We start from the raw sequence: 72,089 nt of genomic DNA on the forward strand, positions 1-72,089 counted from the left end.
TAATATGATGACATACCCGTCCAGAAGGCTATTATGTATGAGCTTGACAAACACCAAGGGCATTATTGGTAGAAATAATGTTACTATTTGTAGGGTTGATGGGGATAATGTCTCCTCACTTTGTTCATGTACTAAAGCTCCCTGTTGAATATATTATGTTTTTCTATGCATATGGGAAAATGGGGAGGCACCCTATGGGGTTAGATTTGTCATTTGACATACCGGTGACTGAACTGGAGGTGAAGACAAAGCATTTTCATGAAATTTTTTGTTCATATGAATTCCTTCTACATAGGGCAATTAAGCTAACTAACTTGACTAAGTTGACATGGTTTCTAATTGAAACTAGTTTCTAGATGATGAATGGAATATAAATTCAAGTAGGGTTTTGAAGTTTGAACAACAAATATGTTGTTACCTTAATGAGGCCAGGTGGAATTAGCAACCATCAACACCAATAGGCCAATGCGGAGCCTTAGCTGCAACATCCAGACATTGCATAATTGCTTGCTCTGCCTTACTTATAGATATTGAAAACCCTACACCACAACACAACACAAAGATATTAGCCACTTTTTTTGCATCAGAAAACAAAATGAACTTAACAAACCTCCCATATCAAGAGAAGTCATGAATGACCCTGCATACACTGTAACAACAGCTCCATGTTCCAACTGTAAAATAGGAACAACCTTTCCAGCAACAATCATCAGTTCCATTACAAGTGTCCCCTCTAATCTGAGATTTACAATTTTCAAATCACAAATCCAATTTTTCAAAAAGAAATACATAATTAGCAATCTTATTTACTTTGAAAAAAGATAAAACAATATGCATATAGATAGCTTCTGAGTTCTGACTTCCCTTAAAATGTTAATGTATAGGGTAAGATACCACTTATCAAAGGGCAAGAAGCAACTAAGCAAGAGAGATTACATTGCATATCCATTAATCATAAGTACAACACGACTCCCACATTTAATTGGAACATAGTTAAGGTTCATATTTAAGATAAAAGTGTATATTTATTGGTTATGGTTCATATGAGGTGAGATATCGCTTAATCGATTTTTGGATGGAAAAAGTTGAAGGCTCGTTAGAAAAGCAGAGATATCACACTCAATGAGAAATATAGTTGGTTAGTAATATATATATACTTTTTTGTATGTGTCCCAAATTATATAAATTTGTTTTATTTTATCCATGAATTTAATGTTGAATACAAAAAAAAAGTAATATACTTTTATATATTTGTTTTGCATCCAGTTTTGTTTCCTACAAAAATGTACTATAAAAATATTACACAATTGTAGGAATCCTAATTCCAATACAGACAATATTAGTATAGATGTGTAATGGAACAAATTGAAGTCAAAAAAAGGGGGAAGATATTGTATGAGAAGAGCGATAATTAAATAGAACTAAAGAAAAAGGATGAGGTACCAAATGTTCTTGTAGAGGTTTTTTTGAAGCATTTGAGGGAAATTTCCGGGAAGCCTGACTAGTTGACGACGAACAACTGCTTGAAGCCATATAATGCCTTTGAGTGACCAAAATGCGCTCCGAGCCTTCACGGAGATATTAATATCAGTAAATGTATCACACTTATTACACAAGACATAAAACAAAAAATGATGATAAAAAAAGGATATACGCCATTCCAAGACCTCTCTTATGAAATCTCACCTCCTTACTCTTAGGACACTCACAAGGGAACAAGAGTTATTATTGTGGGTTATATATATATATATATATATATATATATATATATATATATATATATATATATATATATATATATATGAAAGGTTCCAAAATTCTTAGTGTTTGTTAGATTTACAAAGCTACATGTACCTATGTTCTTTTTAAATATTAACATACCTCACTACACTAAATTCAATATTTTTATATACTAGACTAACAATGCACTGTGCGTAAATTATAAAATTTTGTATAAATTAGATAAAAATGTATTGTGCGAATTAGCTATGTATTTCTAGAATTTAGTTATGTAGTTTTGGTTCTGCAACAAATTTGTAGAAAACATTTGTTTAGCTTTTATGGCTTATGTCATCTATTTTTTACCATTTCATCACTTATATAGCTATTAACAGGAAAAAAAACCAAACGTGATATAAGTTATACACAACGAAGGTCTACAACAGAACAAAAAAAAACTTTATAATCAAATGTTTGTATTTATATTGGTTTTTTAATTAGACACCGGGTACCCGAAACCGGAACCGGTTCTGACGGTTCCGGGAGCGGTTCTAAAATCTTTGGAACCAATTTAACTGGTTCCAGTTCCGGTTCCAAAATCCTAGGAACCGCCGATTCCGGTTCCAACAAATTTGGCCGGGTACCCTCTTATGCTCACTCTTACATATAAAGCTAGAGTTGTTTGTTGTCGGAATCGGAATCAGAATCAGAATCAGGAACTCCACCATGAGGTAACATGGATGCCCTTTGAAAAGAAGCTGCACTCCTACAACAATATAAACATATTGTATTTGTATTATGTCAATTAGAAGCAAAAGACATAAATACCCTCATTACCTTTTCTCAAATGAGTCAACCACAAACGTGAATTTGGATTGAATTCCAGTGGCTTTTCTCAACCACTTATTTCCAAGAATCACTTTATCCACTGTATATATACAAAAGCTGTATCTTTGCAACTTTTGTAATAACACTTATTGGTATAGAAGGAGCACCAATTTCATCCAAAACTTCCTGAACCTATATGTATCATCAAATTACCAAAATACCCATAAACCATTTAAAATAAATTAAAATTTATACCTCTGGGGTTCCCACACATTGTCTGTGTTGTCTTCTAGCAAATCTGGCCCCATAAATTTATACCTGAGATGAATGATTTTTATTTATTGAATAAAGAAGATAATAAATAATTAGACAGTAATTACTAATTAGTAAAAAGTAAATACCACTTAATTCCATCAGATGTGGCTATTGCAATATCTAAGTTTTGTGTAGTGAAAATTGAAACAGTGTAACCTCAAAACTCAAAAGTCCCTTGATTCCAAAAATCATTTTTTCATTCAATCTCTTTTTCCATCACTTGTAGAGCATGAAAATAGGACCAACAAGTAATGAGTCAAGATTATTTTCCCCATGATTAAATGTTCACAATTTTTATGAAAAGATTCAGAAGCAACGTTCCAGAAGGAGTATGATTCAGTGCAAAAAGATAAGTATGCTCAAGTCACTACTCATATTCAATGTATCATTAATCTAATATGAACAAATTCATGTTTGTTAGATATTATCATGGTCTATATGTAATGAAAACCTAAGCATTCTCCCAACTATAATTAGATACAACCTGTGAAATTGAAAGTCTCAAACATGACTAAGAACTTAAGTAATTATAAGAGAACAATTATCATTTTATTTCGTAGCAAGTATAAATGCAAATCAGAGACAACTAAAAGGCAATTGCAAAAATCACACACAACATAAGCATCAAATTAAAGCAATGTATCTATAACCTATCACAAATCTGCTACCGAACCAAACTTCAACCAATCAAAAGCAAATGGAAAAGGTCATGTGTTTGACTCCTTCATACACAATATCTTTTTGTGAACCTGGACTTGTATGAATGCAAAAAGAAATAAACCATTTACATGAAGGAGCATGTACATGTACAATAAAGCTGAATCAATAAATAGTAATCGTTGAGGTTTACCGAGTTATTTCAACATGTCACTGTGGCAATATTGGTGCTGGACATACTACAAGAGTTGAACCAGTAGGAACAGGGGAACTGGTTTCTTGACTCAGTTCTAAGCAAAATGGACAAATGTGGGCCCCATCACAGATAACGATTTTGGAGCCTTAACTTTTGCGTTTTCTTGAATCACCATTCAGGCTTTTTGAATCTTTTATTGGTTTTGAATTTGTTTCTTTATATGGATAGCCTACACAATTTGCATGTCGCCAAGCATCACAGACATCACATTGTACCCAAAAAAAAACTTTATACTTTGAGATTTCACTTATAGCCCCACACACATGCTCTTTCTTCATTCTTTTGATGTTAAATTTCTGCTCTCCAACAACTTGTAGTTTCTTGTTTCTTATATCATCAACATGTATGTCCGATTTTCTATTGTGCAAATATACAAGCAAGCAGCTCAATGGTTTTTCCTAGACCCATTTCATTTGTTGTTTTCATAGAAACAACTCAGTAAAAACATCAAAAAAGATATATGAAATATTATAAAACCAATCGGATTCTTCTAGAATTAGGGTTCTAATATGGCTTAAGATATCAGGGAAGAAGAAGAAGAATAAGTGAAGAAATTGTATGTGTTCCAAAAGTGAAGAAATTGTACGTGTTACACGAAAAATTAAGATATCAGGGAAGAAGAAGAAGAAGAAGAAGAGACTAGATGAATAACGGTAAGCACGACATACCTTAGTGCAAGCAGAAGAGAAGAATCAGACCTGCTTCATTGAATAGAATGAGATATTTCTTGAAATCGGACCTAAGGCTTGTAAGCAGAACAAAAAATCATGACAAATCATGCTCAGTAAAGCATACCTTAGTTCAATCCGAGCTAGGGCTTGTAAGGCCCTAAATCGTCAGCGCTGTGTAGGATGAGAAGCTGTAAGGCCCTAAATCATCGTCTCTAGGATAAAAGTAGACGGAGCATGTAAGTTCTTCACACTTTCAAGCATAATTGTAACCCAATCGTCGGCTCAAGCATAATTGTAACCCAATCATAGTCACTCAATGCGAAAATATGTGATTTTGGAATGGCAGAACTTTGTGGCGAAACCAATAGCAACTTGGAACGAGATTCAAGTAAGCCAAATTCAAGATTCGTGAAATTCTAGGGAACACGTGGCTACATGTTGCCTGAATTTCAGTCTACCGGAGTTCCGACAAATAAGTCCGACTTGTATGCTTTCGGAGTTGTACTTCTTGAGATATTGTCAGGCGAAGAAGGCAAGTGAGGAACGAAGGAAGGAGTGTCGATAACTAGGCAAGGTGGCAGTCGAATCTATGGAGGGGGAAGAAAGGATCGTAATTAGGGCAAGAAGGAAACAAAAGTGGAGGATAAAAAAGAAGGCGGGTGTTCAAAATTTTAGGGATTTCATTTTCCCCCTGTCTACTAAACGCGCTTTTCATTAAAATTATAAAGCGACACTCATAGAGGATGCCCATTTAAGATACAACGCCCTCCGTGTTTTTAATTTTTTCTCGTATGACGCTAATTTAAGGGCACGCAATAATGCGTTACCTAAATCGTTAAATTTTTTGAAGAGATGACACTTTTTTAACGTCACTGTCCATTGCGTAACATAAATCAATGAGTGTCGTGGTTTGCGCGTCGTAAAAGGCTATTTTTCTTGTAGTGTGTATGAGTATTAAACTTATTTCAATATCATTGTCGATCAATTCAGTACAAACATAACATTAGGAAACTATAATAGGTATAGTTTTGAGATCTATTCACACTATTACTAGTTCAAAATACATTACATTAATCAATACATAATTACAAACTACTTTTCATTGCAAGTACATTATTCATTTACAAGAACAAGTGAACATATACATACTATACGTAAACGAGTTAATACTAGAATGTGAGATACTACATCATGTTGCTTAGTAATATCCTTGTTATGTTATGATTTATAACCAGAGTCTCTTGGAGGGAGAGGGTGAGTTTGTGTATAGATTTATACGGGACTGACAATCTTGCACCTTGGCTGTTAGCTACAGTTGGGGCCGACAAGTATACGGGTGACAAATGTCATAACTTTTTGACGCCTGAAGAACTTCGTGTAGAATACTAGTCAATTAAGTATTGTTGTAATCTCATTCACATTAAGCATTAACTAAACATTTCGGTTTACAAAACAAACATTACTTTAGTGGTTTTATTTTAAGTAATAAAACTACCTACCATTATTTTCCAAGTACTAATACACTATGGAGTTAATACAAGTGTAGTACACAATTTTCTATCAAAGAAAACATATATTTATGGAAAACACACACACTCACACTATTTCATAGTACAGTAACATATAAAACATTTTGGTCTTAAGGCCTAAGACTGCTTTTCATTTAAAAAGAGAAAATATGGGATTTTCTAGAGAACATACTATCATTTTCTTGGAAAAAGTACAATCATCAAATACTAAATGCTTATGAACTCACCAACTTAAATGTTGATACTCCCTTTTCAAGATAACTTGTATTCTTAAGGAACTAGTAGACAGGTACACTCATGCAGGTTTGTGAGAAGATGGAGCTTACTCAAGGCTCTTCTTTTTATTGTTTTACATTTTTGGTGTCATACATACAACTCAAAGAACACACATGTATTAATTATATTTTATATACAACTGATGTTGTTTTTTGTTTTACTATTATGTAATTGTTATGATACTGAGCATGACGTCCTCTGCCCCTGAACGTTTACGTCATTCCGGTTTGGGGTGTGACATATTAAGCTTCGTTGTTGGTTGCAACGAATTCACAGCTAACTTCCTGGGTATGATCTCCCCCCAATGGTGATTTTAGTATGATCTATGGACCTGTTCCTCTAAAGTTTGAGGATCCGTAAGTGAAGAGCATCCATATTCCATTGCTTTCTTCTTTTTAGATTTCTTTGCTTTCTAATTCAGCTTCAGGTTGTAGGTCATCATTGAAATCAACCATAAAGTATACTAGTGCTTGTGACTTTATTTTTGATCTTGGTTCATATTTGATATCATATGTGCTTAGCTTCACGGAACACTTTGCCATCCTACCTGACATATCTAGTTTTTCAATAACATTCTTAATAGGGTAATTAGTTCTTACGTGTATAGTCTGTGTATCAAAATAGTGTCTTCATTTTGTGGAAGCAGTTACTAATGCAAGTATTAGTTTTTCAAGATAGGAATACCTTGTCTCCGGATCCAAGATACTTTTATTTACATAGTAAACGGGATGTTGGTCCCCGTTGAGATCCTTGGCTAAAATGACACTTTTAGCGTTAGAGGATATTAAAAGGTATAGGAGGAGTGGTTCCCCATCTAGTGGTTTCACTAGCAAGGGTGCATAACTTAAATAATTATTAAGTTCCTGAAAAGCGTCTTCATGCTCTTTAGTCCACTCAAACCTTTTGTTCTTCTTCAATATATCATACAAAGGCTTGCACCTTTATGAGGATCTTGAGATGAACCTGTTAAGTGTTTCTACTCTTCCTTTTAGTCTCTTAATATCCTTCGTTGAGGATGGAGATCTTAGATCGATGATCGATTTTATTTTCTCCGGACTTGCTTCTTTTCCTCTTTTAGTTACTATGTATCCAAGGAACTTTCCTAACCACATTTCAAAGTGGCACTAGGAGGGGTTCAACTTCATGTTATATTTGTCTAGTCTGTTGAAGGCATCTATAAGATCCTTGAGGTGATCCTCAACTTTCTTTGATTTTACCACCATGTCATCGATGTAGACTTCCTTGGTGTCCCCCAGTTTATCCTTGAATATCTGGTTGACTATCCTTTGGTATGTTGCACCTGCATTTTTAAGACCAAAGGGAATAACAGTATAGCAATATATACATGTTGGGGTAACGAATGTAGTATCCTCTTGGTCAGATGGTTCCATTTGGATTTTTTGGAATCCCACAGATGCATCCATAAATGTTAGCAATTCTTGGCCAACCGTAGCATCTATCATGGAGTCTATATGTGGCAGGGGGAAAGGATCCTAAGGACAAGCCTTATTCAAATTCGTATAGTCCACAATACTCTCTATTTTCCGTTCTTCTTCTGCACGACGTCCATATTAGCTAGCCATCTTGGGAACTTAACTTCGATGATCATCCCAGTTTTTAGGAGCTTTTCTACTTCTTATTGGATGATCTGTTTTCTTTCGAGTGCAAAATTTCTTCTCTTTTGGTGTATTTTTCTGAAAGAAGGATCAATGTAAAGTTTATGATTTATAATATTCTTGTTTATACCCATCATATCCTCATGCTTCGAGGAGACTGTTTTGATTCTATATTTCAGGAACTTTATTAGTTCTTGCTCGATTTGTTATGGCATTGAGGAACCTATGAGGACTTTGGCTTTAGGATCCTCGAGGTTTAGGGGCACTTCCTTTATATCCTGCTCTCTTGTTTCCAACACAGCTCGTGCCCCTAATTTAATTGCTATCCTTGTTGTAGTCTTGTCGAAGATTTCATCGAAGTCTTGTGGCACTTCTTGGATTCTTGTTGGTCACATATGATCTTTACTATCCCCTAGGGAGTGGGCATTTTGATACATTGATGGTATGTCGAGGGGACAACTTTCATATCGTGGATCCATGGTGTCCCTAGTATAACATTATAGGATGATAATGTACTGATTACACAAAAGCGTTTCATAGAGTTTACCCCCTATATGTAAATAGCTAGCTTTATCTCGCCGACTATATGTTTTGTTTCATCACTGAATCTGATCAACATTGAGGATCTTTTTGTTGGGTTTTGAGCATTATAACACTCCTAAGTGTACATGCAACCCTAAATACCTTGGATCTATTTTTTCTCTATTATACATGCAAATATGAACTTCCAAGGTATTATCCTAATCTAGCATACAAAACAATGAATATAGCAAGATAGAATACATACCTCTTTGATGTAGAAAGTCTTCATGAAGCTTGAGTGCCTAGTGTCCCAAGTGTGACACAATAATAATCGAATACAATATGGTCTCAGAACTTATGGATACAAATAAAACACCTTTTATTTATCACCGTATGATTACACATTATTCATTATATACTGTTTCAGCTATCAACTTTATTCTTGAATTTGAAAAAATAGTTGTCCCATGCTCCAAGCATGTACACTATGTTTTCTAAACACCAGTCATGCCATACACCAAGTATGCATACTATGTTTTTCTATGATCTTTACTTTGTGAAATAGATCAATTGAACATAACTCCAATGATTCTCATTTCACATTCCCAATTCCTTACTGCAAATGAAAGAATTCCAAATTCATGCCATTTACTAAAATATGTTAGATTCTAAACTTATATGCATTGATCCTCTTGTAATGATTATGCACAAAGTCAGAAAGACTTGACAACAACCATTACAGAGCATTCCAAAGGAGATCAGCTCCTTGGAAGCATCCTTCTTGCACTAAGTTTCCTAATCTTACACAGATTGAATAATTTATAACTTTGAAACATTTCCATATTCCATTTTGACTATCACTTCTGAACAAGAGTTGCCTCCTTACATATTATGTCAATATGGTCCTTCCAGAATTATCACTATCCTTCCAATTGTCCTTGAGCAACCAATCTTTGGTAAACCTTAGATTGTCCTCGACAATTGTTTAATCCTTTTAGTCATATCCAATTCTAGACCTTTTCTCTTCTTAATGCCCCATGCATTTGGAAAATTTTAGAAAGGATGAATATAGCACATGTAATTGATCCTATATCCAAAGCATATGGGACACGATTCATGATGTCTCACATAAAGACTAAACCAGTCTTTTGCTGTAACATTCCCATTTCTATTTGCTAAGTTCTTATAATTCAGATTATGAAAAGGGATGTCGTAATCAGTATTGAATTATAGAACGCAAATAATGGACCCATATACAGAATTTCCTTATGTTGAGCCATTCCAACATGAAATTCATATATATATATATATATATATATATATATATATATATATATATATATATATATATATATATATATATCCTTGACTAAATGATTTAAACCTCACGATCTAAGCTTATAGATTTGAGATGAAGTATAATTTCCTCTCCCTTAATTATAGCAAAACAACTCTTTCCCAATTGAACCTTTTGTTTTCTATAATTAACATTGCTAACTTGCAACCTTTATCATAATTATCATGCTCTCACTAAGATGATGATTATTAGCATAACACTTATGCTCCCACTAGCTTTGACATGTACTCAGAAATTAGCTGACACTCTTACCAAAGTTCAGATTTCTGATACTAGATTGTTTTGATAAAACTTTATCAAAATCATACACCTCTTTTAGATAGCTCACAGGTGTGTCTAAACAATTTTAGAACTATGAAAAGGGATGCCGTAATCATAGTCTCAATTGTTTAGACCTTTTTGCCACTTCTCACAAGTCCATGTTAGTGTGCCGGTTAACCACACAGCTCCACTAACGACTTTTGAGAATGTAAATATCACAATTGCTATCTACTTCAAATCTACTTGGTGGAAGTGTTTCCTCACCATCATTTTCAGGAATCAGAGAGAAACCTTATGACCCTTAGATTTAATGGTGCATGTTTTCTTATCCATATGAATTGTCAAAACCATAGTCACAATACAAAGATAAAGACAAATCCAAACTCATATGGACTGAAATCAATCTGAATTCCTTGCCACCTGGTAGCTCAAGGGCCTACCATTGCTTCCAAGTTGTTATGCAACCAATTGAGAACTCTAAGAAATCATATGCAAAGCCAACTTTAACTGGAATGGGCACCGAAATGAAGTATGTCAACACGATAGGTTATAAACCTTACATCGTGTGCTAGTGTTAAACTACAAGTTTTTATTCTTGATTAGATCTTGAAATTCTTTTCAGGATCTTTATGACTCCCACTGTCCTTTTAACATATAAGGCTTTCTTGTCAAATATTCAAGAGACAGTGTGGATTCTAATCAAGACAAACGCTTCACACAATTGGCCTTAGTTGGTCTTTGTTTTATCCAAAACATCACGACTTACCAATTTCAAATGTACATGAGTAGAAAACTTTTACTCTTACATTTGACAAGTGGTTTAAAACTTTCTTTAAGACATGTCACTCAACTTACAGTCTTGGAGTATGACTCTAAGACTTGTTTTGGAACGAAGTATGACTCATCTTCTTGATTTAACCATTTCAACAATTCAAGTTCCTCTTCTTAGTCATAAGATTTTCTTAGAGAACTAATTTTGATATGGTTTCTTAATCATTAAGATGATCACAAAAACTGATACTAAAGTACTCTCCCATCTTTTCAGATTTGAGAACCTTTTATCCTTCTGCCTAAGTTGATTCTTCTTATTCGCTCTGTCATACATTGGAACCTTTTCCAAAGTCTCAGAATTACACTTAAGCTTTTAAGTATAACCATATTTACTAAGCTATAGTAAATTATGACAAATAGTCTTATCTATCTTTTGTGGTGGACTTAGCCAGTGCACAAGAATGTGTATTCGATCCCTTAGTCCTTTACATGACTCACACATCCATGTGAACAAGTAATTAGTCTTAATTTTTCCAATACTTGAAAGTTCTCATTCATCATGCTATATAACTTGCATGATTCCAAGTTTCGGTCCAATTGAAACTTGGGTGATGAGAATCTTTCCTTATTTGGTAAATTTAGACATTACCACAAATGAAAGAATCAATTTCATATTTCCACTCTTGTTATTAATGAAATCTTATAAGCAACAAAAATTTTCACAGATGCCATTGTAAGGATATTTTAAAATAAATAAATTCAAAAATTTTCCTTTTATTTTAAAACTTTGCGGAAAAACTATCCTTACAGTGCAAAAGCACATGAACACTTTGTTGTTATTTATTCTTAAGTAATATATCATAACTCCTAAGAAGTAGCTCAAGAATCCGATCTTCAAACTATGCGATAGAAATCCATCTACGCGATCAGATTCATCATATTCTTTCTTTAAGTTTCTTTACTTTTCTTTGATTCTTAAAACATCAACATGTGACCCAGTCACATCATGTATCAAGGATCTCAGAATAAAATTTTAGCAGAGTTAGATAGTGGATTTTACCTAAAGTAGAATCAAACATCCTTAGGTAAAATTAGGCAGGTTCGCAACTAATGCCCCTTCCTTTGGCAATGGACCCTTGATAATGAGACTATCTCAGACTTAGCCTCTCTCTTTACCATTTGGTCAACCGAGTTGACTATGGCAGATCCCTTTCCATTGGGAAGAGAGAGCTTTACTGGATATCCAATGTCATTATTGTCAATGTCCATAAAGTTTTAGGAAGTTGATCTTAGCAAATAGATAAGATCATTAAGGGTCTTGTCATAGTCTGTTTCATAGGAGTCCCAAAGGCGCTCACTATGTGACTTAGAAAGTGATTGAACCACCAACTTTCTCAAGACTTTGACACCCAACTATCCCGACTTGTCAATATGTGACTACATCTCCAAGATGTGATCACACCTAGACCTTGCCTTACCATTAGGGCTCTAGTGACCTTGAACTTGTGGGTTATGGAGAATAATTGGAGGAGGTGAAAGAAGTATGATTTCCATGGGACATCATCTTCATTTAGGAAAGCTTGTTTCAAGAGATTTGGGAAGATCATGAATGTCTAAACCCGACATGTTTTGGGAGATATTCAAGATAATTGATTTAAAGTCCTTAATATGACACCCAATATGAAATATTAAGGCTAGGACCCAACAAACTATTTTACAACTTAGAAGAGGGATGCCGTAATCCAAGCTATAAAATATTTGAAGGTAGGTGAATGACGATTCACCAATTTCCACCAAGATAAATGAAATGTATTATTAGGTTTTAATTGGATTTGAAACTCCTAGATCTTTTGAGATTCATTGAACTTTTCAATGGCATGTTTCAATCTCGAGTGTGCCCTTCAGGTTTTGTGACTGAGATGCCGAGGATCACAAAACAAGGTGTAAGGTAACCATGCTAATTACTTGGTACCCTTAAGTGTTTACCCCTCAATCGATGTGCCGGTTAACCATAAACGCTCCATCGATACTATGATAAACATTAAGTTACCCTTTGCCTACCTTGTTAAATACGAGTTAGTGTGCCGGTTAACCACACACGCTCCACTAACTGACTTAAACAAAGTGCAAAGTGTAATTTCATGGATTAGCACCTTATTCACATTTTCCTAAGTAACTAAGGTTGGGTATTAATAAAAGGTTTAGTTACTTAGTATTTATCATTAATACTTTTAATGAAGGGAGAATTCTAGTCTTTGTCCTACCCATTCGGCTAAAAACCCTCCACCGGTCAAGGAAGCGTTAGGTGAGAGTGGACACCCATTAAACTGCCATTTTATAGGCAGTAACCTTATACCCCCCTTATAGACCGGCTTCGTGAATAAGGCCTACTAAGGGTAAGACTGACTTTACTCTTATACCCCCCCCCCCCACCCACACACACACACATATATATATATATATATATATATATATATATATATATATATTATTGACTTATAATATTATAAAGTATAAGGGTTGAATTTTAACTTTTAAAATTCTAAGGGATAACTTGGAATTAAAGTATTCATAAGTGAAAACTTTTCAAATTCCAAAACTTGAGGGCAAGTTTTGAAACTATTCAAAACTAATTAATTCCATAACTTATGTGTTTAAAGTAGTTTTAATCCAAAAACTCTTCAAGTTCCATAACTTAAGGACAAATTATGGAAGACTTCAAACTAATAAAAGAATGTAACATTTCTTTATTTTGTAACTTATGGAATTAATTAAGGTTACACATTTTATTACTTAATGAAGTGACTCTTGAACCTCCATAACTTAAGGACAAGACTCTTCATTTTTTGTAACCATTGCCAACTTTTATGAGTTTTATGAAACTTAAATGTGACTTTTCATATAACTTGAGGACAAGTTACAAAAACACATTTTAGAATCAACTCTTAGATTAATTTGGATTGAAAACAACAATTTCACATAACTTACTATTAATCTAAGCAACTCATATGAACAAGATAATTGAAATCAAACTTTTCCATGTAATTAGTCTAAACTTTAAACTAATACAAAACATGAATCTATTGACAATTATCTTTGAAATTAGATTAGAATGAACATTACCACATCAAAAACAAGTTTATCAGTCCAAAAACATCTTAGGGTAATGTTCCTAGTCTAATTCCAGCAAAAAAAAAGTCGAATTTATGATGTCTGGGGGTCCAACTCGTCGAGTGCATGAACCAAATCAGCGAGTTGGATCGTTTTGATCACTTTTTAGGCATGGAATCGCCAAGTCTCCTGATGGACTCACCAAGTCTGATGCCCAGACAGCAACAACTTCGATTTTTAAAGCAGTTTTGCAAGTATAACAAGAAAACAAGCCTTGTCTTTGATACCACTGTTGGGTTTTGAGCATTCTAACACTCCTAAGTGTACATGCAACCCTAAATACCTTGGATCTATGTTTTCTCTATTATACATGCAAATATGAACTTCCAAGGTATTATCCTAATCTAGCATACAAAACAATGAATATAGCAAGATAGAATACATACCTCTTTGATATAGAAAGTCTTCATGAAGCTTGAGTGCCTAGTGCCCCAAGTGTGACACCTCAAATGGTTCACACAACATCAATTGCTTTTGGATAACCTTGAGAGAAATATAGAACACTTGAAATCGGCTAGCCCTTCTCTAGAATGATACTAGTGTCCATTTTGATCAAGAATAAGATGCATATATAGTTAGGGTTACACCATGTAAACCCTAATTGACATGGCCTTTCATTTTCATGATCCATGGGTACAAAGCACAATGGAGCATCCATGAAGCATCATATGGGTTTTATCCCAACTAGATAATCCATGGAGCATTAGCCCACTATATAAGTATGGATGATTTACACAATCAACCCGTATATTTAATTAGTCTTCTTTTGATCACTTAATTAATCCTAGATTAATTCTTGATCAATACTAATTAAATAATCTTATTAATATATTAGAACTTATAATATATTAATCAACCTTAAGTGTTATTTCTCTCCAAATGCATGATGCCATGCAACCCAAATTGTAACATCCTAAGTTCAGAAGTGCAAGTTCAAGGTTCAAAGTGTACATGTGAAAGGGGAACTCGGCGAGTCCATGGATGGACTCGGCGAGTAGGGTCGCGACTCTGGTCGCGTGTTAAGTGGCCAACTTGGCGAGTCGGCGGCTGGACTTGGCGAGTTGGTGCTGAGTGGAGAAAACCCTAATTTCGGAGGATGAGCCCTATTTAAAGGACATTATACCCTCTCCCCAGCCTCTTTACCCTCTCTTGAAGTCCAAAAAACCCTAAGGAGCGTTTGTGAGTGATTGGAGAGCATTTGGACCGTGGAGAAGAGATTTTGGAAGAGATCTTGGAGAATTAAGAGGCTTGGAGGAAGGGGCTTTGCAAGGATTTGGATTTCTCTTTTGTTGGAGCTTTCCTTTGAGGTATTATTTCGTTGCTTGGGCTATTATTCATCATTTTGGATTTTTTGGAAAAGATAGCATGTGGTGTTTTGAGTTTGGAGGTTAGATCTGAGGTTGCTACCTCAGATCTGGAATGGAGAAGGTCTAGAGTGCATTAAAGTCCCTATTCTTGAGTGATTGGTGAATCCATCTTGTCCCAAACCCTAACCCTAGAGTGTTTTATGCTTATATCTCTTTGGATTCACGTAAAGTTTGCCACTTTACGTGATGGATGGGTTGTAGAAGGGTAGATCTGTGGTTTGGATCATTTGCATGACCTGCAAAGCTTCTGTATGGACTAAGATCTAGAGGTACTCAGCGAGTCACAAAGGTGTACTCAGCGAGTTGCATGAAGGTGGGCAGGAACTCGACGAGTTGGAAGAACAACTCGATAAGTTGGTTGAAGATAGCCTTGGACTCGGCGAGTCTGGTCGTGATGTCCTAACCTTCTTCTGGTTGAGCCGTGAACCGGTGAGTCAAGGGAGGACTCGATGATTTGAGTGCGAGGGGACTCAGAGTTATTGGACTCGGCGAGTCTCGGGGTGACTCGGCGAGTTGAGTCGCGGTTTGGGGAAGTTCTGAGCATGGGGACTCGATGAGTCATCGGGTTGACTCGGCGAGTAGAGTCAGTCAGGAGGATGACTTTGACTTTGACTTTAACCAAGGGTTGACCTGTTGACTTCCAGGGGTATTTTGGTAATTGTTGGCTTTTGTTTTGAGTTCAATGTTGGTGTTCGCTAGTGGTGGAGATTGTGTTAGTGGTCGGGGCATCTTGGTCTTATCTATTCAGTCGGCAGTTGCGAGATGAGTTATCCTCAGTATATCGACAGGGTCTACGGCACCAAGGCCGGCCCTTGATCGGATTGTGATCCGAGTATCGTTGTTATGTTATTGTTTTGCTATGTTTGCATCCTGGTAGTTAGGATGGTATATGCTAGTGACCGGTTAGGTCGGTATCCTGGTTAGGATGATGTTATGCTATGTGATCTGTTCGATCAGTTTGATTGGATGTGATTTGTTATATGATTGAATGTTTATGTGCACATGGTTGTTGGACTGGGGTTGGGTTGAGGCAGGTCCTGCTTTGTGCTGTAGGCCAACATACCCAGGGTGGACCGGTTATCCCGAAGGCCCAGCGAGCGGTCCAGATAGGCTGTAGGTGCCAAGAGGGCGGACCAAACGTGCCGAGGCTCGGAGAGTGGACCAGGCCGACTGAAAGCCCAGTGCGGGCGGACCAGTCATACAGTAGACTCAGAGAGTGGACCAGGTGGATTGAAGGCCCGATGCGGGTGGACCAATCATACTGTAGACTTGATGTATGTGGCTAGACTCAGAGGGTGGAACAGGTGGACTGAAGGCCCAGTACAGGCGGACCAGTCACACAGTAGACTCAAAGTGCATGGTTGTTCTGTCTTTTTTTTTATGATATGGCATGTTGTGCGTTTATGGTATATGTGGTTGGTATTTTGGGGGTATCTCGCTAAGCTTTCGGGCTTACAGTTGTGGTTTAATGTTTTTCAGGTTCTTTAGGAGATCGTGGCAAGGCAAAGGCATGATCGTGCCGCTCCTCATGATTATGTTTTTGATGTGTTTCTGGGAAGAATCTGATAATAATTGTATCGAGAACCTTTTTGTAATAACTTAATGAAACTGGGTTATTTTTGAAAAGTTTAAATTTGGTTGAATTTTTAGAGCGTTACAAGTTGGTATCAGGGCCTTGGTTTGAGTGAATTGGAGGAACATTCGTGTGAATCCAGTTTCAAATCACGGAGAGTTTTCAAAAGAGAATTTAAAATGGTTTTCAAAATGAGTAAAGGAGGAAGCGGAGGTACGATTAGCCGGAGCCAGTAAGTAACCCCAAATATGGGTAGGTGTGGAAGGTAGTATGGGCCCGTACTACTGCTAGCCTAGGGTTTTTCTGTGGGAGATTTCCGGTGTTCCTCTAGGAGTGAGGGTTGAGTGCTTCTTATATATGTTTTTAACTAGGGTGTTATGGTAATACTTGATACAAATATGGGTAGGTGTGGAAGGTAGTATGGGCCTATACTACTGAACGCACAAGACCCATACGCGTATCAAAGAAACCATGACCTCTAGGGTTGGGTTGGGGGTTGGTTCCCATGTTTATGGGAAGTATCTGAGATCTTGCGGTGTTTTTCAGTATGGTGGTTACGAGGCATGCTCGGAGCGGATCCGAGTCAGGATCGGGAGCAGGAGAGGGCAGTCAGGGTGGGTCAGTACCGCCTGAGGTTATTGGTCAGATGAGCACAGGCGAGTTGGATGCTAGGATTCGTGAGATCCTGCATGATGAGGTTGCTGCATTGTTCCGGACCGAGTTGTCGGAACTGTTTGGGTCGATCAAGACTGCCATAGTTGAGTATTTTGATGAGCGCTATGCGGCTCTCACGGAGACGGATGCTGCGGCGGCTACAGCGGCTGTAGCAGCGGCGGGGGGAGGAGCCGGTCGAGGTTTTCAGTATCGGGACTTTGATAATACGAAGCCCCCTACCTTCGATGGAGTTCAGGACCCGATTGTTGCTATGAGATGGTTTTCGGACGTGGAGGGGTGTTTCTTCACGTGTTCATGCCCTGCTAATCAGAGGGTGAGGTGTGCTCTGAACCTGTTGAGGCTCGGGGCGAAGGATTGGTGGAGATTGACCACGGGGTCATATTCGGATGCGCAGAGGGCTGCGGTTTCTTGGGATCAGTTCCGGGAGATGTTCAGCACTCGTTATGTTCCACGGGTTGAGAGGGAGAGATTGGCTCAAGAGTTCCTGGAGCTGAAGCAGGATTCGGAGTCGGTGACGGAGATCACCAAGATGTTCACTGAGAGGGTGATGTTTTGCCCTGAGTTCGCTTCGGAGCAGGCTCAGATGTCCCGATATCTGAGTATGCTCAAGAGGGATATCAGGCAGTTTGTGTCTACGTAGAGGTGCGAGACCTTGTCGGAGTTGCAAGAGGCCGCCAGGCGGTGTGAGTTGGAGATTGAGTTGCAGTTGCGAGAGCAGAGGCAGGCTCCGGTGCCGTCGCAGCCGGCGCCGAAGCCGTCCAAGACCGTTGATTCTAGATTGGGAGGTCAGAGCAGCCACACTTGTGGGAAGTGTAGGAAGGGTCACACCGGAGTTTGTAGGTCCGATGGTGCATGCCGCAAGTGCGGAAAGGAGGGGCACTATGCGAGGGATTGTCAGCAGACAGCCCCGGTTCGGGATCTGAGGATTTGTTATCATTGCCATCAGGTTAGACACTTGAGGGTCAATTGTCCACAGCTTGTTGCAGGACCGGTGCAGGCTCCAGCACCGGCCACTTTGAGGATTACTAGTGGAGATCAGGATAGAGCGGAGACCCTAAGGGCTCAGGGTCGTGCTTTTCAGCTTACAGCGGAGGAGGTCAGGGCAATGACGGATGCAGCTGCGAGTATGTTTCTTTCTTGATGTCTTGTTATTTGGTGATTATTGTGGAGTATTGTTTATATGCTAGTCTCATTGTGTGATTTTTGGTATTGTATTCGTTGTTCCTTGAGGGTTGTGGTATGGTTATGGGTTTGGTGTTGGGAATTTCGTTGGTTATCATTCATGAGGATTATGAGTGGGAATCTGGCTTTTGGTCTGAATGTCGGGTAGCATCTACAATCTTAGGAGTGGTTGCTGAAGGTCGGGTTTCTTTCGAGCCCGAGATGATCAGTGTTGATATGTAATTTTGTGAAGGTTGCTCGTTCTAGTGGGAATCAGTTCGCGTGTAAAGGTTTGTGTTGTGTAGGGTTGTTGAGGAAGGTCGGTGATGGCGACTGGTGGTTGATAGTCAGTGCTCTAAGTGGGGGAGAATTGGGGAATTCTCCGGAAGATCGATAAGCATGAGAGGTTGTTTAGCTGTTGGGATTCAACAGTGGTTCTGTCAGCCGAGCATAGGCTAGAATGAGTAAGGGACAGGCAGACGGGGCGGGATGCAGACAAAGGGTAATTGATTGTGGAAGGCCTAGGATCAGGACGGGTTTGAGTATGTAGGGTGGAGATAGAGTTCGTAACCCCTAGAGGGCTAGAACAGTATGCATGGGAGAGTTTTCTGGAGGGATGACGCGGGATGATGAATGCTAGTTGAGCGGTCCGGATAGACTGAAGGCAGGTAGGCGTACTAGTAAGGCCGAAGGCTCGGAGAACGGTCCAGACATGCTGAAGGCCCTGGTGGGCGGTCCAGACCTGTTGAAGGTTCTGAGAGTGGTCCAGATGGGCTAAAGGCCTGGTAAGGCGGTCCTGTCATGCTGAAGACTCTGCATGTGTTGATAGATTTGTATGAGGATATGGAATGAGTATGTCGCGATGTGATAGCATCAGAAGGTCTGGCCTCGGATATTGATCATGATTAGTGGAGGTAGTGCATGGACTCGAGAGTCCCTGCGAGCGGATTCAGAGTATGTGTGGTGCATGGGATAGCGGTTAGGCTATAAGGAAATGGTGTAGTATTGGGTGAGCACCGTGGCACTTGTGGTGGGGTCAAGGCAGCCAAGTGGATTTCCTTGGTAAGGAAAGGGAAAGGAATGTAGCTCCGTGAGGGATTGTAAGTTCACGGAAGTGAAAGTAGTAGTGCGGAGTTATGATTGGGGTGTTCCCAATTATGGTTATTGAGCAGTGTGTTGCGGCGGTGGTTTGGAATCACATCCGGGTGGATGTCTGCTGAGGTCGCAGAAGGAATTTCGCGGGTGTAGGGCCAAGAGGCTCGGAAAGGATGCAGGGATGGAATCTTGCACTTCCGGTTTGATTTTGATCGAGGAATTATTGTATGGGGTGGAAATTCATCCTAGGGGATGTTTGGAGGTGTCGTCAGTGCATCGGGTTTTCCCAACCCGGGGATGCTAGACCCAGTTCAGCATAGGTATGAGATTGCGGATGAGAACTCATGGGAGTTGCTCTGAGGCTGAAGGATGTGTCCTTCTGTCAACCTGGAGTGGGTAAAGTTGGTCTCAGAATGGGATTCCGGTGGTTCAGGGTTATTTCTAGCTCGTATGAGTCAAGTGATTGTTGTGAATTGGAGTGAGTGATATGGAATCTTTAGTAATGTGACCAGTCACACAGTAGACTCGAAGTGCATGGTTGTTCTGTCTTTTGTTATGATATGGCATGTTGTGCGTTTATGGTAAATGTGGTTGGTATTTTGGGGGTATCTTGCTAAGCTTTCCGGCTTACAGTTGTGGTTTAATGTTTTTCAGGTTCTTCAAGAGACCGTGGCAAGGCAAAGGCGTGATCGTACCGCTCCTCAAGATTATGTTTTTGATATGTTTATGGGAAGACTCTGATAATAGTTGTATTGAGAACCTTTTTGTAATAACTTAATGAAACTGGGTTATTTTTTAAAAGTTTAAATTTGGTTGAATTTTTAGAGTGTTACACAAATGGACCATGCCGGGTCGGGTCAAGTCTAACCAATTATAGTTATGGACTTAGACATTAATCCAACACTTTTGACTATTTCGGATTTAGGGATGTTTATCCTTTTCAAAGCATCTAAGAGTATGATGTTGAATAAGGATCCTCCTTCAAAAATGATCCTTCTGACAAAATAGTTGGTAATGTAAAGTGTGATCACCAATCCATCGTGATGAGTATGCTGGATGCATGTCCTGTCTGTTTCGTTGAAGGTAATCTCCTTCTGGTTTGTGATCGATGTGTTCTTCTATGGCCTTTCTTCTTTCTCCATCTTTGACTCTTTAGCATGTCTTTTTGCTGCAGAGTAAGAGGTGCCACAAATGTTCGATCCTCCAGAGATTACATTGATTATCTTTGAATTCGCATGAGGGGATCCTGGTTCTTCTAAGGTCTTATGAGGAACCCGATCCTTTTCATTGGATCTTTCTTTTCTTTTTCCAAGGATCCTTGAGGTATCCCTTGATAACTAGGTAACTAATCTCCTTTCACAGGGCTATGAAATCTTTAGTAATGTGACCAAAGCCCTCGTGGTATGCACACCATTTGGACTTATCATTCCAAGTGGTGGAATTTCCCCCTTTCTTGGCCGTCTCGCTTTGTAGCCAAGATCCTTTATGGAAAATATCAAATTTGAAACATCCACAGAAAAACAATAGTCAGTGATCTTAGGAAATTCTTCTTCCTCCCCCCTCATCTTCAAGGGAATTAACCCTATGATGATTAGGTTTGGAATAAGGTGTAGATTTATAGGATCTCTGGGCCGAGGATTTGGCCTTCCTATTGGGGTTATCATATTAGCTTGGTGGATTGCTCCTGTTTTGTATCTCATTATCTTCTTCTAGCCTTATGAACCTTAGTGCTATGCTCCTTACTTCATCCATTCTTTTGCATTGATTCGTTACAAGGTCTTCATAGAAAGGAGAGTCTTTTTTAGGACCATCTTGAAGGCTTCCATGACAGTCGCCATGTTGATATCCGGGATAATCAGAGCATACCTACCAAACCTATTCATGAAATCCCTAAGGGGTTCCTTAGGATCTTGAACCACCTGATAGAGATCACTAGTGATCTTCTCGAACATTCTACTACAAGAAAATTGTTTATTGAAAATGTTAACTATATGTGCGAAAGAAGTAATGGAGTAAGGAGGATCATTTAGCAGCCATTTCAAGGTTGATCATGTGAGGGTCGAACCAAAACCCTTGCACATGCAGCCTTCCTTCAAGTGTGAGGGAATGGGGATGATCCCCATTCTTTCCAAGTATTGCGTCACATGTTCTTCAGGATTTGTGGTCCTATCATAAGGCTTCATGATGGGAGTTTGGAAGCGCTTTATGACCTCAGTGTCAGTGATTGCAAGAGCAAATCTTGAGATCCTGTGGCTTGTTAGGGAGACTTTCAGTATCGGCTGGACTACTCCGAGTACGCTTGAGATCATTTGTCATAGCTGTTAAAGTTCTCTGGCTATGATCGGGCTCATTCCTACATCAACATCCATAGAGTTAGTGGTAAAGAGTTATTATTCGTAAAGTTACCAGGATCCTTTTTTATTAGGAGTAACGAAGGTTTTGATGGGATCCTAGATCGTATGAGCTTGCTCTCTTGGAGTTTCACCCCAAGCGGGAGCAGAGGTCGGCGTTGAGAATCTTATTTCGCAGCAGTTTGCTGGGGATCCCGTGTTGTCAAAGTTTAGGATCTTGGGCTGAAATATCGAGGGTGCCGCTTCTTGGGGCTTGTGGATCTCTGCCATATTCTCTCCATTTCATTGAGTATTGTCTTGTTGTCCTCCTACCGTTGAGAGACTTGTCGTTCAAATCTCTTCATCATTTAAAAGATTTAGTTATTGGAAATCAGTACAGGAGGATCTTGAAATCCTTGGGTAGCGACCAGAGAGGTGTTTCTCTTCGGTGCCTCGAAGGCTTTCTTGGGAGCTCCACCTGGGAGTGGTGAAGATTTTTAGAGGAAATGGGAGGAATAAAGGAGGAGGATAAGGTCGATTAGGTGGACATGATTCTTGAATGATTATGCACACCACATACCCATAGGGGAGCCAAATTGTTTTGGTCAAAAATTGATCAAGTGTAATACGACCAAATTGTATGAGAGGTTGTGGTGTCAGTGAAATGTAAATGTAAAATAATGATCGAAATAATACAAGTGAGTTAAAAGGAAAGTCCTTGATCCTTTATAGGATCTCTGACATAAAACCTTGGGAAGTGATATTGATCACATGACTTGATGTGTTCTATTGATTTAAAACTGAAATTACAAAGATGATGAAGGTAATACGAATATAACTGTAATGGTAGAGCTAATCGTGTATGTAGTGTGCCATTTACAAGTGTTATTTCTAGTCTAAGTTAATCAACAAGAAGTCTGAGATTTACGGGATCCTCCTTGAGCAGATATTTGCACATTGTTTGACTTAGTATCCCTGGGTCTTAACCTTGGTTGAAGTGACGTTTTGTTGAGAATGAGTCTTATGTTGACTAGTTCTACACATGTGAGAAAAATAAAGAAGAATACAGTTGTAACAAGTTTTAGGAAATATTAGTGGTAATAATCAAGATCTTGGGATATGTTTCAGGATCCTGAGGCTTTAGAAATATTTAAGGATCTTGATAATGATATAAGGATCGTGCCCATAACAGAACATGAGCCAACAAGACGAAAAAACCAAGTAAATGCTTGAATAGATAGAAAAGTTGAAGTCATAAAGAAGAAAGCATGTTAAAACTACACGACACACCTTCATTCTTATGCCCTACAATCCTCAATTTTTAGAATGGAGGATCTTCAGAACATCATTCATGGGACATCATCCATATGCAAGATCCAATCGTGACATATAGTGTGACACCCAATGCTCGACTACCATTTTTGAAGATCTCAAAGAAATCATTGATACGCCCTTACAGTCCTAAGGTGTCGGAATCAGTCTTGCAATGGCCAAGAAACTTAAGCAAGTGAGGGATATGATCTCGAGTGTTAATATGAGATGTAACGTATACTAGAAGTATCTACAACAAGCCAAAAGACCTCAAGATTCAAAACCAGTTTCGCAATGGCAAAGGAACCAATATTTGTGATACAAAGATCCCAAAGTGCTTCCAAAAACCAAACATGAAGTCATATAACGAAACTACGGATCTTCAAGATCATGTTGCTCAATATAGAGAGTGAATGGAGATCGTCCATACCATTACAACAATGAATAGTAGTAAACAAGCAACAACATCATCCATTGCATTAATAATATAATTTAATACAAGTGTGTTTTGTGAAGTGTCATAGACACTAAAAATGTAAATCAAAATAGAAGATGAATCTTGAACGAGCTCCACCTTCTCAAAACCTTGCACCGGTACCTGCCTACTAGTGACCTGAGAATACAAGTCATTTTGAAAGAGTTGCTCAGCTTTAAAGCTAGTGAGATCATAAGTATTTTAGTGTCATTGTTTGTAATAAAGTGTTTGTAAGTATGTGATTTGTAAGTTTGTAAATTTTTGTAAGTGTTTGAATCTCCTAGAAAACCATATGTTTTCTACTAAATGTAGCCTTCTTGCATCAAATGTTGGTAAAGTGTTTCTTGTAAGACTATGTATTTTCCCAAATCTGACTATCATTAACCAAAAATATAGTTTTTAGATTACTGTTCATTGTGTGAAGATCACAAAGTGAATGCAATGGGGAAATAAAATAGTACTGTAGTGTTGTATTAAGTAACTACTGCTATACTAACTACCTTAAACCAATTGTTATTTAAAGTACTATGTTATCTGCCTGTACCATACTACCGACTAGAAACACGACGATGTAAGACGTCAGAAGAAATGACGTTTAGCACCAGTAGACTTGCAAGTCCCACTGTAGTGAGCAGCAAGGTGTAGGATAGTCAATCCAGTATAGATCTATACACAAACTCAATGCTCTCCGCTTGAGGAGATTCTGGATACAAAACAAGCCATGACAGGTGATTCCATGCCATGTTACGTGGTTCAGATAACTGTAGTAGTGTTCTTGTATATGTATTGTGTGTACTAGCTATATTGTATGTTCTCTCTCTCTGTCTAGTATGCATGTATGTTCTCTCTGTTTCTCAATATAGTATGTTCTCTTGTATAATGTATAGCTGTATGTACTAGCTGTATTATAATGTATAGTATGTACTAGCTGTATTGTGATGTATAGTATGTACTAGTTGTATTGTAATGTATAGTATGTACTAGCTGTACTATAATGTATAGTATGTACTAGTTGTATTGTATGTTCTCTCTCTGTCTAGTATGTATGTATATTCTCTCTATTTCTCATAATAGTATGTGTTAACTCATGTATGAACTGACTCATTGTATATTTCATTGTTCTAGTAATAGTATTAGTAACTTCCTAAACTATACCTATTATAGTTTACTAGCAATGTTGTTTGTATGAATGAAATTGTTTGTATACCTTTGCTACCCAAAGGTATTGAATAAAAAGAAGGAACTTTTTATATCTATATACATATACATAATATATAACTAGGATTAAAACGACCTTCGGACAAACAACCGATACCCTAAGTCCACAACCAAACAAGGAACATGAGGTAAGGTAAGCTATCAGTCCTAAGTCCTTTCATTCCTACTTATATAACTATATCTATATAGATACACATTTAACAGAATATAAGTGTAGAAGAGTTTAATAAAAGTATTTGACATGTAAAAGAGTTTGTAAAACTGTTTGAAGTAGTTTGTTTGATAACACTGTTTGAAAAGTAAGAAATCCACTTGTTTGGTAGTTATTAATCACATGTGATTGATATAATAACTATAATAGTTCAACTTGTATCACCCCCATAAAAGCATTTAAAATCATTTAAAAGGTTGATTAAGGGGTATGAACTCACCTGTAGTGAGTGGTTTGCATGAAAGGATGGTATAGGATGCTAAGTGTCAAGTGAAGACTTGAGCACACACACAGATCCTATTTAACATATATTGACACATATATGTATCCAATTAGCCAATTAACAACTAATTAATCAAATAAATACACCCTAAAACATGGATAACCCTTTGATTCAAGTGCTAGGAGTACATTAGGGTTGCATCTAAGGGGTGTAGGGCCTCTCAAAGGAGTTTATGGTCTTAATGGTAACAACTCATGAGTTTACGGCCTATGGTCATTTCCCCATGAGTTTACGGCCATAAACTCATGGTATTAAGTATGATTTTGTGTTTTGAGGTCTTATAAGTCATAAAGAAGTATCCTTAATTCAAGTCTAAACCTTAGGAAGCGTTAGTGGCACAATGGCACCACTTTATAGATTTTACGGATCATGGACCATTCCTCATGAGTTTACTATAACAGCCCGGAACCCCAAGTGTTATTTATTCATATATTTTTGGTGTTTTGTGAGGGGACTCGGCGAGTTGGAGCTCAAACTCGCCGAGTAAGATCGCGGTTTTGGAAGCGGGTTCGCGCCGGGACTCGGCGAGTCCTAGGAATGGACTCGGCGAGTCCACGCTGTTTAATGAAACCCTAATTTCCCGGTCCTGAGCCCTATTTAAGGGACCTTATGGCCTTCATTGCGGCTACCTTCGACCTTGGGAGCACCAGAGCAGCTGAGAGTTCTTGTGAGTGAAATAAGGGGCCATTATTCACCATTTTAGTGTGTATTTGCAAGAAAGGAAGAGGAAAGCCAAGCTAAGAGAGTTGGGGAGCTTAGATCTACTCCCATTTCGACAGAGGAAGCTAATTGAGGTAACATTCAGAGCTTATTCTCGTGTTTTTTCTTGATATGGACAAATCTAGGGTTTCTTCATGCCTTGTTTGCCTTGTATTTGGAGTATGAGAGGTCCCATGGGGAAACGATACCTAGATTTGGACCTTAGTAGGTCCAGAGAGTCCCAAATGCCATGCTTTATGCCTTTCCTTTTGAGTTGGAGACTTAGGTTTCCATTTTAGATGTCATTTCATCAAAAGAAGCCTTGTAGGCGTTGCTTGGTAGCCAAGATTGAGACTTTACGTGATGAATGTGCTTGGGAGGGCTAGATCTATGAGTTGTTGGAGCGGATCTGACCTCAGAAGAGAGATTGAGTCAATGCATGGCATGAACTCGCCAAGTCCGAAGAACAGACTCGGCGAGTAGCATGAAGATTGTCCTAACCACTCAGCGAGTGGTCTTGCCGAGTTAAGGGATGACTCAGTGAGTCAGGGAGAATTAGAGAGGGTTGACAGGTGGACTGAGTCAAGTTGGAACTCGCCGAGTTGTTCTTGAGACTCGACGAGTTGAGTCGTGGTGGCCCCGCGATTATGCCAGGTGAAACTCGTCGAGTCAGAGAAATACTCGACGTATCAAGAGAGGATCCAAGGGAGTCAATGGACACGTGTAGACTCGCCGAGTCGCCGCAGTGCACTCGTCGAGTCCGGTCAAAGTTGACCGTTGACTTTTGTTGACTTTTAGGTTTGGTCAGCGATATGGCCTTTGGGCCAAGAGAGGGGTAAAATGGTCTTTTACCCTTAAGAGGGTGTCAAGAGAGGGTTGATCCTAGACTCGAGAGTTATATTCACGAGAGTATTTGCCTTATGTGTTAGGCGGTGGCAAGTTCGAGATTCAAGTGTGGGGATATCTGCTTTCTGCTTGCCAGGTGAGTCTTCTCACTATACTTTACCTTGAGTAGGTAACCAGAGTTATGTGACAGAGTATTTGTATGCTATGTGTTGTACTGCATTATTTCTATGTGATTTATGCTGTGCATGTTTATAGAGTTAGAACCGGAAGGTTCCCAGAGTTAGAACCAGAAGGTTTACAGAGTTAGAACCAGAGGGTTCATAGAGTAGGGTCCACGGACCCACAAAGTTATAGCCTCGAGTGGCTAATATGTGTATGTGTGGTATTTTGGGGAACTCACTAAGCTTCGTGCTTACAGTGTTTTGTGTTATGTGTTTCCGGTTTCTCTCAGGATCACGGGACGACACCGGCTCGATTGTACACACCAGAGAAAGAGTCATGTTTTGAGGATCCTGGTTTATTATGCAAGTGAAAATGGAGTTATGTTTTGTAATTCGATTATGTATGAGATTTTCAGCAAAGTGTTTTTTTGAATTAAACGATTATTTTAAAATGAAAAATTGTTTTGAAATTTTCGGCGTTACAAGTTGGTATCAGAGCCTTGGTTTGAGGGATTCGGATGCGCCTTCGGGTAAATCTAGACTCAAACTGAGGAAGTAAGAAAAGTTTTCAAAGAAATAATTTTCTAAAGTGAATAAAAGTTCAAAGAGAAAGCGAGAAAGAGCAGTGTGTACAATCAGCCAGAGCCCGAACGGTGATTTCCCAAAATACCCTTACTTTTGTGTCATGAGATATTTATGATGCACTTTATGAGATATTATTACATGCTAGAGACAGGCTAGGTATTTCATATCTTAGGACTAGAGTGGCCTGATTTGTGATGCCTTAGCCTAGGGATTGCTGTTATATGCGATGTGCTTTTGAGTATGTGATGAGTGAGAATATTTAGTTGGGTCCTTTAGGGGATTTGAGTAGAGGAGTAATCAAGGGGAGATACCTAGATAAGTACCGTGGTACTTAGAGAAAGAATAGTTAGAACCCGTGAGGGGAAGAGTTGCAGAGTTCGTTGGTACTTTCGAGGATGAGCAGAGCAAGCGGAGTTATCACCCAGAGCGAGTCATATATATTCTTCAATGATCGAATGATGCTTGCTTCGTGCTTTGTGGAACTCTCGATGATGGGAGTCAGCTACCAAGTGAATATGACGATATTCAGGAGGTAGATGGCTGGCATCATTAGGAGCTCTTCAGCAGCTGATGGCAGAGAAGTGTGGGAATCTAGGAAGAGCCTAGGGAGTAACCTTAGCCAGATGAGTGCACTAGCAGAGTAGAGAATTTCTTTGGGGAACGAGCGTGCGACGGAATTGGTGAACGAGAAGGTCGAGCAGCTACTTAGGAGCTCCGGGATAGTCCGTGTGGAAAGTATGGGTAGATGTGGCAGGTAGTATGGGCCCGTACTACTGAAACCAGAGGACCCATACTTGATACAGGGAGTATTCTGAAGGTTCTAATGAGCGGATGGAGGGGTGATGTTATGGTTCGAGTACCATACATCGAAGCGTACTGAGGAGTGATGTTATGGTTCGAGTACCATACATCGGAGCGGATTGAGGAGTGATGTTATGGTTCGAGTACCATACATCGGAGCGGATTGAGGAGTGATGTTATGGTTCGAGTACCATACATCGGAGCGGATTGAGGAGTGATGTTATGGTTCGAGTACCATACATCGGAGCGGATTGAGGAGTGATGTTATGGTTCGAGTACCATACATCGGAGCGGATTGAGAAGTGATGTTATGGTTAGAGTACCATACATCGGAGCGAATCGAGGAGTGAAGTTATGGTTCGAGTACCATACATCAGAGCAGATGGATAAGTGATGCTATGGTTCGGGTACCATACACCGGAGCATATTGAGAAGAGATGTCATCGGATGAGTACCATGGTTCGTAGTGAATGATGCTTGTGGTTCTCCAGTTATCCGGTCACGATTGATGAGGTAGAGATTGGAAGCTATGGGTTTTAGGCCTGTGGGCCATGATTGAGTTCGAAGAGGCGTCCCTTGAGAGGGAGGTCGAGAGCATATCAGAGTATTTTGGTAAGGAGTTAGAGGGAGGGGAGAATTTCGGTATGAGTTGAGCAATCAGTCGATAGAGGAGATGTCACCTTCTATGACCTGAGTGGTGCTATTTATGTTCGTGTGCGGAACATGAGAGGCCTGATGTTTATGTTTTGGGTTTGGGGGTAAAACCCTACAGGTTGTCATTGATGATGATTTTCCATCAGGGTATCAGGTAGCATGTGTGCTCCGAGACAGTGATTTACCATGAGCAGATCGTCAGTTGGGACTGAGATAGTCGAGGACCATGTTACACCTATTTGAGTATAGTAGGGCGTATTGTAGAGGTATCAATGGGGAGTCCAGTCGAGTTAATCAGTGCAATGGTTTTTCTATCTATGTTGGGTATTGAATATGGGAGTGGGTCCCTGTTCTTGGGATGATCCATGTGTTGGAACGTTGGTTGATGAGTCGAAGAGGGGAATATGATGATTTCGTGGTCCAGTCTATGAGTCAGTGATGTTATTGGACAGTTGAGTTGTAGGTATTCGATTGGTGCGAGACTTGGAACGACTAGAGGCAGTCGTGACGAGAAGTTCTTGAGGATTTCATCTGAGGTTCAGAGTTATGAGATCGATTGATTTCCTTAAAGGGGATTATCGAGCGTTGCGTAGCACTTTCCAGGGGCAGGTGCGTTATTGCTGGTGGAAATAGTTCGTGAGGTTGTTGATGTGTCAGATAGTGATGGTTCGAACCCTAAGTGAGGGAGAACGGGTGGCTTATTGAGAGAACCAGAGATTTGTGCAAGAGCGGTTAGGGGTTGGATGCAGAAACCTGCGGCTTGAATTCAGGAGATCAGGGTCATTGGTGGTCAAGGAAAGGTGTAAGGCGAGATAATGCATGTGGTGTATGCCTGAGAGAAGGATGGGTGTCTCCACGGCGGGTGGTCAATGGTCAGGAATCTGGTGGTGGTCAGATTCGTTTCAATTGGAAGACTCATAATGATGGTATGGGAAGTTGAGAACTTCTGGGTTGAAATATGGGTAGAAGATTATCGAGTAGCCAACTCCCGGGCTGGGATGTGTATTCTTGCTTGAATTTTGAGTAGTAGTGGAAAGGGTTTCGGAGGATCATCAGTGTGTTCTGAAGGGTTAGCGCCTTCCTTGTATTCCAATTAAGTGTTTGGATGCACTGAAGTTGCGCATCGAGTGATATAAGAAACTATTATGGGATTAAGAGGAAACGTATTGTTGTGTGTGTATGGTGTTGGGAGTAACGGAATCAGTGGTAGAGGTAGGACATTGTGATGTTTTGTTAGGGTGTTCTGTGGTTTCCGCGTATAGCGTCCCGATTTCAGAGTTATTTAGAGTCTTGGGTTAAGATGACTGGGGATGTATCATGTATCCACGGTTCCAGTGGGAGCCCTTCGTGTATTGTCATCAAGAGGGATTATTTAAGGAAGTGGATCTCCGCAGAGGTAGGTTCTGTGTTATGGCGGTTGCCGCCAGAGTCTGTAATGCATATCGGGGCAAGTGTGTGTGTAACTATCTATGATAGTCTTCGGTGCATGAGTTAGTGATCATAGTGTGGCGTTGTAATGAGAACGAGAGTATAGGGTGAAGCTATGGGGAGCCGTAGTATTCACCAGTCAGAGGGTGTTGTGATGCTACGGGGAGCCGTAGTACTCACAAGTTAGAGAGAAAGAGAGAGAGAGAGTCGTGATGCTACGGGGAGCTGTAGTATTTGCCAGTCAAAGGGTGTTGTGATGCTACGGGGAGCCGTAGTACTCACAAGTCAGAGGGAAGGAGTCGTGGTACTACGGGGAGCCGTAGTACTCATTAGTTAGTTGGCATTGTGATACTACGGGGAGCCGTAGTACTCACTTGTCAGAGGCTGTCGTAATGTTGTGGGAAGCCATAGTATCCACTAGACGGCAAGAGAGTGTGATGATGGAGTGTTCTCCGATAAGTGCATGATGCAGAAGAGTTTGGGGCTTGAGTAGCCCTGGTGTTGAGTTTTTGGAGCCTAGTGGTTAAACCAGGGCGAGACTGGGGTCTCCGTCTCTGTTGGGAGGGTCAGCGAGGCGCGTGGGAGAATATGTGCAGCAAAGGCCAGAGGTTAGAGCTGAGTCGATCTTTGATTGGATTGTATTTTTATGAGGAAAAGGGAATTTCGTGACTTGTGTGTCACTGGGCCGTGATAGTGGTCACGGGGAAGAAGTTAGTGAGATGTTTTGGATCATGTTATGTGTCACCTCTGAGGGTTCAGCTGTGGGGCCAAAAGCTGACCTGGTGCTCGGTATCGAAGATGAATATGAGAAATGAGCTAGCGTTTACCATGGTGATGTCTGTGGACACTTCAGAGAGAGCGAGCGACTCAGACGCTCGAGGATATGTTCCGGGCATGTGTATTAGATTTCGGGGGGAAATTGTGGCCCGTATTTGCCCTTGGCAGAGTTTTCCTACAACAACAGCCATCATTAGTGCATCAGTATGCCGCCCTTTGAGCTGTTGTAGGGAAGGGGGTATTGGACCCCATTTGATGGGGAGAGGTAGAGCAACGTGTGATGGGAAGTACAGAGATTGTGCTTCAGACGTCAAAGCAGATACAACAGGTCAGGCAGAGGTTGTTGACTGCTCAGAGTCGCCAGAAGAGTTATGCGGACAGGCGCCGGTCCGAGCTTGTACTCCTGAAGGTCTCTCCTTGGAAAGGAGTGATTCGATTCAGGAAAAGGGGCAAGTTGGGGCCCCGATATATTGGTCCTTTCCGAGTGATCACGAGGGTAGGCTGGATAGCCTATCGTTTGGATTTGCCAGCAGAGTTGGGGCAGATTCACGACACTTTTCATGTGTCGCAACTAAGGAAATGTTTAGCCGATGAACCGGCAGTGGCTCCAATAGAGGATATTCAGGTGGATGCGAGCCTGAATTATGCTGAGAGACCAGTGGAGATCGGAGATCGGAAGACCAAGGTTCCGAGGAACAAGGAGGTACCCTTGGTTTTGGTTCAGTGGCAACATTGTAAGGGATCCGAGATGAACTGGGATCCGGAGCGTGAGATGCGTGGGCAGCATCCGGAGTTATTTGCAGAGCAAGACTTCGAGGGCGAAGTCTAGTGCTAGTGGGGGAGAATTGTAACAGCCCGGAACCCCAAGTGTTATTTATTCATATATTTTTGGTGTTTTGTGAGGGGACTCGGCGAGTTGGAGCTCAAACTCGCCGAGTAGGATCGCGGTTTTGGACGCGGGTTCGCGCCGGGACTCGATGAGTCCTAGGAATGTTCTCTTGTATAATGTATAGTATGTACTAGCTGTATTATAATGTATAGTATGTACTAGTTGTATTGTAATTTATAGTATGTACTAGCTGTATTGTATGTTCTCTCTCTTTCTAGTATATATGTATGTTCTCTCTACTTCTCATAATAGTATGTGTTGACTCATGTATGAACTGACTCATTGTATGTTTCATTGTTCTAGTAATAGTATTAGTAACTTCCTAAACTATACCTCTTATAGTTTACTAGCATTGTTTTTTGTATGAATGAACATGTTTGTATACCTTTGCTACCCAAAGGTATTGAATAGAAAGAAGGAACTTTTTATATCTATATACATATACATAACATATAACTAGGATTCAAACAACCTTCGGACAAACAACCGATACCCTAAGTCCACAACCAAACAAGGAACATGAGGTAAGGTGAGCTATCAGCCCTAACTCCTTTTAATCCTACTTATATAACTATATCTATATAGATACACATTTAACATAATATATGTTTAAAAGAGTTTAATAAAAGTATTTGACATGTAAAAGAGTTTGTAAAACAGTTTGAAGTAGTTTGTTTGATAACACAGTTTCAAAAGTAAGAAATCTACTTGTTTGGTAGTTATAAATCACATGTTATTGATATAATAACTATAGTAGTTCAACTTGTATCCCCCCATAAAAGCATTTAAAATCATTTAAAAGGTTGATTAAGGGGTATGAACTCACCTGTAGTGAGTGGTTTGGATGAACGGATGGTATAGGATGCTAAGTGTCAAGTGAAGACTTGAGCACACACACGGATCCTATTTAACATAAATTGACACATATATGTATCCAATTAGCCAATTAACAACTAATTAATCAAATAAAGACACTATAAAACTTGGATAACCCTTTGATTCAAGTTCTAGGAGTACATTAGGGTTGCATCTAAGGGGTGTAGGTCCTCTCAAAGGAGTTTATGCTCCAAATGGTAACAACTCATGAGTTTACGGCCCATGGTCATTTCCCCATGAGTTTACGGTCGTAAAATCATGGTATTAAGTACCATTTTGTGTTTTAAGGTCTTATAAGTCATAAAGAAGTATCCTTACTTCAAGTCTAAGCCTTAGGAAGCATTAGTGGCACAATGGCACCACTTTATAGAGTTTACGGCTCATGGACCATTCCTCATGAGTTTACGGTCGTAAAATCTATGTGTTCTTGATCTCTTTGATGTTTAAGGTCCTAAACACTTCAAGGAAGTGATCTAGACTAGTATCCAAGGCTAAGGAAGAGACTAGGGCTCCCTTTGCCCCATCTATTAGGGTTTACGGCTCAAGAACATGTCTTGGCCGTAAACACCTTTTGATCTTGTGTTTCTTTGTGTTTTCTAGTTGAATAAGGAGTGGAACTAGCCTTATAACACACTAGGGTGAGAATACTTACAATAAAGGAGCTTGAAAGGGAGTTCACGGCCCAAGAACACTAGTGTGTGTTCTTGGTGTTCTTGGTGAAATGAAGAATGCTTGAAGATCTAAACAAATGGAATGATTTCATGGATGAAATCATGTAAGATCACTAGATTAAGGAAGAGATAACCTAAACAAGGAAGAAAACACTTACTTTCTTGAAGATCTTGAAGAAAAATTGGATGATACTTGAGGGAGAAATGGTTCTAGACTTGAAAATGTGAAAAAGTGATAAAAATGACTAAGCGTCACTTATATAGTCCTTAGCGTTTACGGACCTAGTATCATTTGGCCCGTAAACTCCAAACTCTTGGAGTTTTGGAACTTAAATATTGAACACTTTACCCTAAAGTATCCTCCTAAGTGAATTCAAGTCCTTGCTTGGCGTTCCAACGAACCTTCACTATCGGGATATGACGTTGTTTCGTTTGCTTGACCTCCCGCTCCGTTATCTCCACAGGTTCCTCCACTAAGTTGAGGCTCTCGTTGATTTCGACCTCGTCGAGTGGGATTACAAGAGTCTCGTTGGACAGACACTTTTTCAAGTTCCAGACGTGGAAGGTAGAATGTACGTTTACTGAGTTCGCGGGGTAAGTTGAGTCTGTAAGCTACAGGGCCGATTCTAGCGAGAATCTCGAAAAGCCCTGCGTAACTTTTCTGTCGGACACTAGAGGCTTTCAATCGTCCACTAATCTGAACGATCCTCTCTATTGATGTCCTCTAACTCTAGATCGTGTATTTCATAGCTAGATTTGAGTGTTCCCAACTAATGGGAGGCTTAGGTAATGACCTTACCTCGTTGCATTAAAATGCAACTGAGCCCTAGATTTGGACGCATTGCCATAGACTACAAAGTCTTCTATTCCTTTTTGGATGGGATAGTATTGGCGTGGTGCACAAGGCTCGTTTTAGCATTTGGAATGCTCTCTCCTTCTTCTCTTCCCATCCTAAGGCCACGCCCTTCTGGGTCAAAGTTGTAAGGGGCTTCGCGAATCGTGAGAAGTTCTGAAAGAACCTACTTTAGTAGTCTGCGACACCTAGAAATTTGTGAATTACTGTAGGTGTCTTCGGACCTAACCATCCTCTACGGCCTGGATTTTGGAAGTGTCTACTTGAATTCCCTCCTCATTAACAATGTGACATAGGAATTTGACCCTTCAAATCCAAACTCTCATTTAAGAGAATTTCGTGTAGAGCTTCTCTGATCGAAATGTTTCTAAGACCTACTGAAGCTGTTGACTATGCTCCTCCTTACTACGAGAGTAGATAAGTATATTATCGAAGAAGACGATGATGAACTGATCCTAGTAAGGGCGACACACCTTATCCATTAAATCTATGAATACTGCGAGTGCATTTGTTAATCCGAACGACATCACTACGAATTAGTAGTGCCCGTAACAAGTTAGGAAGGTTGTCTTAGGAACATCCTCCCTTCATACTCGTAGTTGGTGATACCCGGATCTTGGATCGACTTTTGAAAAGAAGATTTCCCTTTTTCAGTTGATCAAATAATTCATCTATGCTAGGCAAAGTGTACTGATTTTTGTTGGTTAGCTTATTGAGCTCCTTGTAATTGATGCATATACAAAATGACCAGTCTTTCTTCTTGACGAACCAGACCGGAGTTCCCCAAGGTGAGAAGCTTGGTCTTATAAAGGCCTTGCTGAGCGGTTCGTTAAGTTGATCAGACAGTTCTTGCATCTATGCAAGTGCTAGTCGATAGGGCGGTTTGGCTACTGGGGTAGTCCCTGGAACTAAGTCGATCCTAAATTCGACTTGACGTTGCGGAAGAAATCGTGGGAGTTTTCTGTTCTATTTGAATCTCTTGTCTCGATTGGTGGGAAAGGCATTTGTTTAGCTCCTAAGTTTATTCGCATAGCAGTGCGATCACTCGTATTCTGGAGCGGTCTTCGTTCTGAAGTTCTTTTCTGGAAGTCATATTTGCTTCACCAGTCACGGCTTTGCGTACATGAGTCGTATATAACTTAAATTGAAATGGCCGTCGAATAACTGATTCTTCTCTAAGATCAACTCCAAACTAGGAAAAAGAAATTAAAGCGGAATCATCAATTCTAAGCTTGTAGAAGCTTAATTTTATATACCACCCTTGCGTATACATTCCTCAGCAATAGAATAACCGTATGGGCCTTCGGATTGAATTTGACTTACTGCACGAGTGTTATTCCAGGGAGGTTTCTTCGGGAAGGGTACAAAACATAAGATACCCTTCGCATGAGTATCTCGGAGTTCTGGAATGACGGTTTCTCTAGAAAGGAGACTATGGGGAAAAGGGTTTTCGCACGATCCTGGCATTATGAGGATCGAATGGACACTTGTTACATGAAACTGTTGGACTACTCGAAATAAAGGTGTTAGATTAGATTATAATGGTGTTACAAAAGCATAATGGTGCAACCTAACAGAGTTTCAGTAATTTAGCATATCTTACAAGACTTCTGCTGCGAACAAGGTATACTACAAAAGCAAGTACACACAACACGAGAGTCCATTCACTGACGGGATCTCGCAAAAGATACGACTCGGGTTGCACTAGTTTTTAACAGCTTGTAAATCTTATATAACGAAAACGCCCTAGAATTTTAACGTGGGTCCAGAGTAGTCTCCCCCTCAGCAGTGATCCTTAGAATCTTCCCATTTGCGCCAGAGTTCTTTGTTATTAGAAAATCCTTCTTGAGGTGTCCTATCTCACCGCATAAATGACAATTCAGGTTTACCCCAACATCGGTGGTGGAAGTGAAGTGTCGAGTCGGAGTTATGTGGACAGTAGCGCTTGCATTGCCCTTCCCCTTTGGACAATTCCTTTTGTAGTGTCCGGTCTCACCACAACCATAGCAAGCCGGGCTGACCCCGATGTTAGTGATTTGGAAGACGGTTCTTGTCGGCGCCCTACAGACACCAATAGTGTGCCCCATTTGTTTGCAATTTATGCATTGTAGATCACTGTAAACTCCTGTATGATGAAAAGTACACTTTATACACTTCGATAGTTTTCCCTCATATGGCCTGAACGGTGTCGACGTGGCAGGGGTTGCCACTTCTTGTTGTTGCTTGGCAATCTTTTGATATTGTTTGCGCTCCTTATAGGCTTGTCGCCTTTGTTTCTTACCTTTTGATTTGCGGATTTGGGTGTTCGTAACAGTTATCATTTGTGGATTTCCCGGGTGGTTACAACAATTTGAATTGTCAACATCTTTTACAGCCTTGCTTTCTTTATTAGAGTTGAGGTGTGCAAGGGTAACTGTCACGACAGCTGTTACCGTTGCTTGGAAGGTGGCAGCGTCTATATGAAGGATTTGGGTTGTGTCGTTCGGCGGATTACCTCTAGGTGACGACATGATTCTGCTATTTGACAAGAAAAGGAGTTTGTGAGTGATTATGGTCGGCCCTAGATGTATTCTACTCATTCATGTAATTGTAACATTTTTGTTTTGTTAAACTATTCTCGATGGTTTGACCTACATCCCTATGATGCAGTATTGTAAAAGAGTTGGAGTAAGTTTGTAGAATGTATACTAGATAATTGCTACTTTGAACTAGACTATCATTGATTGGTGGATAACCGGATCCAACCTTTGACAAGAATTTGAAGTAATCCTTGAGCACATTCACTATAGCTCAATAATTTGACGATGCGAGTGTTTAGATAGGATTCTCACGATAGCATATTGAAAGTATTCGAATAAGGATTGGCACAAAAATTATCCGACTATCAATAACATTGATATTTAAGATGTAATATGCTTGGAAAAATGACCTTGGAGTAGGTCTTACATCATATCTGAAGTATAAGAGTTTTCACGGCATACTGGCCTAACTAGAAAGTGCTTACAGTTCAAGGATAGTTACTTAAACCTATGTGCTCATACAAACCCTAATGCTGGTCATAAGACATCCTATGTGCTCATACAAACCCTAATGCTTGGATCTAGGTTTCTCTATTGTACATGCAAGTTATCCAAGACTATAAACCCTAATTCTAGCATACAAGTAATCATATTAACATGAGAAAAGGTTTAAGATGTTACCTTGATTGTTATGTAGCAATAACAATCCCAAATCTCCTTGTATTGACTTTAGAAAGCTTAGAGTCACAAATGTCACTCCTCTAATGGCTCACAAATACCATAAGCAAGAGGATGAAGAGGAGAGAGGATGGAGGCTGCCCAAAACGTGTTCTAACCCTAGAATAAAGCTTCCCCACGTTTTTGGGTCATAAGGGTCTTATATATAGTTAGGAAATTAGGGTTATCTAACAAGGAAACCCTAATTTGGATGCTTAAGCCCTAAGCAACCCATGAACTCCTTTAATTAGGGCCTTGGACGATTTCCTTATGGGTTTCCCCATAGAATTCATCTATCCCTTAATACAAGGTAAGCCATGGCCCCATCGCAATTATCATATAATTACAATTCCAGTCCCTTAAGTTTAATTAATCTCTTTTAGTCACAAAACTAATTACCAATTAATTATTGACTAATATTAATTAAACAATATGATTTCTCCTTTATATTATTCTCATAATATAAATAAATCATATTTAATTCTTTCTCTCCATAATTCATCCTATCAAGTTGCTTTGGTGAAGGCAACCCAAAAGGACCATGCACCATCGGGTCAAGTACATACCAAAATAGTTATGGAGTTAGACATTAATCCAACAGTCTCCCACTTGGATAAGTCTAATAACTATTATGCGTATGACTTCAGATCCTGATCTGCAATCATAGATTTCCAAAGCCGTTGTCAACTCTGATCTTATCAGATACGCGTGTCCTTTAGATAAGGGATCATATATTCCTCTATTCTAGATATCATATGAGACATGATTTCTAATCATTCTCTTTGTACTATTTCTCGACTTCCGATTTATGACGACTGACTAATTGAACAAATCTAATTAGCCCTAGCCCGGCCGACGATTTACGTTTGTCATCACTAAATTATTGAGGGGCCAAAGATATCGCTTTTATCCTACTTTAGATAAAAGGAACGGATAAACTTTGATACAATGCTTGCTTGCACTTACTCAACGAATCACACACAACAATATGTTTTATAACACCAAGTTACTAGTGCGTTTACATATTATCAATGTGCAACCGATTTGCAAGATACAACTCACACATCTCAGTTTCAAGAATATAAGATGTTATCGTCTCACCAATCACTTGTGATACAATTCATGGAGTGATCCAAGTGAGCGTGGGTTTAATCCAATGCTCAAATCATATTCATAAGCACTCATGAACGTTACAGCAAACATTTGCTTATGTCTAATACTCTTTTAGACAATCCACACACCAATTCACGACAGTCTTCATTCATATCTACTTCCAACATATGAGCGACTGTGGCCCGTTCGAATAATTCGATTATTCTTAATAAATTCAATTATTCTGGAAGTCAAAACATGCAAATGTGAGTATAAATAAAACTCCTTTTATTTATCACCATATCGATTACTCATTATTTGTCATTTCGGGTAATGAACTTCTTACTTGAATTATTACACTTGTCCCATGCTCTTAGCATGCACACAATGTTTACCTATGGTTCTTACTTTTGTGAAATAGACCAAATTGAGCACATTCCCAATCATTCTCATTTCACAACTCCAAATCCTTTTTCCATAAGTGAAAGAATATCAAATTCTTGCTACTTATAGAATATGCTAGAATCTAACATTTTATGCAATGATCCTTTCGTAATGTCACTGCACCAAAGTCACAAAGACTATTGCCAATGATATTACAAAGTCCTCTAACGGAGATTGTTACAAGACAATTCCTTAGATATGATGTCTCTCACTCAAAGTACATTCTTTGAACATCCTTTTGCATAAAAGTTTCTAATCTAGACATAGATTTTCAATGTTCAATTCCCAATATGGACACGTTTCCATATTTTCCATATGACAACTCGTTCTTAATAGAATCTTATCTATTCGTAATGATGTCGATATGGTCCATCCAATATGGAAATATTTCCATAATTTCCATATGACAACTCATTCTTAATATAATTTTTTCTATTCATAATAATGTCGATATGGTCCATCCAATACCATGCTTCCAACTAATCACAAGCGACCAATCCTCGTCAAACTTTGGATTGTCCTTTCATAGTTGTTTAATTATTTTAGTCAAAACCAATTCTAGTCCCTTTTCCCTCTAAATGCGCTCGACATTTGGAAAATTTTAGAATGGTCAGACATTAAAGCATTTGCAATCGATCCTATACCCAAAGCGTATGGGACACGACGCATAATGTTTTATTTGCTATGTTCTTAAAATTCGAATCGTGAAGAGGAAAGCCGTAATCATAACCGAAATTTTAAGAACACACTATGTACCCTTGACTAAATTTATTAACATTTCTCAACCTAATCCTTTAGATTTGAAATGAAGCATAATATTCTCTCCCTTAATTATAGTAAAACAACTTTACAACTATTACGACTTTGCAAGGTATAACTCTTGTTTTCTATAATTCATATTGCCAACTTGCAATACGTGCCTTAATAATCATACAATCATAACTTTTATGCTCCCACTATCATGATGATTATTATAAAACATAACACTTATGCTCCCACTAGCTTCGACATGTATTCATAAACATCTTAACTTCCAGAAAGACAATACCTATTGAATTTCTTAAGTCCATGTTTCTAATACTTAATGCTTTGATAATCTTTTATCAAGGCCTCTTAATCTTATACACCTTTGCCTTAGACAGTTCATATGTGTGTGTCTAAACAATTAAGACTAATTGCCAAACCTCACAATTCTAATCATGGAAAGGGATACCGTAACCATGATCGAATTCGAGAATGCAATTTTACAATCACTATCTTCTTAAAATCTTTCTTAGTGAAAGTATCTCCTCATAATCATTTTCATGAAGGAGGAAATCTTATGACACTTAGATTTAAACGGTGTATTTGTTCCTATCCATGTGAATTTGTCAAAACCAAAGTTTACGACAAATTCAAACTTATATGGATCGAACTTTCTTAATCTTGATTTCTTTTCTTATGGTAGCATAGCTGCCGACCATGTCTTCCAAGTAGTTAAGCAGCTCACCTTTTCTTATCAATGTACTTTCCATTGATCAAGGTCCTTGCCATTTATGCATTCAAATGAGAACTCATAGGACTCACATGCATAATTAACTCGATTGGATTAGCACAGAAACAAAATAATGTCAAGACGATAGGTTGTAAACCTCAACTCGTGTGCTAGTGATGATCGACAAGGTTTATTTGATTTGTTCTTGAAACCTTTCAAGACCATTAAGACTCCCACTGACTCCTTGACATATAAGATTCTCTTGTCAAAACATTTCTTGACAAACAAATATTCAAGAGTTAGTGTAGCTTTTATCAAAACTCTTCATAAATTGGTCCTAGTTGGTCTTTGTCTTATCCAAGACATCACAACTTTCCATATTTGATGAATGTTACAAACCTTTTTAATACTTTTCCACTCAATGTCACAATCTTAACTCTAAGACTTGTTTTGGAATGAAGCATGATTGACTTCTTGATTTAACCATTTCTTCAATTCTTGATTCCTCTTCTTAAACATACAATTGTACTAAGACTCACTTAGAGGATCCATTGAGATATGGTTCTTAATCATTAAGACCTATCATAAAGCATAAAAGCTACTCTCCCTTCTTCTTAGAATGGAGAAACTTTTATCTTTCTGCCTACATGATTCTTCTTATTCGTTTTGCTATTGATTTAAACTTTTTCAATCAATTCATAATTACACTATATCTTGTAAGTATAATCATATTTACTAAACCTTTAGTAAATCATGACGAATATCATTGTTACTCTTATGGTGGATTTGATTAACACGCAACTTTGTGTGCTCGATCTCCTAGTGCTTCACTTGACACTTTGTCAATGAATTAGTCTAATTTCCAAATATGAAATTTCTCATTCATCATTCAACCAAGTTGCATGATTCCAAGTTTCTGTCCAATTGAAACTTGGGCGATGAGAAACTCTCCCTATTTGGTAAACTCTTGACTTTCCATAAATAACATAATAAGAACCAAATCCATTATTGCTAATAATAGAAACATTTAAACATCAATTTTTCATATACGCCATTGCAAGGATAAATAACTAATATAAAATCAAAATTTATTTTATTGCGGAAAAATTTTGTCCTTACAATGCCATTCATTGAAAAACTATGCTAATACATCTTTCTTATCTATCTAATTCTAACTCTAACTAGTAGCTCAAGAATCTAATCTTCGAGAAATGCGATCGAAATCCATTCCTTCAAGGTTAGATTCTGCTCACTTCTTCCCTTAAGCTTCCTTTCTTTTCTTGATCCTACAAAACATCAATTGCAATCATATCACATTATGTATTAAGAATATAGAATAGAAGCTTAAAAGAGTTAGTTAATGGATTTTACCTATATTAGAGCCATACGTTTCGACTCTCCCATCTCTTAGATCTCTTAGGTAAATGGAGCAGCTTCGTCTCCAATGCCCTTTTCTCTTGGCAATAAAAGCAAATTGACTCTTTTGGAACATGACATGGAACTACTTCAGACATTGCCTTTCTCATATGATCAAACTTTTCGATCATAGCATGTCTTTCGTTGCCATTGTCTATATCCATAGAGGTCTTGAAGGCAGATTCACCAATCTTCTATTGCGCCAAACCATTGCTGATTTAGCAACAATAGGCATATAGGTGAGATCTATAACGGTCACGTCACGGTTCATCATATAGTACTCTCTTACGAACTCACTATATGAGTTAGGAAGTGACTAAAGAACCCAATCAACATCCATTTCCTCACAGACAATGGATCCCAACATTCTTAACCTATCAATGTGTGACTTCATCCCTAGGACGTGTGCACACACTGACTTTCCTTCTTTATGTTTACTTGCCAAAAGGGCTTGAGTGAGTTTGAACTTTTCAAGCCTTCGAACTTGTGGGTTAGGGAGAACAATTGGAGGAGGTGGAGGAAGTGAAGCATGATTTCTTGTTCCTCGATCGAATCGTTGAATACCATCTTCATGTGGAATGCTTGTTCCACGGGATTTGGGAAGACCATAGTTGTCGAACTTTGACATCTACAAAACGGGAGAATACGAATTCAAGTTAGTTGATTGATGGAGTCCTTAGTAAATCACCCAAATAAGATACTAAGGCTAGGACCTAACACAATATTCTACAACACGGGAGAGGGATGCCGTAACCCAAATTGCAGAACATTTGAAGGTAAGTGAATGACGATTCACTAATTTCCACCATGAAAAACGAAAAAGAAATTTAAGTTTTAAATCTATGAAAACTCCTAGATCCTTTGAGATTCATTGAACATTTCAATGGCATGTTTAAATCTCGATATGCCCTTCTTGTTTGTGACTGGGATGCCGAGGATCACAAAACGGGTATGAATAACCATGCAAACTTACATGGTGCCCTCACATGTTACAATCACCTATTCGATGTGCCGGTAAACCACACACGCTCCACCGAACTATCACAAACATTGAGTCACCCTTTGCCACCTTTGCTTAGAACCATTTAGTCTGCCGGTAAACCACACACGCTCCACTAACGTCTTCGCAAGGGTACAAAGTGTAATTTCATGGAATTGCATCAATTCAATTTGCCTAAGTAACTAAGATTGGGAATTTGAAAAACATTTAGTTACTTTAGTAATTCATTATACTTATAATGGAAGGTTTCTTCCTATCCTACCCGTTCGGCTAACGACCCTCCACTAGTCAAGAGTGCGGTGGGTAAGAGTGGATACCCATTCAATCGCCATTTTATAGGCAATTTCCTTAAACACCCCTTATAGACCAGCTTCGTGAATGAGTCCTACTAACGGTAAGACTGACTTTTAATCATATATATATATATATATATATATATATATATATATATATATATATATATAATGTTAGAATTTTAATGTTATCTATAGTATAGGGTGTATTTTACACTTTTTAAAATACTAGGTGGTTTAATTTAACAATTATACTTTTAATTCAATTAAATTTTAAACCAAAAACTTTATGGATTTATTAAACCTCTTTTAATTATACACCTTAATTAATTAATAAAACCATAGGGGTGTGATTTGAACTTTTTCAAAACAATACTAGGGTTTTAGAATTTAACATTCCTAATTAAACTTTTAATCAACTTTTAAATTCCAAAACTTGAGGGCAAGTTTTGAAACATTTCAAAACATTCGGGTTTAGAATTTAAATACACATCAAAATTAAACTATTAATTCAAAATTTAAATTCCAAAACTTGAGGGAAAGTTTTGAAACCTTTTTCAAAACATTAGGGTTTCAACTATTTAAATTTCAAAACAACAAAACTTTTGAGTTCAAATTTAAACTATAAAACCTAAAGGGGAAAATATTAAACTTTTCATAACAACAATGATCAAATAAAAAATAATCTAAAATTAACATTTAATCACATAATTATCCATATTTGATTTATTTAATGATTTGTTGCAAAAGAATTTACCAATTTAATCAAAATAATCAATCAATTATCACATAAGGAAACAAATATTTTATTAATTGATAAATATCTTCAATTAGATCAAGAATATAGTCAAATATATCATGAAATCGGATTTATATTGATCTAATATGATAAAGGCAAGTATCTCAAAGATAAACAGGAAGAAATCCCGAAAATAGCTCCATCTGACGCTCGAACTCGCCGAGTACCCCCATGGACTCGCTGAGTAGGGGGCAACTAGCCGAGTCCACAGTGGGAGTCGCCGAGACCATCATGCAGAACCACAAAAATCGAATTTGTTCAACATACAAGGCATCAATACAATAGAAACCAATCTAGGCTCTGATACCACTGATGGGTTTTGGTCATAAGACATCCTATGTACTCATACAAATCCTAATGCTTCGATCTAGGTTTCTCTATTATACATGCAAGTTATCCAAGACTATAAACCCTAATTCTAGCATACAAGTAATCATATTAACATGAGAATAGGCTTAAGATGTTACCTTGATTGTTATGTAGCAATAACAATCCCAAATCTCCTTGTATTGACTTTAGAAAGCTTAGATTCGCAAATGTCACTCCTCTAATGGTTCACAAACACCATAAGCAAGAGGATGAAGAGGAGAGAGGATGGAGGCTGCCCAAAACCTGTTCTAACCCTAGAATAAATCTTCCCCACGTTTTTGGGTCATAAGGGTCTTATATATAGTTAGGCAATTAGGGTTATCTAACAAGGAAACCCTAATTTGGATGCTTAAGCCCTAAGCAACCCATGAACTCCTTTAATTAGGGCCTTGGACGATTTCCTTATGGGTTTCCCCATAGAATTCGTCTATCCCTTAATACAAGGCAATCCATGGCCCAATTGCAATTATCTTATAATTACAATTCCAGTCCCTTAAGTTTAATTAATCTCTTTTAGTCACAAAACTAATTACCAATTAACTATTGACTAATATTAATTAAACAATATGACTTCTCCTTTATATTATTCTCATAATATATTAATAAATCATATTTAATCCTTTCTCTCCATAATTCATCCTATCAAGTTGCTTTGGTGAAGGCAACCCAAAAGGACCATGCACCATCGGGTCAAGTACATACCAAAATAGTTATGGACTTAGACACTAATCCAACACTACTATGGGTTGATATAATCGATTCACTATAAACAATGCTCTGATACCAATCTGTCACACCCCAAAACCGGAACGGCAGAATCGTTCGGGGGTGGAGGACGTCATGTATAGTATCACAACAATGAATAGTAGTAAACAAGAAACAACATCATCCATTGCATTACTAATATAATTTAATACAAGTGTGTTATGTGAAGTGTAATAGACACTAAAAATGTAAATCAAAATAGAAGATGAGTCTTGAACGAGCTCCATCTTCTCAAAATCTGGCACCGGTAGCTGCCTACAAGTGACCTAAGAATACAAGTTATTTTGAAAGAGTTGATCAGCTTTAAAGCTGGTGAGATCATAAGGATTTTAGTGTCATTGTTTGTAATAAAGTGTTTGTAAGTATGTGATTTGTAAGTTTGTAAAATGTTTGTAAGTGTTTGAATCTCCTAGAAAACCCTATGTTTTATACTAAATGTAGCCGTCTACCAAGGCATCAAATGTTTGTAAAGTGTTTCTTGTAAGAGTAAGTATTTTCCTAAATCTGACTATCATTAACCAAAAATATAGTTTTTACATTATTGTTCATTGTGTGAAGATCACAAAGTGAATGCAATGGGGAAATAAAATAGTACTGTAGTGTTGTATTAAGTAACTACTGATGTACTAACTACCTTAAACCAATTGTTATTTAAAGTACTATGTGATCTGCCTATACCATACTACCGACTAGCAACACGAACATGTAAGACGTCGGAAAAAATGACTTTTGGCACCCGTAGACTTGCAAGTCCCACTGTAGTAAGCAGCAAGGTGTAGGATAGTCAATCCAGTATAGATCTATACACAAACTCAATGCTCTCCACTTGAGGAGATTATGGATACAAAACGAGCCATGACAGGTGATGCCAGGCCCTGTTACGTGGCTTAGATAACTGTAGTAGTGTTCTTGTATATGTATTGTGTGTACTAGCTATATTGTATGTCCTTTCTCTGTCTAGTATGCATGTATGTTTTCTCTATTTCTCAATATAGTATGTTCTCTTGTATAATGTATAGTATGTACTAGCTTTATAGTAATGTATAGTATGTACTAGCTGTATTGTAATGTCTAGTATGTACTAGTTGTATTATAATGTATAGTATGTACTAGCTGTATTGTAATTTATAGTTTTTACTAGCTGTATTGTATGTTCTCTCTCTGTCTAGTATATATGTATGTTCTCTCTACTTCTCATAATAGTATGTGTTGACTCATGTATGAACTGACTCATTGTATGTTTCATTGTTCTAGTAATAGTATTAGTAACTTCCTAAATTATACTTATTATAGTTTACTAGCATTGTTTTTTGTATGAATGAACATGTTTGTATACCTTTGCTACCCAAAGGTATTGAATAGAAAGAAGGAACTTTTTATATCTAAATACATATACATAACATATAACTAGGATTCAAACGACCTTCGGACAAACAACCAATACCCTAAGTCCACAACCAAACATGGAACAGGAGGTAAGGTGAGCTATCAGCGCTAAGTCCTTTTAATCCTACTTATATAACTATATCTATATAGATACACATTTAACAGAATATATGTTTAAAAGAGTTTAATAAAAGTATTTGACATGTAAAAGAGTTTGTAAAACAGTTTGAAGTAGTTTGTTTGATAACACAGTTTGAAAAGTAAGAAATCTACTTGTTTGGTAGTTATTAATCACATGTGATTGATATAATAACTATAATAGTTCAACTTGTATCGCCCCATAAAAGCATTTAAAATCATTTAAAAGGTTGATTAAGGAGTATGAACTCACATGTAGTGAGTGGTTTGGATGAACGGATGGTATAGGATGCTAAGTGTCAAGTGAAGACTTGAGCGCACACACGAATCCTATTTAACATACAATGATACATATATGTATCCAATTAGCCAATTAACAACTAATTAATCAAATAAAGACACCCTAAAACTTGGATAACCCTTTGATTCAAGTTCTAGGAGTACATTAGGGTTGCATCTAAAGGGTGTAGGGCCTCTCAAAGGAGTTTATGGTCCAAATGGTAACAACTCATGAGTTTACGGCCCATGGTCATTTCCCCATGAGTTTACGGTCGTAAACTCATGGTATTAAGTACCATTTTGTGTTTTAAGGTCTTATAAGTCATAAAGAAGTATCCTTACTTCAAGTCTAAGCCTTAGGAAGCATTAGTGGCACAATGGCACCACTTTATAGAGTTTACGGCTCATGGACCATTCCTCATGAGTTTACGGTCGTAAAATCTATGTGTTCTTGATCTATTTGATGTTTAAGGTCCTAAACACTTCAAGGAAGTGATCTAGACTAGTATCCAAGGCTAAGGAAGGGACTAGGGCTCACGTTTCCCCATCTATTTGGGTTTACGACTCAAGAACATGTCTTGGCCGTAAACACCTTTTGATCTTGTGTTTATTTGTGTTTTATAGTTGAATAAGAAGTGGAACTAGCCTTATAACACACTAGGGTGAGAATACTTACAATAAAGGAGCTTGAAAGGGACTTCACGACCCAAGAACACAAGTGTGTGTTCTTGGTGAAATGAAGAATGCTTGAAGATCTAAACAAATGGAATGGTTTCATGGATGAAATCATGTAAGATCACTAGATTAAGGAAGAGATAACCTAAAAAAGGAAGAAAACACTTACTTTCTTGAAGATCTTGAAGAAAAATTGGATGATACTTGAGAGAGAAATGGTTCTAGACTTGAAAATGTGAAAAAGTGATAAAAATGACTAAGTGTCACTTATATAGTCCTTAGGGTTTACGGACCTAATATCATTTGGCCCGTAAACTCCAAACTCTTGGAGTTTTGGAATATAAATATTGCACACTTTACCCTAAAGTATCCTCTCTCCAGTTATCTCTTGCAGTACTAGGCTTTAGAACACTCAAACTGACTTCAAAAAGCTTAAAAGTTAGCAGAGATAGTTTTGACTTCTATTGAAGTGAATGGTTGTACATAATAGAAATTTCGGGTTGTCACATGAGGATTCCATTAAACTCAAGATAGAGTCCAGATACATATTAAGCAAAGAGAACTATAAATTTCTTTTTGGAAGCAAGAAGAAAAAACCCAAAAATAAGGAACGCTATCTTGACAAGATCCCATAGAGAATATCATCTCAAACTCCAGATGCTAAGTCAATTAGATTTATATCAGAAAATTGTGACATATATGATACATCATACCTGGAACTAATAGGCATGGTAGAGCCTCCAAGACTATGAAGGAAGAGAGACCACATGATAATGATGGGTTTTGAGTATAACATACAATCTTATGTGTGCATGCAACCCTAATTGAAGATCTACATTTTCTCTAATTAAACATACAATAACGAACAACAAAGTATAAAACTTACATCTATAGCGTATAATCGAAAATTCACATAAGAAGGGTTATAATACATACCTTTATGATTGTTATTGCAAACAGTCTCGAATCCTTGCTTGAAAGGCCTTTGGTAACAAACGCCATAAGTGTCACGTCTCTAATGGTTCTCAAACAAACTCAAGCAACCAAGGAATACTATAGTGAGAGAGAGAGAGAGAGACGATTGGATCAAAATGTTGGCGAAGGCACTTGGAATGAAGTGTTAGGCCGAAATTTAACCCTAAGGAGGGTTTATATAGGTGTTAGGAAGGTATTGGATAAGGCAGGTGTATCCAAGATAATCCTAATCCCTTAACTTCCTCCCTAAGGCATCCAAGGGGCCCTTAGAGGCCAAGGAAACCAATGGCGCATCTAGAATTCGTTCCCTATACTATAGGGAGGTTCTAGAATTGCCCAATACTCAACTATTGAACATTGTCACCTTTAGTCCCTGCAGTTTAAAATAATTCCTTTAATCCGAAAATTAATTCCAAATTAATTTATGATTAAATATTAGTTAAATAATATAATTTCTAACTAACATATTATTTACATAATACATTAATAAATCATTTATTTTTGATTTCTGATTAATATATTAACCAAGTAATAAATTAATAAACCGTTCTCCTCTCTCTAAAAGTTATCATATTAAATTGCTAGGTTTGAAGGCAACCCAAAATGACTATGCTACTATCAATTCAAGTATATACCAATTATAGTTATTGGCGTAGACACCTAATCTAACAGATAATGCTTTCTTAATAGACAAAAAGGAAATATCATTCGATAAAGGTGACAGGGAAAATATCATTGATCTTCATCATTATGGTTTAATATTAACCTTATATATTTCCAACCATTTTTTAAGAAAGATCCTTATATATGGTGGGATCTATGTCAATATCATCTTACTCCAAATATTGAACCATAGCATATGAGAAACAAAACAACCATTCTATATTGAGGGAGTAAATTATATGCAACACTTTTGTGTTATTGATTCTTTATCTTTTTATAATATCATTTTAGGTAAACCTTGGATACGTGATATGAAGGTTTTCTCATAAACATTCCACCAATGCATTAAGATGCCAATCCCATGGGGAGTAGTCAAGATCAACAGTGACTAGCAAGAGATAAAAAAAAACTACTATACAATATCCATGATGTCTTCAGCAAAGCCCAGACATGGATAACAGTTAAAGAATAAAGCATGCGATGTCATGGAAGCATGGGAAAATGATGCCAAATAAGTCATCAAAACTCTTAAAGATCCAGATATCAAGGTGCTATTAGAAGTTGACAAGATCTTGTATAGTTCTTGAGAAAAAGGTTGTCAAAATTTTCGTAGAGACATGAAGATATGACATGTATAAACAAGATGTAATTACTAATAAATTGAAGTTAATCCTTTTTCAAGCCTATATATCAGAAAAGATGGAAGTTTACACCTAAAATAAACATTATAATTCCACAAGAAGTAGAAAGGCTACAAAAATCCAATATTATTAGGGAAGTGAAGTTCCCTATATGGTTAGCTAACCTAGTGGTAATAGAAAAGAATAATGGAAAATAGAGAGTTTGTGTTGATTTCACAAAGTGCTTACGTTTCTGGATGCTTCATTTGGGTTCCAATAAATCCAAATGGAACGATATAACAAAGAAGATACAATTTTCATGCCCCAACATGCATTTATTGTTATATAGATATGACTTTTGGATTAAAACATATGCATGCTATGTACTAGAGGCTAGTCAACAAAATGTTCAAGAGCCAACTTGGAAAGACAATGGAAGTATACATAATTGACATGCTGGTAAAATAGAAAAAGATGAAGATCATCTCAGAGATTTACAGAAGCATTAAACATCTTGGAAAATTCAATATGAAGCTTAACCCTTCAAAATGCCACTTTTGTGTAATGACAGAGAAGTTCTTAGGCTACATGTCAACCAACTGAGGCATAGAAGCTAGCCCAAAGTAGATTAAGGAAATAATCAACCTTAAATCCCTATCTTCTACTAAATATATTCAAAGGTTAATAGGTATGGTAGCGAACCTAACAAGAGTATCTCTAAAGCGTCAGAAAGATGCATACCCTTTAGATGTATAGTGTATATTCTTGTACCTAGACATCTATACAAATGTAGTAAGTGTTGTATTGGTAAAAGGACCAAGATGGAACAGAACTTCATATATACTACGTAAGCAAGAACCTTATAGATGTTGAAAGTAGGCATTCTTATTTAGAGAAATTGATTTTATCACTTGTTACTACTTTGATTAAGTTAAGACATTACTTTCAAACTCATCCTATTGGTGTAAAAACTAATTATCCCATTAAGAATGTAATGAGGAAACTAGAGATGTTATGCAGTATAACAAAATGGTATGTACAGGTAATCACACACGATCTAAGATATGATCCAAGATCAACAATAAAATCCCAAGAGTTATTATACTTTATGGCTGATTTTAATGCATATATCCAACCAATAATGGAGAAGGATGTACAATGGATTAAAGATAACAACATACCAAAGAAGTAGACTCTTTTAATTGATGGAGCTTCAAAATTCAAAGGAATTGGATTAGGTTTTGTACTAAAATATCCACAAGGGGACATAATAACCTAGATAATCAACTATGAATTTCATGCAACACGTAATGAAGTAAAATATGGAGCATTCAAAGTGGATCTACATATTAGTCAAGATCTTCACATATATGTTGATTCATCATTCATTACTAGCAGTTCAATGGTTCTTAAGTAGTGAAAAGAGATAATTTGGCTTTATAATTAGAATTAGTAATGAAATTAACCACAAAATTCGAAACTTTTAACATAGATCAAGTACCTATAGAAGATAACATCGAGTTTGATGTGTTGGCAAATCCTAGATCTACTTTCAAGATCACTCATGACATCAAGTAGGTTTACTCATGGTTTGGTTCGAAACTCTAAAACAGGCCAAACTGGGAATTAGTTTGGTTTCACATTTTGTGTTTCTCTTTATGGTATGGCTTGTAGCTTGAAACTTTCAAAAGCGTAATGAACGGTTTGGCTTGCGCTTTCAAAGTTTCCAAGTTGTATAAAAACGAACCAGACTATAGGATATATATATATATATATATATGTATATATATATATATAGAGAGAGAGAGAGGGGGGGAAGTTGCATGGTTCGTTTAGTGGTGTTTGATTTGTAGAAAGGTCAAAGCCAAACATCAGAGACCTCACGGTAGGAGGCAGCTGTTACTCATCCCTATGTGTTAGTAGGAGGAGATCACTATGGATTTCATCACAAAATTTTTGAGGACGGTGTCGGGTGTTGATTCTATTTGGGTCATTATGAACAGGCTGAAAAGAGTGCACATTTTATCCCAATTGACGAGAGTATATCCACAGAGAAGCTAGCTAATATTTATGTACGGGAGGTGGTAGTTAGGCATAGGGTGCCTGTGTCAGTGGTCTCAGATCGAGATGTTCATTTCACCTCCCGATTCTAGTGGAATTCCCATGAGGAGTTGGGAATTCAGCTGCATTTTAGTACAACATACCACCCCTAGTCCGACGGATCGAGCAAACGGAGGATCCAGACACTCGAGGATATGCTTCAGTCTTGCATATTGGATTTTAGAGGAAGTTGGAATACTTACCTTCCGCTAGCAGAGTTCTCGTACAACAACAATTCTCATGCTAGTATAGATCGACCTCCTTTTGAGATGCAGAATGGATGGAAGTGTAGGAACCCGCTTTGTTAGGGGAGGTCGGTCATTGGGTTATGGGAAGTATCGAGCTGGTGCTTAAGACCACAAAGTTGATTCAATAGGTGCACCATTCAGATTTTGAGTTTCAAGTAGGAGATTTGGTAGTATCACCTTGGAAGGGTGTCATCCGGTTTTTGAGACAAGGCAAGTTGGGCCCCTTAATTTATCGGTTCTTTCAGGATTATTACCCGGGTAGGTCGGGTAGCGTACCGACTAGACATTTCTGAGGAGCTCAGTCAAATCCATAACACCTTCCACGTGTCTCAGTTGTCAAAGTGTGTAGCCGATCAGTCAGTCGTGATGTCGATGGATGATATTCAGGTGGATGAGCACCTGAATTATCTGGAGAAGCCCATTTCAATTCTTGATAGGAAGACTAAAACTCTTCGTCACAAGGTGGTGACTCTGGGGAAGGTGCGATGGCAGCACCGAAAGGGCTCTGAGTGGACGTGGGAGTCGGGTGACAATATGAGGGAGCACTACCCAGATTTGTAAGCGGCAGCAGACTTCGAGGAACAAGTCTAATTCAAGTGGGGCAGATTTGTAACTCTTAGATCCAAGTATTTTTTCCTTTTAGTCCTTGGAATAAAAATGTAATTGCAAAAGAGGTCCCTTCGTACGCTGGGCGTACATCTACATTTTCTTAGCGTACATGGGCGTGTTGGATCGGGGACCTGAGCCACGTATATGGGGCATATGTAGCCAAATCTGAAAACCCTAATTTTAGGGCATGAGACCTATTTAAACACATTTATGACCATTAGACCCTCACCCTTATCAACCTCCACTACTTTTAACGTCCCTAAAACCCTAGTTTGCCTTTAAGTGTGATATTTGAGAATGGAAGTAACTTTGGTGGCCTTTTGGTGTGGTTGTAAGAAGAAGAACTTGGTGATTAAGCTTTGGATGTGTTTGATCGTCAAGATCCTGAATCTACATCATCTTAGGAAGCTTTTGAAGGTAAGAAGCTCATACCTTGTAGATCTTTTTGATAGTTAGAGTTAGGGTTTGTTTATAAGATCACTTTTGGTCCATGGTTTCTCTTTTGGGATTTTGGGCAACTCCACAAGCTAGAAATGGTAGATCTTAGTCAATTTGGCGTGTTAGAAGCATAAAAATGTTATCTTGGTGGTTGATCTAGATTCTTTATGTGTGCTTTGATGAACAAAAATTGATGTTGGACTCCCATAAGACATGCTAAGGCATAAAGTTGCCAACTTTATGCCCTATAATGACCAAGATCTGGAAGTTAGATGAAGTGGCTACATGTATTAAGCACCAAATGGATAAAGGTGTTAAGTAGCTCAGGAGACATAGCATACTAAGTTGTGCGCATCACGTACTACATGGCAGTAAAGTACGCCGCTCATACTGATATTACGTCGCACGTACGCCCTAGGGGCTTTTAGACTTTTGTTGGGCTTTGAGTCATTGGGCCTTAGTTATTTTTGGGCCTTGACCTCTTTATCGCAGGTGGGGTTATGACTTTTGCTAATGGGCCTTAAGTGGTGGAGTTGGGAATTTGTGCGCCTTGGAGCCCGTTATTTCATTTGGGCCAATACTGGTTAGTCCCATTATGGGAAAGGCAAATGGGCCCTTATCTTAGGAGTTTAGAATTAGGGTTAAGGACCATGTTTTGGGATTATGACCTAATCCTGATTAGGGCTATTTGTTTGTGATAGTGTAGGACTTTTCTGTTCAGCAACCAAGCGTATTGTGTTTCCAGCAGATTGAGGTGAGTTTTCTTACTATATCAATGGGTCAAAGGCACCAAGGCCGACCCATTATTTGTATTGTAGTATATAGACTACTTGTGTGATATGTGTATGTAAGACCAGGATATGGCCCTTAACAATTTCATGAAAGACTAGGATTTGGCCCATGCCAATTGTGTGGAATACCTGGATTTAGCCTTCAACAAGAATTATATGTATACTATGATTTGCCCCATAACATTAATTTGTATGTTGGTATGTGGTACTTTGGGGAAAACTTACGAGGCATTCGCTTACCGATTGTATTTATGGTTTCAGGTACTTCTAGTACTAAGGGGAAGGGTCTGGCGTGATGGAAAACATTCTCTCCCGTTATTTCCACTTTTTGATATTGTACTCTGATGATGTGATATTTATACATTGTGATGGTTTTGGAACAATTTTATACTTGTAGTACTTGTTTAAATATGAAAATTTTTATCCTGTTTTCAGGTTGTTATAATGCAAGACTTGTATTTTGTCTTTTTATCACTCGTTTCCTATTTAACGAGGTGAGTCTTCCATGCATTGTAACCTTTTCAAGAAGCAATATTCTCTTCACATCAAATACCAAATATCTTGCAAGTCAAATCTCTTTCTCCAACATTCTCATTGTTCTTAAGTTTTCTTTACTTTGTTCATACTCATTTTATCTTACTTCAATATTTTGTTGAATACTTTACTGATTTTCTTACTTCAAGACAAGACTAGTTTACTAGACTTGACTGGACCAAAATACTAGCAGCGAACATTGATCTTAAGTTAACTCAAGGTTTGAGTTTTCAAACCCTATCTGTGCACTAAGTTTTGCATTTCTAGATTCTTCTTGTTGATTATGAGTAAAGACATGGTTGTTTCATAGATTATTATTTGTGTGCTCTTCCTCTTTTGCGTTTGCAGCCTCCGATTTTTATGCTTCAGAGATTCGGATCCATAAATTTTCATTCAGAAACTTGCCTAAATCAGCAACATTTTTCGAGGTTTGGATCTTTCTGAGGTTCATATTTTACTTCCTTCGGATTAGTTACATATGGTCTCGGACTATCATTCGGATAAGTTAAAGGTCTATACCGGCTCACTTTGATCTTGATTGACGAGTCATTAGTGGTGTTTTGGGAGTTCGGGTTTGCATTTCGGTTATCAACATTACTTTGGTTCAGCATTATGGTTCTTCAGCAGCGGGCGACGAATAATTTATTTCGGCAGATAGTTTTAATGTGTCGATTAGTTTTCTTTAGGCACGAGTTAGTTCATTGTTGGCTTTTGGAATATTGTTTTATGTCGGATAGCTCATTCCAATGGATAGTTTCAACGTGGATTCATAGGCGGACAATAGAGTGAAAGTTGAATATATATTTGAAAGTTTATAGTTGATTTTACAATATATATATATATATATATATATATATATATATATATATATATATATATATAAATTACAACAAGATGCAATCATGAATTTTAGCTTATTCGGAACATTTACACATAAAAGTCGATTCATCGATATATTGATAGCCCTACATAAAACATCAAATGATTATATAAGATACATATTTGAATAGAATGTAAAATAATAAGATGTTGATTTACCTTATTAATTTATAAAAATTCTTTATACACCATATCTGATGTGTAGATTATTTCATTATTAAAAAAAAATTCTTGCTTTACTAATACCTTGGTATTGACACGTGAACAAAAATAGTCCATGTTTTTAACCGTAAACAGAAACTCATTGTTTTTATAAGTTCATATTATTGGTCCATGTATGTTAATTGTTATAGACAAAATGGTTAATTTTACAGGAATTATTCATGTTTTAATAACTTTACATAAATTGTCAATTATTAAAGATCATGCTAATCTTTACAAATTTTGATCAAACAACCACTTTATTTAAATCCTTAATGTATGTACCATAAGAATGAAAATTAGTATTATGAAGAATACAAACATCATATTAATATAAAATACCATTTTCTTGAAAAATATCTTAATTATGTTTAATTTCAAAATACCTTAATTACAATTCAATACATCTGCTATAATAAATTAAAGAAGTATTTCTTTAATAAAAAATAGAATATGAAACATTCAGTGTACAAATATACAATGCACTATATTGTCAAAAATGAAAATATAGTAGAAAATAACCAGAATAAAAGAACATACAAAAATCAGAATTAATAGCATACAAAAATATGAATAAACAACACAACAAGTAGTTCTTACCTGGTAGAAGTTGAAATGTAGTACGAATGGAAGATAAGGAAACGTGTCCCTCTATTCTTTTCTTTCGATCGCAACTTCTTTCTTTTCTTCAGATCACACACTTTTTCTACATTGTATTGTGAAATATATACAAAATGGAAGTAGTAAAATATAGAGTAGAATCATACAAAAATTAATCCAAATAATATCATAACAAAAATATGCGAAATCATACAAAAAAAAGTCTGATTAAAATCAAATTTTCAATTAAATAAATCCTACTAAGAATATGATAAAATGATAGCTAAAATCAAGGTCTATTTGATAAATCTTTATCATAATCTTACTATATATTAATTATCAAAATTAAAAATGAAATTTATTGTAACTATAGAATTTATAAATTTAAAAAAATAAAAAATTGAATACATACAAAAAGTCAAGGAAAAATGATTTTTTTTTCACATTATACCAAATTATAGCATTTTACTTTCAAAGTACAATGCTCTATAATGAAACCTATAGAACTATAAATGGCATCATACTTCCATTACTTGGATTATTAATTTTTTTTGAAAAACAAAAATAGCCAAACACCTTGAAATAAGAAGTAAGATTGCAAGAGGTTTCACTTTTTGACTGAATCCGATAAAAATCACAACCACACAGATAAAAAAAGGCAAAATGGTAAACTTTTTACAGAAACCAACTCCAAGAATATTTTGCCAGCTCTTGTTTCTCCAATGGATTTGAAGGACTAAAAGTTGTCGAAAGTGTTTTCAAATTCTTATTACTCTCAATCATTTTGTCAATATCTTAATACTTAATACTATAATTATGTGGTCAAATAATCATATTTAATCTATTAATTTTTTTATAGAATCCAAGAAAACAGACACAAAAATGTTTGTCTTTTTCTCTTTTTGGAACAACAGGAGAAAAAAAACTAAATTTTTGTTAGTCAAACTAATCCAAGCGAATCCATTTTAACATGTTGCAACCAACCCGACTAATCAACCCATTTTGACACCTTGAGGAATGAGAAATTACCTTAAGCTCTTTTGTAAGCTTCCCATCCAAGTCTAACATGAGTATTGTCTTCCCATAACTCGGAGGACCCAAAAGTAATGCCATTCTAAAAACACTTTTTATTGTCTTGACTTCTTTTGCTCATAAGGGAAATAATTTTTTCAACCTCCAAATCAAGTTATAAATTCAAAACAAGCTGATTAAAACATATCTTAAAAACTAATAAAAACGTCCACAACTGATAAAAATCTAATAATAAAACAAATATTATTTCCAGTTATATATGTTAAACACAATATATGATATACCTTAGGAGTTAGGAAGTCCATCAGTAAGGGATAATAGTTGTACTCCAATTGGCGGAAATAAAGGTTGAGAAACATGGAGGATTAAACCATCCCCCCTACAAATAGGATACAAGAGTATTCAATAAGTTATTGACTTAATGATGAATAGTAACTACTTTGATTATTATAACACACAATCAGGTCCTTCATGTACCAAACATGGTAGTACCATAAGCTATCTTCATGTACCGAATATGGGGTTGCATGCCTAGCTAACCACATCGAAGCAAATTGAACCAGAAAAGACATACTAAAAAACAAAAATGTGTAATATTCTTGAATCCAGTAATAAGATGAAACCAAAATAAGATCATAAATTCATCAAATTAATGAGTTCAAGCTAACACTCACATTTCATCCATTTTTGGATGATAAATTTGGAAAACAAAGCCAATGAAAGGGTTGGATTGAACTGCTTCACTCATGATTTGAAGGACATTGGAGTGACAAACAACTTAGTTCTACCATTTGGCTTGTAGGGGCATTTTTGTTTACAAAAAAAGCTCACAAGTTTTTAGAACCAATTTAGAATCCAAACCCAAAATCTTTAAGATTTTGAATCGAAAAAAGGGGACCATTTGTGTGGTAGTTCGTCGACAGAGAAGTAGTGCGAGGGCGAATATTACATAAAAACGATGATAAAAGACAATTGGTGGTGAAATGGCGAGAAATTGGCGGTAGTGTGGTGCTGGTGTAATAGTGGTGTGGGACGAAAGGGGAGTGAGAACCAGTTCGTGATGGAGGGCTTTTTCTAGTTTATGGTGTGTGATATTTGGTGGCGATGGTGGATATAACTTAGGGTTAAGTCTTCAAGTAAATGCAGTTTGATGGTGGAAGCGAGATAAGGGTAATGTTTCTCGGGGGCCTTCTTCTTGTTTATGGTGTGTGATGCCTGGTGGCGATGGTGAAGACAACTTAGGGGTTAGGGTTTCGATTGAATGGTGTCTGATGGTGGCAACGAGATAAGGGTAGTTTTTCTCGCCTCGACTTAAGGTGGAAGCGGGGCGGTAGAGGGGGTTGCGGACACCGGTGGTGGTAACAACGAAGTCAGGAGGGTGGTAGTAACCGAGGCGTCAGGAGGGTTGTGGTAACGGATAGATATCAGAGACTAAAGAGAGCAAGGAGTGACATAGAAGGGATGTTGTTGGTGTGATGGTAGTTTGGGAAGGAGGAGGAGTGAGCATCGGTTAAAGACGGGGTGGTCTTTTTTCGGTGATGACGATTGACTTAGGGTTTTGGTGAATAATTTTGAGTCTAGGAAAAATAGAGAACTGAAATCACGTTTAATTCACAGATTAATTATCAAAACGGATGTGTTAGTGGGTATAAGTTGTACATGACGCAGTAGGTGTTGTACCTCTTAAATTTCAAGAAATATGCAATATGTTTAATAATATATATATATATATATATATATATATATATATATATATATATAGTGTTTGTTTAGTTCGGCAATGCATCACCAAGTCTACCCATGACCCGAAAAACAATATCCTCATTTTTACGGGTAGATTCTCACATCAAGGGGGTGCGTGCGATGCTCCATCATATCTGACGTATTCTCTTGCTCGTTTTCATGATTATTTTTTATATTTATCGCATTGTCGGTCAAAAATAGGGTAGAATCATGAGAATCCTTTTTGATTTTATTATTGGAGTTTTGACATTAGAGACATTTGAAGACGAATATCGATTTAGTAGTGTGATGTGGCACTGATTTTTGATCTTTACAAATCGAATTTTTGGCATTACTAGATGTTCTTCGGATTACAAATATTTATCTTCAGACTCTACATTTTGGGATGTTTCATCTGTGTTTTCATCCGAATCAGATTTTATGATTTCTTGAGTTTCGATTTGCGATAATTTAAAGACAAAGATTATTTTGTCGATGTGACGTGGCACTTATTTTTGATCTTCCGATCAAACTTTTGGTTTTGCTAGACCATGTTTTCGGATTCACATTATTTATCATTCAGACTTTACTTTTGGATGCTTCACATTTTCAGCAGGTTACTCTTCATAGATTATTTGGTGCATTATCACTCGAGTTCGGTATATTGATGATGTTGTGTGATTCGACATTGTGCTCTACAGTTCAGCAGTTGAGGGGGAGACTGTTAACATGATCGAGTTTTAGGGACTGATCAGTTTCGAAGATTAGAATTTCATATTCTTATTCAGAGTTAGGCTTCCTCTATATGTTCTTTAATGCTAGATATCCCATTTCCAGATTCCAATATCACGACAAGTTCAGCTTTTCCGAGACACTTCAGCACTTGACCTACAGGACCTTCCCATCGATGTGCAGCCTTTCATAACTGCTTTATCCTCATCATTAATTCCAAGCATTTAGGGGAGATTGTTGGAGCATGGAAATGCTCTACGATGATGAGTGTTTTATTATGGTAGAAGATTCCCTTGTATGGAAAGCATATTCCTTCCACTAATATAGAAAGTGAAGGTGAGTAGTCATTTTATTATGAGTGCACCATGTAGACATTTAGATTAGGGAGTGTTTGGTTGGGGATTCTACCTAGCCTTGTAAGTTGTTCATGTAACCTTTTGTATCTCTCTATCTATCCATTACAATTTTACTCACATATCGTGTGCTTGATGTTCATACGGTTATCTTCTTGATATTATTATTTCGCACCAATCCAATCAACAAAATGGGTTCCTACACTTTTTATAGTCGAGTTTTGGGGCATGCGTGTCACGCATTTCGTATGTGTCGTGTGCACTTTAAACACCATGGCTCCATAGGAAGTTGGAACGTGTCCCCACCCCACTCAGCCACATCACTCGCAATTTGATCGAATCCGACGTCAGGTGCCAGTGCGCGATGGCACACACTTGAAGCGTAAGTAAAGATTTTTCAAAAATCATTACTTCCTCGTGTGTGTGCTTTAATCTAGACCCTCTCTATATCTATGTGATGATCTCAACAGGTACTACAACTTTCCATTTGGTTGTTTTGGCCAGTTTTCACTTTCATTTTCGAGCCCAATTAGGGTAAGAATAAATGATTGTATAAAAATCATAACTTACTCATATGGACCCCGTTTTTGGCAAAGTTTTTCCTAAAATTTGTACCCGAGGTATAAGACGAAACTCCATTTTGCACTTTTATTCAAAACTCAACCAATATCTAAGTACCCTCTCGATGTAATTAATTTTAACTACACGGTTGATTTCTATTTTAATAAAATCCATAACTCACTCCTTCAGAGTCGGATTTTTATGAATCTTATATCTTTGAGATCACATTAACAAGTACTATCCACGTATGTTAACTGAATCGGAAAACATCCCCGCTTTTTGATCTCTAATTTTTAGAGCCTAATGGACTATTTTTGGCAAATAAATGTAACAACATATATGATTCTTACCATCTTAAAAATCAAATATTATAATGGTTTCTATTACATTTGTTTTCTATTATTTCCTAATGGTGACTAGTGACAAAATTTCACAGGGTTGTTATATGGCATCCAACTTTTTGATGTTAAAATTAAGATATTTCTCTTTCTTGGTCGGTAGTTTCTCATTCTCACTCAATTTCAACTAAAAATAAATTTTCAAGGCCTAAAGTTCCTTATTCAGTACCTTGGTACCCTTCAACATTAGGTTAATAACTTAAAATAAAAGATTCTAAGCACAAAGTTACAAAAAAAAGGCTTACAATGAGGGTTAAGGTTGTATGCTTCTTCATGGTCTCAAAAGGGCCCAAACCTGTTGAAGACGTCCTTCCCAAAATCAATAGTGATCTTCCAATTCTTAGGTTTAGGGTTAGGTATTTTTGCCTAGAACTCCTAGGAGCATTTGGATTTTGAATATAGATAATGTCTTTGACATTGGAAGAGGCAAATATGGAATTTGAGCATTTGGATTTTGAACTTGACAAAGGTATTTCTTACCAGTTGACATCTTGACTGACTATGACTCTTTGTTGATAGAATAAATATTATGTCCTTCTTCTTAGACATCCCTAACAACTCTCTTAAAGATCCTTTCTTTTAGAGGGAGAGCTAGAAACTATTTAATCTTCCTCTTAGTATCATATTTGGTAGGAAACAGTAATTAAAACTTTGAGATTGTATAAAGATAACATAATAAATTAATAACATATTAAAATAATATCTAAAACCATAAGCATAAGAATATTACTCTTTGTAACCCAACTTCCGAGAAACAAATCTCAATTTAGAAGGATGCCCTTTAAAAAAAGAACTTCTCCTTCACCTAACATCATGATAGGTAACCTTTTGAACTAGGTGAGTTCTCCCATTCTTGATCTTGAAAAGGAAATGGGAAGGCCCAAAGGTGCTAAGGTCATAAATAGAGGTGATTTAGTGTGATGTCATTTCTATATTTTGGGAATGATTACGATAGTCGATCCAAATAAGATCATCCATGCCAGAGCATGATTTATACATAAGCAAGTCCAGTCACCTCAAACAACTCATATATCAGAGGGGGGGGGGGGGGGAATATGAGATTATCATGGAATGTTATGACATGTCCCATCACCGCCACAATGGTAAGATTGTTCTCCGGAGAACATTATGGGGGATATTTTTCTTGTTTCTTGATAATTACCATATATCTTGATTATCTAAGATCTTTCTTACTACCATGTATCTTGATAATCAAATGATATCTTGAAAATTATCATATCTTTCTATGTATAAAACATCCAGGCAAGTCTTCTTTAGTTTTATTGTTGAACAAAGCCAAAGACTAGGTCAACAACACATGGTCAAAAGATTTCACTGATTATCAGCAGTCGAATTGGGGATAAGATGAAGATCCCAAATTTTTAGGAGAGTTAGTTAATTTTTTGTATGCATAATAGACATGTTGAGAACATTTCACACACTTCATTCGAAAAACACTCTCTACACTTTCTTCGAAAACTCTCTACAATTTCATTTCTAAAACTTTGTAGCTACTTGTGGTCATTTTATTCTAGATATAAATATCACTTTTGTTTTTTATGTTTAGTCTATCTAATTAAGCTACATAACCCTTGTTTTATTTTTTGGTAGAAAATATATATATGTCTCATTTTTTTTTGTTTATTATATTTGATTAAAGTAAAAAAATAATGTTGTAATTTTTGAAATACACTACATCTAGATACAACCTATTTGAAGATCATGGAAAAAATTCTTGACCACATGAAGTTGCCACTTGCTTGTCACTTGTCGGCTACTTTGAGTGGCACTGGTATGGGTTTATCTAATCATAACAAAATTGCCACTTGCTCACCTCTTTGTCGTACTTTCAAGTGGTGATTTTTCGATTAATTTGGCACATAAATGGCCACTTGAAGTAGCCGCGAAGTAGCCATTTGGGACTGTTATTCATTTAAGTACCGAATTTTACTCTTTTTAGGGCTAGTTATTAGTCTTTTCTCTAATATGATTTTGATGATTTTTTCTTGCATTAGATCATAAATCATAGGATGTATAAGTGTTATAGTACCCTTTTGATTCTTTAAGACACAATATCATCTCTTCATCATGTATGTACACAAAATATTTGGTTGGGGAACCATGTTAAATCTCTCATCTCATTATTGATGTTTGTTGTCATATTGTTTTCTTGTGTCTGTTAGATATTGTTATCGCAGTAGTTCTGCCTCATACTTGTTTAGATTGTCTGTCATGTTAACCCTATTTCTATGGACCAATAGTTTTGGGTATTGTGGGTGGTGTCTTCTCATTAACTGAAATCATCGGGAGTTTATGCTATCATTTAGGATTCCTTTTCTCTAGGTTTAATTTGTACTTCATTTTGGGCATCACATTTCTTTCTAGGGTTTTCTTGTTTGTGGTGCACACCAAGTGTGAGATATAATGTTTGACTCTAATAATACAAACATTTTTTATACATGATATTCACCATATGTTAAAGGCTAGTACATTTTATCGAGTACCACTTTATAAATTAAAAAATGGAAATGAGATGGTGATTTTGGTAAATGAAATGGAAGAGAAAGTCATTGTTTTCAATTAACAGTATTCACTTAATTTTTTAAGTTCCATGTGAGCTTGTTTAGAATACATCGCTATAAGAGCTTCATGAAATGAAACAATGCAATTTGAGAAGATTATAATTGGCCATGGGAGAATATGCTTTATGTTAAGTTATCCAATATATGACTTGTTGGGTTAAACCTAATAGATTGATGAGTCAAACTATCTCATCCATATGATATAATGTGAAGCTAAAGGCTTCAACATGTATCTACAATGATAGTATCAACATAAAGATAAAAGAATTGTGGATCAAAGAAACATTTGCAAAAGAAAATAATCTTATTACCTTGTGAGAAGGAGCATATCATACTCAAGTAAAGATTATGTTTTTTTTTATATAGGAAGACACTCTCATACGTTGGGATTTCTCATTACATATTAGATATATTATTTATGTAATCTAGGGTTTTAGATATTAGAGTATTCTACATTGTATTTGATTATTTTCCAAATGAAAATTATCATCAAGAGTGTGTTCATAACCACACTTTGTTCCTGGTTATCTCTCCTATGTATGAAAATGGTTTTAATCAATATAAATAGTTTTTAAGTATTTTACTTGTGTTATTTATGTTGATTCTTTTGTTAATTGTTCAGTAGAGAACCAACAATTGGCATTAGAGAAGTTTATTTCAAAATGATCTAGATATTGCCATCAACAATGGCATCTTCTTCCTAAAAAAACTATCACTTTTTAGTCAAACTCCATCAACAAGTGTCAAACACTCAATGAGAATTTCACCGTAAATCTTTGTAAAACTCTTATGGTTCTTGAAATCATGGATTACAACATGCTTACAGTCATTATTGACGCTCTATACATTCCAGTGATTCAGATTACAGAAAAAGTTGTTTCAACAAGAACTTTTAGGATCGCGATGAATCTTTGGATTGAAGACGATAAGCATAAGGTAAATCTTGATGTATGAGCAAGTAATTTCAACATTTATTTCCTGTCATATGATATATATATATATATATATATATATATATATATATATATATGTTGGATTAGTGTCTAAGTCCATAACTATTTTGGTATGTACTTGACCCGATGGTGCATGGTCCTTTTGGGTTGCCTTCACTAAAGCAACTCGATAGGATGAATTATGGAGAGAAAGGATTAAATATGATTTATTAATATATTATGAGAATAATATATTAAAGGAGAAATCATATTGTTTAATTAATATTAGTCAAGAATTAATTGGTAATTAGTTTTGTGACTAAAAGAGATTAATTAAACTTAAGGGACTGGAATTGTAATTATAAGATAATTGCAATTTGGGCCATGGATTGCCTTTTATTATAAGGTGGACGAATTCTATGAGGGAAGCCCATATGAAATCGTCCAAGGCCTTAAGGAAAGGGCTCCATGGGTTGCTTAGGGCTTAAGCATCCAAATTAGGGTTTCCTTGTTAGATAACCCTAATTGCCTCCTATATAAAGAGATCCCTTATGACCAAAAACGTGGCTAAGACTTATCCTAGGGTTTTACATGTTTTAGGGCAGCCTCCATCCTCTCTCCTCTTCATCCTCTTGCTTATGGTGTTTGTGAACCATTAGAGGAGTAACACTTGTGACTCTAAGCCTTCCAAAGTCAATACAAGGAGATTTGGGATTGTTATTGCTACATAACAATCAAGGTAACATCTTAAACCTATTCTCATGTTAATATGATTACTTGAATGCTAGAATCAGGGTTTATAGTCTTGGATAACTTGCATGTACGATAGAGAAACCTAGATCTGAGCATTAGGGTTTGTATGAGCACATAGGATGTTCTTAGGACCAAAACCCATCAGTGGTATCAGAGCCTAGATTGGTTTCTATTGTATTGATGCTTTGTATGTTGAAAAAATTCGATTTTTGTGCTTCTGGGGTCAGAACTCGTCGAGTTTTTTAGATGAACTCGCCGAGTTCATGCTGAACTCGACGAGTCCATGCCTGACTCGACGAGTCGGCTGGTCAGTGAGAGGGAAACCCGGGATTTCTTGCTGTTTTTGCTTGAGGATACTTGCCTTATCATATTAGATCAATATCAATCCGATTTTTTGATATATATGACTATATTCTTGATCTAATTGAAGATATTTATCAATTAATAAAATATTTGTTTCCTTATGTGATAATTGATAAATTGTTTTGCAAGAAATCATTAAATAAATCAAATATGGATAATTATGTGATTAATTGTTAATTTAGATTATTTGTTATTTGATCCTTGTGTTATGAAAAGTTTCACATTTTCCCCTTTAGGTTTTATAGTTTAAATTTGAACTCAAAAGTTTTGTTGTTTTGAAATTTAAATAGTTAAAACCCTAATGTTTTGAAATAGGTTTCAAAACTTGCCCTCAAGTTTTGGAATTTAAATTTGATTAATTGTTTAATTTTGATGTATATTTAAATTCTAAACCCTAATGTTTTGAAATGTTTCAAAACTTGCCCTCAAGTTTTGGAATTTAAAAGTTGATTAAAAGTTTAATTAGGAATGTTAAATTCTAAAACCTTAGTATTGTTTTGAAAAAGTTCAAATCACTCCCTTATGGTTTTATTAATTAATTAAGGTGTATAATTAAAAGAGGTTTAATAAATCCATAAAAGTTTAGGTTAACAATTTAATTGAATTAAAAGTATAATTGTTAAATTAAACCACCTAGTATTTTAAAAGTGTAAAAATACACCCTATACTATATATATATATATATATATATATATATATATATATATAACATTAAAAGTCTAATATTATATATATGTATGAGTAAAAGTCAGTCTTACCGTTAGTAGGCCTCATTCACGAAGCTGGTCTATAAGGGGTGTTTAAGGAAATTGCCTATAAAATGGCGATTGAATGGGTATCCACTCTTACCCACCGCACTCTTGACTAGTGGAGGGTCGTTAGCCGAACGGGTAGGATGGGACAAGACCTTCCATTATAAGTATAATGAAGTATAAAAGTAACTAAATGTTTTCATAAAATTCCCAATCTTAGTTACTTAGGCAAAAGTGAATTGATGCAATTCCATGAAATTACACTTTGTGCCCTTTCGAAGACGTTAGTGGAGCGTGTGTGGTTTACCGGCAGACTAAATGGTTCTAAGCAAAGGTAGCAAAGGGTGACTCAATGTTTGTCATAGTTCAGTGGAGCGTGTGTGGTTTACCGGCACATCGAATAGGTGACTGTAACATGTGAGGGCACCATGTAAGTTTGCATGGTTATTCACACCCGCTTTGTGATCCTCGGCATCCCAGTCACAAACAAGAGGGGCATATCGAGATTTAAACATGCCATTGAAATGTTCAATGAATCTCAAAGGATCTAGGAGTTTTCATATATTTAAAACTTAAATTTCTTTTTCGTTTTTCATGGTGGAAATTAGTGAATCGTCATTCACTTACCTTCAAATGTTCTGCAATTTGGGTTACGGCATCCCTCTCCCGTGTTATAGAATATTGTGTTGGGTCCTAGCCTTAGTATCTTATTTGGGTGATTTACTAAGGACTCGATCAATCAACTAACTTGAATTTATTTTCTCCCGTTTTGTAGATGTCAAAGTTTGACAAGTATGGTCTTCTCAAATCCCGTGGAACAAGCATTCCACATGAAGATGATATTCCACGATTCGATCAAGGAACAAGAGATCATACTTCACTTCCTCCTCCTCCTCCAATTATTCTCCCTAACCCACAAGTTCGAAGGCTTGAAAAGTTCAAGATCACTCAAGCCCTTTTGGCAAGTAAACATAAAGAAGGAAAGTCAGTGTGTGCACACGTCCTAGGGATGAAGTCACACATTGATAGGTTAAGAATGTTGGGATCCGTTGTCTTTGAGGAAATAGTTGTTGATTGGGTTCTTCAGTCACTTCCTAACTCATATAGTGAGTTCGTAAGAGAGTACTATATGATGAACCGCGACGTGACCGTCATAGATCTCACCTATATGTTTATTGCTGCTGAATTAGCAATGGTTTGGCGCAATAGAAAAGCAAAGTTGATTGGTGAATCTGCCTTCAAGATCTCTATGGATATAGACAATGGCAATGAAAGACATGCTATGATCGAAAAGTTTGAACATAAGAGAAAGGCAATGTCTGAAGTAGTTTCATGTCATGTTCCAAAAGAGTCAATTTGTTTTTATTGCCAAGAGAAAGGGCATTGGAGATGAAGCTGCCCCATTTACCTAAGAGATCTAAGAGATGGGAGAGTCGAAACGTATGGCTTTAATATAGGTAAAATCCACTAACTAACTCTTTTAAGCTTCTATTCTAGATTCTTAATACATAACGTGATATGATTACAATTGATGTTTTGTAGGATCGAAGAAAAGAACGGAAGCTTAAGGGAAGAAGTGAGCAGAATCTAACCGTGAAGGAATGGATTTCGATCGCATTTCTCGAAGATTAGATTCTTGAGCTACTACTTGGAGTTAGAATTAGATTGCTAAGAAAGATGTATTAGCATAGTTTTTCAATGAATTGCATTGTAAGGACAAATTTTTCCGCAATAAAATAAATTTTGATTTTATATTATTTATTTATCCTTGCAATGGCGTATATGAAAAATTGATGTTTGAATATTAGCAATAATGGATTTGGTTCTTATTATGTTATTTATGGAAAGTCAAGAATTTACCAAATAGGGAGAGTTTCTCATCGCCCAAGTTTCAATTGGACAGAAACTTGGAATCATGCAACTTGGTTGCATGATGAATGAGAAATTTCATATTTGGAAATTAGACTAATTCGTTGACAAAGTGTCAAGTGAAGGACTAGGAGATCGAGCACACAAAGTTGCGTGTTGATCAAGTTCACCATAAGATTAACAAGATATTTGTCATGGTTTACTAAAAGTATAGTAAATATGATTACACTTATAAGATTAAGTGTAATTCGGAATTGATTAAAAAGGTTTGAATCAATAGTAGAACGAATAAGAAGAATCAAGTAGGCAGAAAGATAAAAGTTTCTCCATTCTAAGAAGAAGGGAGAGTACCTTGTATGATTTATGATGGGTCTTAATGATTAAGAACCATATCTCAATTGATCCTCTAAGTGAGTCTTAGTACAATTGTATGTCTAAGAAGAGGAATCAAGAATTGAAGAAATGGTTAAATCAAGAAGTCAATCATACTTCGTTCCAAAACAAGTCTTAGAGTTAAGATTGTGACATTGAGTGGAAAAGTATTAAGAAGGTTTATAACATTAATCAAATGTGGAAAGTTGTGATGTCTTGGATAAGACAAAGACCAACTAGGACCAATTTATGAAGTGTTTTGATAAAAACTGCACTAACTCTTGAATATTTGTTTGTCACTAAATGGTTATTGACAAGAGAATCTTATATGTCAAGGAGTCAGTGGGAGTCTTAATGGTCTTGAAAGGTTTCAAGAAAAAATTAAAATAGACCTTATTGATCATCACTAGCACACGAGTTGAGGTTTACAACCTATCGTGTTGACATTATTTTGTTTCTATGCCAATCCAATCGAGTTAATTATGCATGTGATTCCTATGAGTTCTCATTTGAATGCATAAAAGGCAAGGACCTTGTTCAATGGAAAGTACATTGATGAGAAAAGGTGAGCTGCTTAACTACTTGGAAGACATGGTGGGCAGCTGTGCTACCATGAAGGCAAGAAATCGAGATCAAGAAAGTTCGATCCATATGAGTTTGAATTTGTCGTAAACTTTGGTTTTGACAAATTCACATGGATAGGTAAAAATACACCATTTAAATCTAAGTGTCATAAGATTTCCTCCTTCATGAAAATGATTGTGAGGAAATGCTTTCACTAAGAAAGATTTTAAGAAGATAGTGATTGTAAAATTGCATTCTCGAATTCGATCATGGTTACGGTATCCCTTTCCATGATTTGAATTGTGAGGTTTGGAAATTAGTCTTAATTGTTTAGAAAAACATATGAACTATCTAAGGCAAAGGTGTATAAGTTCAAGAAGCATGGATAAAAGATTATAAAAGCACTAAGTATTAGAAACATGAACTTAAGAAATTCAATAAGCATTGTTTTTCTGAAAGTTAAGATGTTTCTGAATACATGTCAAAGCTAGTGGGAGCGTAAGTGTTATGTTTTATAATAATCATTATGATAGTGGGAGCATAAATGTTATGATTGTATGATTATTAAGGTACGTATTGCAAGTTGGAAATATTAATTATAGAAAACAAGAGTTATACCTTGTAAAGTCGTAAAGGTTGTAAAGTTGTTTTGCTATAATTAAGGGAGAGAATATTATGCTTCATTTCAAATCTAAAGGATTAGGTTGAGAAATGTTAATAAATTTAGTCAGGGGTACATAGTGTGTTCTTAAAATTTCGATTATGATTACGGCATTCCTCTTCACAATTCGAATTTTGAGAACATAGAAAATAAAACATTATGCGTCATGTCCCATACGCTTCGGGTATAGGATCGATTGCAAATGCTTTAATGTTTGACCACTCTAAAACTTTCCAAATGTCAAGCGCACTTAGAGGGAAAAGGGATTAGAATTGGTTTTGACTAAAATAATTAAACAACTATCAAAGGACAATCCAAAGTTTGACGAGGATTAGTCGCTTGTGAGTAGTTGGAAGCATGGTATTGGATGGACCATATCGACATTATTAAGAATGAGTTGTCATATGGAAATTATGGAAATGTTTTCATATTGGATGAACCATATCGACATCATTACGAATAGATAAGATTCTATTAAGAATGAGTTGTCATATGGAAAATATGGAAGCGTGTCCATATTGGGAATTGAATATTGAAAATCTATGTCTAGATTAGAAACTTTTATGCAAAAGGATGTTCAAAGGAATGTACTTTGAGTGAGAGACATCATATCTAAGGAATTGTATTGTAACAATCTCCAATAGAGGACTTTGTAATATCATTGGCAATAGTCTTTGTGACTTTGGTGCAGTGACATTACGAAAGGATCATTGCATAGAATGTTAGAATCTAGTATATTTTATAAGTAACAAGAATTTGATATTCTCACACTTATGAAAAAGGATTTGGAGTTGTGAAATGAGAATGATTGGAAATGTGCTCAATTTGGTCTATTTCACAAAGTAAGAACCGTAGGTAAACATTGTGTGCATGCTAGGAGCATGGGACAAGTGTAATGATTCAAGTAAGAAGTTGATCACCCGAAACGACAAATAATGAGTAATCGATATGGTGATAAATAAAAGCAGTTTTGTTTATACTCAAAGGTTAGAGGCCATATGGGATTAGTATAATTCTTGTGTTTCACTATGCATGTTTTGACTTCTAGAATAATTGAATTTATTAAGAATACTCGAATTATTCGAACGAGCCACAGTCGTTCATATGTTGGAAGTAGATATGAATGAAGACTGTCGTGAATTGGTGTGTGGATTGTCTAAAAGAGTATTAGACATAAGCAAATGTTTGCTGCAACGTTCATGAGTGCTTATGAATATGATTTGAGCATTGCATTAAACCCATGCTCACTTGGATCACTCCATGAATTGTATCACGAGTAATTGGTGAGACGATAACATCTTATATTCTTGAAACCGAGATGTGTGAGTTGTATCTTGCAAATCGGTTGCACATTGATAATATGTAAACACACCAGTAACTTGGTGTTATAAAACATATTGTTGTGTGTGATTCGGTGAGTGAGTGCAAGCAAGCATTGTATCAAGTTTATCTGTTCCTTTTATACAAAGTAGGATAAAAGCGATATCTTTGGGCCCCTCGATGATTTAGTGATGACAAACGTAAATGCTCG

This window comes from Lactuca serriola, chromosome 7 (genome assembly GCF_051521515.1).
Source record: "Lactuca serriola cultivar US96UC23 chromosome 7, Lser_US96UC23_V15, whole genome shotgun sequence".
Lineage (NCBI taxonomy): Eukaryota > Viridiplantae > Streptophyta > Magnoliopsida > Asterales > Asteraceae > Lactuca > Lactuca serriola.